Source organism: Podarcis melisellensis (assembly GCF_964234715.1).
Source record: "Podarcis melisellensis genome assembly, chromosome: 6".
Lineage (NCBI taxonomy): Eukaryota > Metazoa > Chordata > Lepidosauria > Squamata > Lacertidae > Podarcis > Podarcis melisellensis.
Genome location: NC_138538.1, coordinates 92,153,761 through 92,225,849, shown reverse-complemented (window position 1 = coordinate 92,225,849; position 72,089 = coordinate 92,153,761).

Below are 72,089 nucleotides of genomic sequence, written 5' to 3'. Positions count from 1 at the left end.
CAGAAATGGTGCCAAAATGTTGCAAATGATCCCCTGAAAGGTTTTTCGGTGGAAACAGGTGCGTTTTTATCATCGGAAACAGAATTAGCGCTCGACGTCTGAACAACTTTTTTTGAAAAAATCCCTAAGCCGCGCGGTCACAATTTCTTCAAAAATCTGACGTTCTGCAATTCATTCAAAGTTGGTGCTAAACTGTTGCAAACGATCCCCTGAAGGGTTTTTCGGTGGAAACAGGTGGGTATTTATCATCGGAAACAGAATTAGCCCTCGAGGTCTGATCAACTTTTTTTGAAAAAATCCCTAAGCCGCGCGGTCACAATTTCTTCAAAATTTCTGACGTTCTGCAATTCACTCAGAAATGGTGCCAAACTGGTGCAAACGATCCCCTGAAGGGTTTTTCGGTGGAAACAGGTGGGTATTTATCATGGGAAACAGAATTAGCCCTCGACGTCTGAACAACTTTTTTTGAAAAAATCCCTAAGCCGCGCGGTCACAATTTCAGCAAAAAACTGACGTTCTGCAATTCATTCAAAGATGGTGCTAAACTTTTGCAAACGATCCCCTGAAGGGTTTTTCGGTGAAAACAGGTGGGTATTTATCATGGGAAACAGAATTAGCCCTCGACGTCTGACTACCTTTTTTTGAAAAAATCCCTAAGCCGCGCGGTCACAATTTCTTCAAAATTTCTGACGTTCTGCAATTCACTCAGAAATGGTGCCAAACTGTTGCAAACAATCCCCTGAAGGGTTTTTGGGTGGAAACAGGTGGGTATATATCATGGCAAAAATCATTAGCCCTCGATGTCTGAACAACTTTTTTTGAAAAAATCCCTTAGCCGCGCGGTCACAATTTCTTCAAAATTTCTGACGTTCTGCAATTCACTCAGAAATGGTGCCAAACTGTTGCAAACGATCCCCTGAAAGGTTTTTCAGTGGAAACAGGTGGGTTTTTATCATCGGAAAGAGAATTAGCCCTCGACCTCTGACTACCTTTTTTTGAAAAAATCCTTAAGCCGCGCGGTCACAATTTCAGCAAAAATGTGACGTTCTGCAATTCATTCAAAGATGGTGCTAAACTGTTACAAACGATCCCCTGGAGGGTTTTTCGGTGGAAACAGGTGGGTTTTTATCATCGGAAACAGAATTAGTCCTCGACCTCTGAACAACTTTTTTTGAAAAAATCCCTAAGCGGCGCGGTCACAATTTCTTCAAAATTTCTGACGTTCTGCAATTCACTCAGAAATGGTGCCAAACTGCTGCAAACGATCCCCTGAAGGGTTTTTCGGTGGAAACAGGTGGGTATTTATCATCGGAAACAGAATTAGCCCTCGAGGTCTGAACAACTTTTTTTGAAAAAATCCCTAAGCCGCGCGGTCACAATTTCTTCAAAATTTCTGACGTTCTGCAATTCACTCAAAGATGGTGCCAAAATGTTGCAAACGATCCCCTGAAAGGTTTTTCGGTGGAAACAGGTCGGTTTTTATCATCGGAAACAGAATTAGCGCTCGACGTCTGAACAACTTTTTTTGAAAAAATCCCTAAGCCGCACGGTCACAATTTCTTCAAAAATCTGACGTTCTGCAATTCACTCAGAAATGGTGCCAAACTGGTGCAAACGATCCCCTGAAGGGTTTTTCGGTGGAAACAGGTGGGTATTTATCATGGGAAACAGAATTAGCCCTCGATGTCTGAACAACTTTTTTTGAAAAAATCCCTTAGCCGCGCGGTCACAATTTCTTCAAAATTTCTGACGTTCTGCAATTCACTCAGAAATGGTGCCAAACTGTTGCAAACGATCCCCTGAAAGGTTTTTCAGTGGAAACAGGTGGGTTTTTATCATCGGAAACAGAATTAGCCCTCGACGTCTGACTACCTTTTTTTGAAAAAATCACTAAGCCACGCGGTCACAATTTCAGCAAAAATCTGACGTTCTGCAATTCACTCAGAAATGGTGCTAAACTCTTACAAACGATCCCCTGAAAGGTTTTTTGGTGGAAACAGGTGGGTATTTATCATGGGAAACAGAATTAGCCCTCGACGTCTGAACAACATTTTTTGAAAAAATCCCTAAGCCGCGCGGTCACAATTTCTTCAAAAATCTGACGTTCTGCTATTCATTCAAAGATGGTGCTAAACTGTTGCAAACGATCCCCTGAAGGGTTTTTCGGTGGAAACAGGTGGGTATTTATCATGGGAAACAGAATTAGCCATCGACGTCTGAACAACTTTTTTTGAAAAAATCCCTAAGCCGCGCGGTCACAATTTCTTCAAAATTTCTGACGTTCTGCAATTCACTCAGAAATGGTGCCAAACTGTTGCAAACAATCCCCTGAAGGGTTTTTCGGTGCAAACAGGTGGGTATATATCATGGGAAACAGAATTAGCCCTCGATGTCTGAACAACTTTTTTTGAAAAAATCCCTTAGCCGCGCGGTCACAATTTCTTCAAAATTTCTGACGTTCTGCAATTCACTCAGAAATGGTGCCAAACTGTTGCAAACGATCCCCTGAAAGGTTTTTCAGTGGAAACAGGTGGGTTTTTATCATCGGAAACAGAATTAGCCCTCGACGTCTGACCACCTTTTTTTTGAAAAAATCCCTAAGCCGCGCGGTCACAATTTCAGCAAAAATCTGACGTTCTGCAGTTCACTCAGAAATGGTGCTAAACTCTTGCAAACGATCCACTGAAAGGTTTTTCAGTGGAAACAGGTGGGTTTTTATCATCGGAAACAGAATTAGCCCTCGACGTCTGACCACCTTTTTTTTGAAAAAATCCCTAAGCTGCGCGGTCACAATTTCTTCAAAAATCTGACGTTCTGCTATTCATTCAAAGATGGTGCTAAACTGTTGCAAACGATCCCCTGAAGGGTTTTTCGGTGGAAACAGGTGGGTATTTATCATGGGAAACAGAATTAGCCCTCGACGTCTGAACAACTTTTTTTGAAAAAATCCCTAAGCCGCGCGGTCACAATTTCTTCAAAATTTCTGACGTTCTGCAATTCACTCAGAAATGGTGCCAAACTGTTGCAAACAATCCCCTGAAGGGTTTTTTGGTGGAAACAGGTGGGTTTTTATCATCGGAAACAGAATTAGCCCTCGACGTCTGAACAACTTTTTTTGAAAAAATCCCTAAGCCGCGCGGTCACAATTTCTTCAAAAATCTGACGTTCTGCAATTCATTAAAAGATGGTGCTAAACTGTTGCAAACGATCCCCTGAATGCTTTTTCGGTGGAAACAGGTGGGTATTTATCATGGGAAACAGAATTAGCCCTCGATGTCTGAACAACTTTTTTTGAAAAAATCCCTAAGCCGCGCGGTCACAATTTCAGCCAAAATCTGACGTTCTGCAATTCACTCAGAAATGGTGCCAAACTGCTGCAAACGATCCCCTGAAAGGTTTTTCGGTGGAAACAGGTGGGTATTTATCATCGGAAACAGAATTAGCCCTCGACATCTGAACAAATTTTTTTGAAAAAATCCCTAAGCCGCGCGGTCACAATTTCAGCAAAAATCTGACGTTCTGAAGTTCATTCAAAGATGGTGCCAAACTGTTGCAAACGATCCTCTGAAGGGTTTTTCAGTGGAAACAGGTGGGTATTTATCATCGGAAACAGAATTAGCCCTCGACATCTGAACAACTTTTTTTGAAAAAATCCCTAAGCCGCGCGGTCACAATTTCAGCAAAAATCTGACGTTCTGCAATTCACTCAGAAATGGTGCCAAACTGTTGCAAACAATCCCCTGAAGGGGTTTTTGGTGGAAACAGGTGGGTTTTTATCATCGGAAACAGAATTAGCCCTCGACGTCTGAACAACTTTTTTTGAAAAAATCCCTAAGCCGCGCGGTCACAATTTCTTCAAAAATCTGACGTTCTGCAATTCATTCAAAGATGGTGCTAAACTGTTGCAAACGATCCCCTGAATGCTTTTTCGGTGGAAACAGGTGGGTATTTATCATGGGAAACAGAATTAGCCCTCTACGTCTGAACAACTTTTTTTGAAAAAATCCCTAAGCCGCGCGGTCACAATTTCAGCCAAAATCTGACGTTCTGCAATTCACTCAGAAATGGTGCCAAACTGCTGCAAACGATCCCCTGAAAGGTTTTTCGGTGGAAACAGGTGGGTATTTATCATCGGAAACAGAATTAGCCCTCGACATCTGAACAACTTTTTTTGAAAAAATCCCTAAGCCGCGCGGTCACAATTTCAGCAAAAATCTGACGTTCTGCAGTTCATTCAAAGATGGTGCCAAACTGTTGCAAACGATCCTCTGAAGGGTTTTTCAGTGGAAACAGGTGGGTATTTATCATCGGAAACAGAATTAGCGCTCGACGTCTGAACAACTTTTTTTGAAAAAATCCCTAAGCTGCGCGGTCACAATTTCTTCAAAATTTTTGACGTTCTGCAATTCATTCAAAGATGGTGCCAAACTGTTGCAAACGATCCCCTGAAGGCTTTTTCGGTGGAAACAGGTGGGTATTTATCATGGGAAACAGAATTAGCCCTCGACGTCTGAAGAACTTTTTTTGAAAAAATCCATAAGCCGCGCGGTCACAATTTCTTCAAAATTTCTGACGTTCTGCAATTCACTCAGAAATGGTGCCAAACTGTTGCAAACAATCCCCTGAAGGGTTTTTTGATGGAAACATGTGGGTATATATCATGGGAAACAGAATTAGCCCTCGACGTCTGAACAACTTTTTTTGAAAAAATCCCTAAGCCGCGCGGTCACAATTTCAGCAAAAATCTGACGTTCTGCAGTTCCTTCAAAGATGGTGCCAAACTGTTGCAAACGATCCTCTGAAGGGTTTTTCAGTGGAAACAGGTGGGTATTTATCATCGGAAACAGAATTAGCCCTCGACATCTGAACAACTTTTTTTGAAAAAATCCCTAAGCCGCGCGGTCACAATTTCTTCAAAATTTCTGACGTTCTACAATTCACTCAGAAATGGTGCCAAAATGTTGCAAACGATCCCCTGAAAGGTTTTTCGGTGGAAACAGGTCGGTTTTTATCATCGGAAACAGAATTAGCGCTCGACGTCTGAACAACTTTTTTTGAAAAAATCCCTAAGCCGCGCGGTCACAATTTCTTCAAAATTTCTGACGTTCTGCAATTCACTCAGAAATGGTGCCAAAATGTTGCAAACGATCCCCTGAAAGGTTTTTCGGTGGAAACAGGTGTGTTTTTATCATCGGAAACAGAATTAGTGCTCGACGTTTGAACAACTTTTTCTGAAAAAATCCCTAAGCTGCGCGGTCACAATTTCTTTAAAAATCTGACGTTCTGCAATTCATTCAAAGATGGTGCTAAACTGTTGCAAACGATCCCCTGAAGGCTTTTTCGGTGGAAACAGGTGGGTATTTATCATGGGAAACAGAATTAGCCCTCGACGTCTGAACAAATTTTTTTTAAAAAATCCCTAAGCCGCGCGGTCACAATTGCTTCAAAATTTCTGACGTTCTGCAATTCACTCAGAAATGGTGCCAAACTGTTCCAAACAATCCCCTGAAGGGTTTTTTGATGGAAACATGTGGGTATATATCATGGGAAACAGAATTAGCCCTCGACGTCTGAACAACTTTTTTTGAAAAAATCCATAAGCCGCGCGGTCACAATTTCTTCAAAATTACTGACGTTCTGCAATTTACTCAGAAATGGTGCCAAACTGTTGCAAACGATCACAATTTCAGCCAAAATCTGACGTTCTGCAATTCACTCAGAAATGGTGCCAAACTGTTGCAAACGATCCCCTGAAAGGTTTTTCGGTGGAAACAGGTGGGTATTTATCATCGGAAACAGAATTAGCCCTCGACATCTGAACAACTTTTTTTGAAAAAATCCCTAAGTCGCGCGGTCACAATTTCAGCAAAAATCTGACGTTCTGCAGTTCATTCAAAGATGGTGCCAAACTGTTACAAACAATCCCCTGAAGGGTTTTTCGGTGGAAAAAGGTGGGTATTTATCATCGGAAACAGAATTAGCCCTCTACGTCTGAACAACCTTTTTTGAAAAAATCCCTAAGCCGCGCGGTCACAATTTCAGCAAAAATCTGACGTTCTGCAGTTCATTCAAAGATGGTGCCAAAGTGTTGCAAACGATCCTCTGAAGGGTTTTTCAGTGGAAACAGGTGGGTATTTATCATCGGAAACAGAATTAGCCCTCGACATCTGAACACCTTTTTTTGAAAAAATCCCTAAGCCGCGCGGTCACAATTTCTTCAAAATTTCTGACGTTCTGCAATTCACTCAAAGATGGTGCCAAAATGTTGCAAACGATCCCCTGAAAGGTTTTTCGGTGGAAACAGGTGGGTTTTTATCATCGGAAACAGAATTAGCGCTCGACGTCTGAACAACTTTTTTTGAAAAAATCCCTAAGCCGCACGGTCACAATTTCTTCAAAAATCTGACGTTCTGCAATTCATTCAAAGATGGTGCTAAACTGTTGCAAACGATCCCCTGAAGGGTTTTTCGGTGGAAACAGGTGGGTTTTTATCATCGGAAACAGAATTAGCCCTCGACGTCTGAACAACTTTTTTTGAAAAAATCCCTAAGCCGCGCGGTCACAATTTCTTCAAAAATCTGACGTTCTGCAATTCATTCAAAGATGGTGCTAAACTGTTGCAAACGATCCCCTGAATGCTTTTTCGGTGGAACCAGGTGGGTATTTATCATGGGAAACAGAATTAGCCCTCGATGTCTGAACAACTTTTTTTGAAAAAATCCCTAAGCCGCGCGGTCATAATTTCAGCCAAAATCTGACGTTCTGCAATTCACTCAGAAATGGTGCCAAACTGCTGCAAACAATCCCCTGAAAGGTTTTTCGGTGGAAACAGGTGGGTATTTATCATCGGAAACAGAATTAGCCCTCGACATCTGAACAACTTTTTTTGAAAAAATCCCTAAGCCGCGCGGTCACAATTTCAGCAAAAATCTGACGTTCTGCAGTTCATTCAAAGATGGTGCCAAACTGTTGCAAACGATCCTCTGAAGGGTTTTTCAGTGGAAACAGGTGGGTATTTATCATCGGAAACAGAATTAGCCCTCGACATCTGAACAACTTTTTTTGAAAAAATCCTTAAGCCGCGCGGTCACAATTTCTTCAAAATTTCTGACGTTCTGCAATTTACTCAGAAATGGTGCCAAACTGTTGCAAACGATCCCCTGAAAGGTTTTTCAGTGGAAACAGGTGGGTTTTTATCATCGGAAACAGAATTAGCCCTCGACGTCTGAACAACTTTTTTTGAAAAAATCCCTAAGCCGTGCGGTCACAATTTCAGCAAAAATCTGACGTTCTGCAGTTCCTTCAAAGATGGTGCCAAACTGTTGCAAACGATCCTCTGAAGGGTTTTTCAGTGGAAACAGGTGGGTATTTATCATCGGAAACAGAATTAGCCCTCGACATCTGAACAACTTTTTTTGAAAAAATCCCTAAGCCGCGCGGTCACAATTTCTTCAAAATTTCTGACGTTCTGCAATTCACTCAGAAATGGTGCCAAACTGTTGCAAACAATCCCCTGAAGGGTTTTTTGGTGGAAACAGGTGGGTATATATCATGGGAAACAGAATTAGCCCTCGACGTCTGAAGAACTTTTTTTGAAAAAATCCATAAGCCGCGCGGTCACAATTTCTTCAAAATTTCTGATGTTCTGCAATTTACTCAGAAATGGTGCCAAACTGTTGCAAACGATCCCCTGAAAGGTTTTTCAGTGGAAACAGGTGGGTTTTTATCATCGGAAACAGAATTAGCCCTCGACGTCTGAACAACTTTTTTTGAAAAAATCCCTATGCCGCGCGGTCACAATTTCTTCAAAAATCTGACGTTCTGCAATTCATTCAAAGATGGTGCTAAACTGTTGCAAACGATCCCCTGAATGCTTTTTCGGTGGAAACAGGTGGGTATTTATCATGGGAAACAGAATTAGCCCTCGATGTCTGAACAACTTTTTTTGAAAAAATCCCTAAGCCGCGCGGTCACAATTTCAGCCAAAATCTGACGTTCTGCAATTCACTCAGAAATGGTGCCAAACTGCTGCAAACGATCCCCTGAAAGGTTTTTCGGTGGAAACAGGTGGGTATTTATCATCGGAAACAGAATTAGCCCTCGACATCTGAACAACTTTTTTTGAAAAAATCCCTAAGCCGCGCGGTCATAATTTCTTCAAAATTTCTGACGTTCTGCAATTCACTCAGAAATGGTGCCAAAATGTTGTAAACGATCCCCTGAAAGGTTTTTCGGCGGAAACAGGTGGGTTTTTATCATCGGAAACAGAATTAGCGCTCGACGTCTGAACAACTTTTTTTGAAAAAATCCCTAAGCCGAGCGGTCACAATTTCTTCAAAATTTCTGACGTTCTGCAATTCACTCAGAAATGGTGCCAAACTGTTGCAAACAATCCCCTGAAGGGTTTTTCGGTGGAAACAGGTGGGTATATATCATGGGAAACAGAATTAGCCCTCGATGTCTGAACAACTTTTTTTGAAAAAATCCCTTAGCCGCGCGGTCACAATTTCTTCAAAATTTCTGACGTTCTGCAATTCACTCAGAAATGGTGCCAAAATGTTGCAAACGATCCCCTGAAAGGTTTTTCAGTGGAAACAGGTGGGTTTTTATCATCGGAAACAGAATTAGCCCTCGACGTCTGACCACCTTTTTTTGAAAAAATCCCTAAGCCGCGCGGTCACAATTTCAGCAAAAATGTGTCGTTCTGCAATTCATTCAAAGATGGTGCTAAACTGTTACAAACAATCCCCTGAAGGGTTTTTCGATGGAAAAAGGTGGGTATTTATCATCGGAAACAGAATTAGCCCTCTACGTCTGAACAACCTTTTTTGAAAAAATCCCTAAGCCGCGCGGTCACAATTTCAGCAAAAATCTGACGTTCTGCAGTTCATTCAAAGATGGTGCCAAAGTGTTGCAAACGATCCTCTGAAGGGTTTTTCAGTGGAAACAGGTGGGTATTTATCATCGGAAACAGAATTAGCCCTCGACATCTGAACACCTTTTTTTGAAAAAATCCCTAAGCCGCGTGGTCACAATTTCTTCAAAATTTCTGACGTTCTGCAATTCACTCAAAGATGGTGCCAAAATGTTGCAAACGATCCCCTGAAAGGTTTTTCGGTGGAAACAGGTGGGTTTTTATCATCGGAAACAGAATTAGCGCTCGACGTCTGAACAACTTTTTTTGAAAAAATCCCTAAGCCGCACGGTCACAATTTCTTCAAAAATCTGACGTTCTGCAATTCATTCAAAGATGGTGCTAAACTGTTGCAAACGATCCCCTGAAGGGTTTTTCGGTGGAAACAGGTGGGTATTTATCATCGGAAACAGAATTAGCCCTCGACGTCTGAACAACTTTTTTTGAAAAAATCCCTAAGCCACGCGGTCACAATTTCAGCAAAAATCTGACGTTCTGCAATTCACTCAGAAATGGTGCTAAACTCTTACAAACGATCCCCTGAAAGGTTTTTCGGTGGAAACAGGTGGGTATTTATCATCGGAAACAGAATTAAACCCTCGACGTCTGAACAACTTTTTTTGAAAAAATCCCTAAGCCGCGCGGTCACAATTTCAGCACAAATCTGACGTTCTGCAATTCATTCAAAGATGGTGCCAAACTGTTGCAAACGATCCCCTGAAGGCTTTTTCGGTGGAAACAGGTGGGTATTTATCATGGGAAACAGAATTAGCCCTCGACGTCTGAACAACTTTTTTTGAAAAAATCCCTAAGCCGCGCGGTCACAATTTCAGCAAAATTTCTGACGTTCTGCAATTCACTCAGAAATGGTGCCAAACTGTTGCAAACAATCCCCTGAAGGGTTTTTTTGGTGGAAACAGGTGGGTATATATCATGGGAAACAGAATTAGCCCTCGACGTCTGAACAACTTTTTTTGAAAAAATCCCTAAGCCGCGCAGTCACAATTTCTTCAAAATTTCTGATGTTCTGCAATTTACTCAGAAATGGTGCCAAACTGTTGCAAACGATCCCCTGAAAGGTTTTTCAGTGGAAACAGGTGGGTTTTTATCATCGGAAACAGAATTAGCCCTCGACGTCTGAACAACTTTTTTTGAAAAAATTCCTAAGCCGCGCGGTCACAATTTCTTCAAAAATCTGACGTTCTGCAATTCATTCAAAGATGGTGCTAAACTGTTGCAAACGATCCCCTGAATGCTTTTTCGGTGGAAACAGGTGGGTATTTATCATGGGAAACAGAATTAGCCCTCGATGTCTGAACAACTTTTTTTGAAAAAATCCCTAAGCCGCGCGGTCATAATTTCAGCCAAAATCTGACGTTCTGCAATTCACTCAGAAATGGTGCCAAACTGCTGCAAACGATCCCCTGAAAGGTTTTTCGGTGGAAACAGGTGGGTATTTATCATCGGAAACAGAATTAGCCCTCGACATCTGAACAACTTTTTTTGAAAAAATCCCTAAGCCGCGCGGTCACAATTTCAGCAAAAATCTGACGTTCTGCAGTTCATTCAAAGATGGTGCCAAACTGTTGCAAACGAACCTCTGAAGGGTTTTTCAGTGGAAACAGGTGGGTATTTATCATCGGAAACAGAATTAGCCCTCGACATCTGAACAACTTTTTTTGAAAAAATCCTTAAGCCGCGCGGTCACAATTTCTTCAAAATTTCTGACGTTCTGCAATTTACTCAGAAATGGTGCCAAACTGTTGCAAACGATCCCCTGAAAGGTTTTTCAGTGGAAACAGGTGGGTTTTTATCATCGGAAACAGAATTAGCCCTCGACGTCTGAACAACTTTTTTTGAAAAAATCCCTAAGCCGTGCGGTCACAATTTCAGCAAAAATCTGACGTTCTGCAATTCACTCAGAAATGGTGCCAAACTGTTGCAAACGATCCTCTGAAGGGTTTTTCATTGGAAACAGGTGGGTATTTATCATAGGAAACAGAATTAGCCCTCGACATCTGAACAACTTTTTTTGAAAAAATCCCTAAGCCGCGCGGTCACAATTTCTTCAAAATTTCTGACGTTCTGCAATTCACTCAGAAATGGTGCCAAACTGTTGCAAACAATCCCCTGAAGGGTTTTTTGGTGGAAACAGGTGGGTATATATCATGGGAAACAGAATTAGCCCTCGACGTCTGAAGAACTTTTTTTCAAAAAATCCATAAGCCGCGCGGTCACAATTTCTTCAAAATTTCTGATGTTCTGCAATTTACTCAGAAATGGTGCCAAACTGTTGCAAACGATCCCCTGAAAGGTTTTTCAGTGGAAACAGGTGGGTTTTTATCATCGGAAACAGAATTAGCCCTCGACGTCTGAACAACTTTTTTTGAAAAAATCCCTAAGCCACGCGGTCACAATTTCTTCAAAAATCTGACGTTCTGCAATTCATTCAAAGATGGTGCTAAACTGTTGCAAACGATCCCCTGAATGCTTTTTCGGTTGAAACAGGTGGGTATTTATCATGGGAAACAGAATTAGCCCTCGATGTCTGAACAACTTTTTTTGAAAAAATCCCTAAGCCGCGCGGTCACAATTTCAGCAAAAATCTGACGTTCTGCAGTTCATTCAAAGATGGTGCCAAACTGTTGCAAACGATCCTCTGAAGGGTTTTTCAGTGGAAACAGGTGGGTATTTATCATCGGAAACAGAATTAGCCCTCGACATCTGAACAACTTTTTTTGAAAAAATCCTTAAGCCGCGCGGTCACAATTTCTTCAAAATTTCTGACGTTCTGCAATTTACTCAGAAATGGTGCCAAACTGTTGCAAACGATCCCCTGAAAGGTTTTTCAGTGGAAACAGGTGGGTTTTTATCATCGGAAACAGAATTAGCCCTCGACGTCTGAACAACTTTTTTTGAAAAAATCCCTAAGCCGTGCGGTCACAATTTCAGCAAAAATCTGACGTTCTGCAATTCACTCAGAAATGGTGCCAAACTGTTGCAAACGATCCTCTGAAGGGTTTTTCAGTGGAAACAGGTGGGTATTTATCATCGGAAACAGAATTAGCCCTCGACATCTGAACAACTTTTTTTGAAAAAATCCCTAAGCCGCGCGGTCACAATTTCTTCAAAATTTCTGACGTTCTGCAATTCACTCAGAAATGGTGCCAAACTGTTGCAAACAATCCCCTGAAGGGTTTTTTGGTGGAAACAGGTGGGTATATATCATGGGAAACAGAATTAGCCCTCGACGTCTGAAGAACTTTTTTTCAAAAAATCCATAAGCCGCGCGGTCACAATTTCTTCAAAATTTCTGATGTTCTGCAATTTACTCAGAAATGGTGCCAAACTGTTGCAAACGATCCCCTGAAAGGTTTTTCAGTGGAAACAGGTGGGTTTTTATCATCGGAAACAGAATTAGCCCTCGACGTCTGAACAACTTTTTTTGAAAAAATCCCTAAGCCGCGCGGTCACAATTTCTTCAAAAATCTGACGTTCTGCAATTCATTCAAAGATGGTGCTAAACTGTTGCAAACGATCCCCTGAATGCTTTTTCGGTTGAAACAGGTGGGTATTTATCATGGGAAACAGAATTAGCCCTCGATGTCTGAACAACTTTTTTTGAAAAAATCCCTAAGCCGCGCGGTCACAATTTCAGCCAAAATCTGACGTTCTGCAATTCACTCAGAAATGGTGCCAAACTGCTGCAAACGATCCCCTGAAAGGTTTTTCGGTGGAAACAGGTGGGTATTTATCATCGGAAACAGAATTAGCCCTCGACATCTGAACAACTTTTTTTGAAAAAATCCCTAAGCCGCGCGGTCACAATTTCAGCAAAAATCTGACGTTCTGCAGTTCATTCAAAGATGGTGCCAAACTGTTGCAAACGATCCTCTGAAGGGTTTTTCAGTGGAAACAGGTGGGTATTTATCATCGGAAACAGAATTAGCCCTCGACGTCTGAACAACTTTTTTTGAAAAAATCCATAAGCCGCGCGGTCACAATTTCTTCAAAATTTTTGACGTTCTGCAATTCATTCAAAGATGGTGCCAAACTGTTGCAAACGATCCCCTGAAGGCTTTTTCGGTGGAAACAGGTGGGTATTTATCATGGGAAACAGAATTAGCCCTCGACGTCTGAACAACTTTTTTTGAAAAAATCCCTAAGCCGCGCGGTCACAATTTCAGCAAAAATCTGACGTTCTGCAGTTCCTTCAAAGATGGTGCCAAACTGTTGCAAACGATCCTCTGAAGGGTTTTTCAGTGGAAACAGGTGGGTATTTATCATCGGAAACAGAATTAGCCCTCGACATCTGAACAACTTTTTTTGAAAAAATCCCTAAGCCGCGCGGTCACAATTTCTTCAAAATTTCTGACGTTCTGCAATTCACTCAGAAATGGTGCCAAAATGTTGCAAACGATCCCCTGAAAGGTTTTTCGGTGGAAACAGGTCGGTTTTTATCATCGGAAACAGAATTAGCGCTCGACGTCTGAACAACTTTTTTTGAAAAAATCCCTAAGCCGCGCGGTCACAATTTCTTCAAAATTTCTGACGTTCTGCAATTCAGTCAGAAATGGTGCCAAAATGTTGCAAACGATCCCCTGAAAGGTTTTTCGGTGGAAACAGGTGTGTTTTTATCATCGGAAACAGAATTAGTGCTCGACGTTTGAACAACTTTTTTTGAAAAAATCCCTAAGCTGCGCGGTCACAATTTCAGCAAAAATCTGACGTTCTGCAATTCATTCAAAGATGGTGCCAAACTGTTGCAAACGATCCCCTGAAGGCTTTTTCGGTGGAAACAGTTGGGTATTTATCATGGGAAACAGAATTAGCCCTCGACGTCTGAACAACTTTTTTTTGAAAAAATCCATAAGCCGCGCGGTCACAATTTCTTCAAAATTTCTGACGTTCTGCAATTCACTCAGAAATGGTGCCAAACTGTTCCAAACAATCCCCTGAAGGGTTTTTTGATGGAAACATGTGGGTATATATCATGGGAAACAGAATTAGCCCTCGACGTCTGAACAACTTTTTTTGAAAAAATCCATAAGCCGCGCGGTCACAATTTCTTCAAAATTACTGACGTTCTGCAATTTACTCAGAAATGGTGCCAAACTGTTGCAAACGATCACAATTTCAGCCAAAATCTGACGTTCTGCAATTCATTCAAAGATGGTGCTAAACTGTTGCAAACGATCCCCTGAAGGGTTTTTCGGTGGAAACAGGTGGGTATTTATCATCGGAAACGGAATTAACCCTCGAGGTCTGAACAACTTTTTTTGAAAAAATCCCTAAGCCGCGCGGTCACAATTTCTTCAAAATTTCTGACGTTCTGCAATTCACTCAGAAATGGTGCCAAACTGCTGCAAACGATCCCCTGAAGGGTTTTTCGGTGGAAACAGGTGGGTATTTATCATCGGAAACAGAATTAGCCCTCGAGGTCTGAACAACTTTTTGTGAAAAAATTCCTAAGCCGCGCGGTCACAATTTCTTCAAAATTTCTGACGTTCTGCAATTCACTCAGAAATGGTGCCAAAATGTTGTAAACGATCCCCTGAAAGGTTTTTGGGCGGAAACAGGTGGGTTTTTATCATCGGAAACAGAATTAGCGCTCAACGTCTGAACAACTTTTTTTGAAAAAATCCCTAAGCCGAGCGGTCACAATTTCTTCAAAATTTCTGACGTTCTGCAATTCACTCAGAAATGGTGCCAAACTGTTGCAAACAATCCCCTGAAGGGTTTTTCGGTGGAAACAGGTGGGTATATATCATGGGAAACAGAATTAGCCCTCGATGTCTGAACAACTTTTTTTGAAAAAATCCCTTAGCCGCGCGGTCACAATTTCTTCAAAATTTCTGACGTTCTGCAATTCACTCAGAAATGGTGCCAAAATGTTGCAAACGATCCCCTGAAAGGTTTTTCAGTGGAAACAGGTGGGTTTTTATCATCGGAAACAGAATTAGCCCTCGACGTCTGACCACCTTTTTTTGAAAAAATCCCTAAGCCGCGCGGTCACAATTTCAGCAAAAATGTGTCGTTCTGCAATTCATTCAAAGATGGTGCTAAACTGTTACAAACAATCCCCTGAAGGGTTTTTCGGTGGAAAAAGGTGGGTATTTATCATCGGAAACAGAATTAGCCCTCGACGTCTGAACAACTTTTTTTAAAAAAATCCCTAAGCCACGCGGTCACAATTTCTTCAAAATTTCTGACGTTCTGCAATTCACTCAAAGATGGTGCCAAAATGTTGCAAACGATCCCCTGAAAGGATTTTCGGTGGAAACAGGTGGGTTTTTATCATCGGAAACAGAATTAGCGCTCGACGTCTGAACAACTTTTTTTGAAAAAATCCCTAAGCCGCACGGTCACAATTTCTTCAAAAATCTGACGTTCTGCAATTCATTCAAAGATGGTGCTAAACTGTTGCAAACGATCCCCTGAAGGGTTTTTCGGTGGAAACAGGTGGGTATTTATCATCGGAAACAGAATTAACCCTCGAGGTCTGAACAACTTTTTTTGAAAAAATCCCTAAGCCGCGCGGTCACAATTTCTTCAAAATTTCTGACGTTCTGCAATTCACTCAGAAATGGTGCCAAACTGCTGCAAATGATCCCCTGAAAGGTTTTTCGGTGGAAACAGGTGGGTATTTATCATCGGAAACAGAATTAGCCCTCGAGGTCTGAACAACTTTTTTTGAAAAAATTCCTAAGCCGCGCGGTCACAATTTCTTCAAAATTTCTGACGTTCTGCAATTCACTCAGAAATGGTGCCAAAATGTTGTAAACGATCCCCTGAAAGGTTTTTCGGCAGAAACAGGTGGGTTTTTATCATCGGAAACAGAATTAGCGCTCGACGTCTGAACAACTTTTTTTGAAAAAATCCCTAAGCCGAGCGGTCACAATTTCTTCAAAATTTCTGACGTTCTGCAATTCACTCAGAAATGGTGCCAAACTGTTGCAAACAATCCCCTGAAGGGTTTTTCGGTGGAAACAGGTGGGTATATATCATGGGAAACAGAATTAGCCCTCGATGTCTGAACAACTTTTTTTGAAAAAATCCCTTAGCCGCGCGGTCACAATTTCTTCCAAATTTCTGACGTTCTGCAATTCACTCAGAAATGGTGCCAAACTGTTGCAAACGATCACAATTTCAGCCAAAATCTGACGTTCTGCAATTCACTCAGAAATGGTGCCAAACTGTTGCAAACGATCCCCTGAAAGGTTTTTCGGTGGAAACAGGTGGGTATTTATCATCGGAAACAGAATTAGCCCTCGACATCTGAACAACTTTTTTTGAAAAAATCCCTAAGCCGCGCGGTCACAATTTCAGCAAAAATCTGACGTTCTGCAGTTCATTCAAAGATGGTGCCAAACTGTTGCAAACGATCCTCTGAAGGGTTTTTCAGTGGAAACAGGTGGGTATTTATCATCGGAAACAGAATTAGCCCTCGACATCTGAACAACTTTTTTTGAAAAAATCCCTAAGCCGCGCGGTCACAATTTCTTCAAAATTTCTGACGTTCTGCAATTCACTCAAAGATGGTGCCAAAATGTTGCAAACGATCCCCTGAAAGGTTTTTCGGTGGAAACAGGTGGGTTTTTATCATCGGAAACAGAATTAGCGCTCGACGTCTGAACAACTTTTTTTGAAAAAATCCCTAAGCCGCACGGTCACAATTTCTTCAAAAATCTGACGTTCTGCAATTCATTCAAAGATGGTGCTAAACTGTTGCAAACGATCCCCTGAAGGGTTTTTCGGTGGAAACAGGTGGGTATTTATCATCGGAAACAGAATTAACCCTCGAGGTCTGAACAACTTTTTTTGAAAAAATCCCTAAGCCGCGCGGTCACAATTTCTTCAAAATTTCTGACGTTCTGCAATTCACTCAGAAATGGTGCCAAACTGCTGCAAACGATCCCCTGAAGGGTTTTTCAGTGGAAACAGGTGGGTATTTATCATCGGAAACAGAATTAGCCCTCGAGGTCTGAACAACTTTTTTTGAAAAAATTCCTAAGCCGCGCGGTCACAATTTCTTCAAAATTTCTGACGTTCTGCAATTCACTCAGAAATGGTTCCAAAATGTTGTAAACGATCCCCTGAAAGGTTTTTCGGCGGATACAGGTGGGTTTTTATCATCGGAAACAGAATTAGCGCTCGACGTCTGAACAACTTTTTTTGAAAAAATCCCTAAGCCGCACGGTCACAATTTCTTCAAAAATCTGACGTTCTGCAATTCATTCAAAGATGGTGCTAAACTGTTGCAAACGATCCCCTGAAGGGTTTTTCGGTGGAAACAGGTGGGTATTTATCATCGGAAACAGAATTAACCCTCGAGGTCTGAACAACTTTTTTTGAAAAAATCCCTAAGCCGCGCGGTCACAATTTCTTCAAAATTTCTGACGTTCTGCAATTCACTCAGAAATGGTGCCAAACTGCTGCAAACGATCCCCTGAAGGGTTTTTCAGTGGAAACAGGTGGGTATTTATCATCGGAAACAGAATTAGCCCTCGAGGTCTGAACAACTTTTTTTGAAAAAATTCCTAAGCCGCGCGGTCACAATTTCTTCAAAATTTCTGACGTTCTGCAATTCACTCAGAAATGGTTCCAAAATGTTGTAAACGATCCCCTGAAAGGTTTTTCGGCGGATACAGGTGGGTTTTTATCATCGGAAACAGAATTAGCGCTCGACGTCTGAACAACTTTTTTTGAAAAAATCCCTAAGCCGAGCGGTCACAATTTCTTCAAAATTTCTGACGTTCTGCAGTTCACTCAGAAATGGTGCCAATGTGTTGCAAACAATCCCCTGAAGGGTTTTTCGGTGGAAACAGGTGGGTATATATCATGGGAAACAGAATTAGCCCTCGATGTCTGAACAACTTTTTTTGAAAAAATCCCTTAGCCGCGCGGTCACAATTTCTTCAAAATTTCTGACGTTCTGCAATTCACTCAGAAATGGTGCCAAAATGTTGCAAACGATCCCCTGAAAGGTTTTTCAGTGGAAACAGGTGGGTTTTTATCATCGGAAACAGAATTAGCCCTCGACGTCTGACCACCTTTTTTTGAAAAAATCCCTAAGCCGCGCGGTCACAATTTCAGCAAAAATGTGTCGTTCTGCAATTCATTCAAAGATGGTGCTAAACTGTTACAAACAATCCCCTGAAGGGTTTTTCGGTGGAAAAAGGTGGGTATTTATCATCGGAAACAGAATTAGCCCTCGATGTCTGAACAACTTTTTTTTAAAAAATCCCTAAGCCACGCGGTCACAATTTCAGCAAAAATCTGACGTTCTGCAATTCACTCAGAAATGGTGCTAAACTCTTACAAACGATCCCCTGAAAGGATTTTCGGTGGAAACAGGTGGGTATTTATCATGGGAAACAGAATTAGCCCTCGACGTCTGAACAACTTTTTTTGAAAAAATCCCTAAGCCGCGCGGTCACAATTTCTTCAAAAATCTGACGTTCTGCTATTCATTCAAAGATGGTGCTAAACTGTTGCAAACGATCCCCTGAAGGGTTTTTCGGTGGAAACAGGTGGGTATTTATCATGGGAAAAAGAATTAGCCCTCGACGTCTGAACAACTTTTTTTGAAAAAATCCCTAAGCCGCGCGGTCACAATTTCTTCAAAATTTCTGACGTTCTGCAATTCACTCAGAAATGGTGCCAAACTGTTGCAAACGATCCCCTGAAAGGTTTTTCAGTGGAAACAGGTGGGTTTTTATCATCGGAAACAGAATTAGCCCTCGACGTCTGACCACCTTTTTTTGAAAAAATCCCTTAGCAATTTCAGCAAAAATCTGACGTTCTGCAGTTCACTCAGAAATGGTGCTAAACTCTTGCAAACGATCCACTGAAAGGTTTTTCGGTGGAAACAGGTGGGTATTTATCATCGGAAACAGAATTAAACCCTCGACGTCTGAACAACTTTTTTTGAAAAAATCCCTAAGCCGCGCGGTCACAATTTCAGCAAAAATCTGACGTTCTGCAATTCATTCAAAGATGGTGCCAAACTGTTGCAAACGATCCCCTGAAGGCTTTTTCGGTGGAAACAGGTGGGTATTTATCATGGGAAACAGAATTAGCCCTCGACGTCTGAACAACTTTTTTTGAAAAAATCCCTAAGCCGCGCGGTCACAATTTCTTCAAAATTTCTGAAGTTCTGCAATTCACTCAGAAATGGTGCCAAACTGTTGCAAACAATCCCCTGAAGGGTTTTTTGGTGGAAACAGGTGGGTCTATATCATGGGAAAGAGAATTAGCCCTCGACGTCTGAACAACTTTTTTTGAAAAAATCCATAAGCCGCGCGGTCACAATTTCTTCAAAATTTCTGTTGTTCTGCAATTTACTCAGAAATGGTGCCAAACTGTTGCAAACGATCCCCTGAAAACTTTTTCAGTGGAAACAGGTGGGTTTTTATCATCGGAAACAGAATTAGCCCTCGACGTCTGAACAACTTTTTTTGAAAAAATCCCTAAGCCGCGCGGTCACAATTTCTTCAAAAATCTGACGTTCTGCAATTCATTCAAAGATGGTTCTAAACTGTTGCAAACGATCCCCTGAATGCTTTTTCGGTGGAAACAGGTGGGTATTTATCATGGGAAACAGAATTAGCCCTCGATGTCTGAACAACTTTTTTTGAAAAAATCCCTAAGCCGCGCGGTCATAATTTCAGCCAAAATCTGACGTTCTGCAATTCACTCAGAAAAAGGTGCCAAACTGCTGCAAACGATCCCCTGAAAGGTTTTTCGGTGGAAACAGGTGGGTATTTATCATCGGAAACAGAATTAGCCCTCGACATCTGAACAACTTTTTTTGAAAAAATCCTTAAGCCGCGCGGTCACAATTTCTTCAAAATTTCTGACGATCTGCAATTCACTCAGAAATGGTGCCAAAATGTTGCAAACGATCCCCTGAATGGTTTTTCGGTGGAAACAGGTGGGTATTTATCATCGGAAACAGAATTAACCCTCGAGGTCTGAACAACTTTTTTTGAAAAAATTCCTAAGCCGCGCGGTCACAATTTCTTCAAAATTTCTGACGTTCTGCAATTCACTCAGAAATGGTGCCAAAATGTTGTAAACGATCCCCTGAAAGGTTTTTGGGCGGAAACAGGTGGGTTTTTATCATCGGAAACAGAATTAGCGCTCAACGTCTGAACAACTTTTTTTGAAAAAATCCCTAAGCCGAGCGGTCACAATTTCTTCAAAATTTCTGACGTTCTGCAATTCACTCAGAAATGGTGCCAAACTGTTGCAAACAATCCCCTGAAGGGTTTTTCGGTGGAAACAGGTGGGTATATATCATGGGAAACAGAATTAGCCCTCGATGTCTGAACAACTTTTTTTGAAAAAATCCCTTAGCCGCGCGGTCACAATTTCTTCAAAATTTCTGACGTTCTGCAATTCACTCAGAAATGGTGCCAAAATGTTGCAAACGATCCCCAGAAAGGTTTTTCAGTGGAAACAGGTGGGTTTTTATCATCGGAAACAGAATTAGCCCTCGACGTCTGACCACCTTTTTTTGAAAAAATCCCTAAGCCGCGCGGTCACAATTTCAGCAAAAATGTGTCGTTCTGCAATTCATTCAAAGATGGTGCTAAACTGTTACAAACAATCCCCTGAAGGGTTTTTCGGTGGAAAAAGGTGGGTATTTATCATCGGAAACAGAATTAGCCCTCGACGTCTGAACAACTTTTTTTAAAAAAATCCCTAAGCCACGCGGTCACAATTTCTTCAAAATTTCTGACGTTCTGCAATTCACTCAAAGATGGTGCCAAAATGTTGCAAACGATCCCCTGAAAGGATTTTCGGTGGAAACAGGTGGGTTTTTATCATCGGAAACAGAATTAGCGCTCGACGTCTGAACAACTTTTTTTGAAAAAATCCCTAAGCCGCACGGTCACAATTTCTTCAAAAATCTGACGTTCTGCAATTCATTCAAAGATGGTGCTAAACTGTTGCAAACGATCCCCTGAAGGGTTTTTCGGTGGAAACAGGTGGGTATTTATCATCGGAAACAGAATTAACCCTCGAGGTCTGAACAACTTTTTTTGAAAAAATCCCTAAGCCGCGCGGTCACAATTTCTTCAAAATTTCTGACGTTCTGCAATTCACTCAGAAATGGTGCCAAACTGCTGCAAATGATCCCCTGAAGGGTTTTTCGGTGGAAACAGGTGGGTATTTATCATCGGAAACAGAATTAGCCCTCGAGGTCTGAACAACTTTTTTTGAAAAAATTCCTAAGCCGCGCGGTCACAATTTCTTCAAAATTTCTGACGTTCTGCAATTCACTCAGAAATGGTGCCAAAATGTTGTAAACGATCCCCTGAAAGGTTTTTCGGCAGAAACAGGTGGGTTTTTATCATCGGAAACAGAATTAGCGCTCGACGTCTGAACAACTTTTTTTGAAAAAATCCCTAAGCCGAGCGGTCACAATTTCTTCAAAATTTCTGACGTTCTGCAATTCACTCAGAAATGGTGCCAAACTGTTGCAAACAATCCCCTGAAGGGTTTTTCGGTGGAAACAGGTGGGTATATATCATGGGAAACAGAATTAGCCCTCGATGTCTGAACAACTTTTTTTGAAAAAATCCCTTAGCCGCGCGGTCACAATTTCTTCCAAATTTCTGACGTTCTGCAATTCACTCAGAAATGGTGCCAAACTGTTGCAAACGATCACAATTTCAGCCAAAATCTGACGTTCTGCAATTCACTCAGAAATGGTGCCAAACTGTTGCAAACGATCCCCTGAAAGGTTTTTCGGTGGAAACAGGTGGGTATTTATCATCGGAAACAGAATTAGCCCTCGACATCTGAACAACTTTTTTTGAAAAAATCCCTAAGCCGCGCGGTCACAATTTCAGCAAAAATCTGACGTTCTGCAGTTCATTCAAAGATGGTGCCAAACTGTTGCAAACGATCCTCTGAAGGGTTTTTCAGTGGAAACAGGTGGGTATTTATCATCGGAAACAGAATTAGCCCTCGACATCTGAACAACTTTTTTTGAAAAAATCCCTAAGCCGCGCGGTCACAATTTCTTCAAAATTTCTGACGTTCTGCAATTCACTCAAAGATGGTGCCAAAATGTTGCAAACGATCCCCTGAAAGGTTTTTCGGTGGAAACAGGTGGGTTTTTATCATCGGAAACAGAATTAGCGCTCGACGTCTGAACAACTTTTTTTGAAAAAATCCCTAAGCCGCACGGTCACAATTTCTTCAAAAATCTGACGTTCTGCAATTCATTCAAAGATGGTGCTAAACTGTTGCAAACGATCCCCTGAAGGGTTTTTCGGTGGAAACAGGTGGGTATTTATCATCGGAAACAGAATTAACCCTCGAGGTCTGAACAACTTTTTTTGAAAAAATCCCTAAGCCGCGCGGTCACAATTTCTTCAAAATTTCTGACGTTCTGCAATTCACTCAGAAATGGTGCCAAACTGCTGCAAACGATCCCCTGAAGGGTTTTTCAGTGGAAACAGGTGGGTATTTATCATCGGAAACAGAATTAGCCCTCGAGGTCTGAACAACTTTTTTTGAAAAAATTCCTAAGCCGCGCGGTCACAATTTCTTCAAAATTTCTGACGTTCTGCAATTCACTCAGAAATGGTTCCAAAATGTTGTAAACGATCCCCTGAAAGGTTTTTCGGCGGATACAGGTGGGTTTTTATCATCGGAAACAGAATTAGCGCTCGACGTCTGAACAACTTTTTTTGAAAAAATCCCTAAGCCGAGCGGTCACAATTTCTTCAAAATTTCTGACGTTCTGCAGTTCACTCAGAAATGGTGCCAATGTGTTGCAAACAATCCCCTGAAGGGTTTTTCGGTGGAAACAGGTGGGTATATATCATGGGAAACAGAATTAGCCCTCGATGTCTGAACAACTTTTTTTGAAAAAATCCCTTAGCCGCGCGGTCACAATTTCTTCAAAATTTCTGACGTTCTGCAATTCACTCAGAAATGGTGCCAAAATGTTGCAAACGATCCCCTGAAAGGTTTTTCAGTGGAAACAGGTGGGTTTTTATCATCGGAAACAGAATTAGCCCTCGACGTCTGACCACCTTTTTTTGAAAAAATCCCTAAGCCGCGCGGTCACAATTTCAGCAAAAATGTGTCGTTCTGCAATTCATTCAAAGATGGTGCTAAACTGTTACAAACAATCCCCTGAAGGGTTTTTCGGTGGAAAAAGGTGGGTATTTATCATCGGAAACAGAATTAGCCCTCGATGTCTGAACAACTTTTTTTTAAAAAATCCCTAAGCCACGCGGTCACAATTTCAGCAAAAATCTGACGTTCTGCAATTCACTCAGAAATGGTGCTAAACTCTTACAAACGATCCCCTGAAAGGATTTTCGGTGGAAACAGGTGGGTATTTATCATGGGAAACAGAATTAGCCCTCGACGTCTGAACAACTTTTTTTGAAAAAATCCCTAAGCCGCGCGGTCACAATTTCTTCAAAAATCTGACGTTCTGCTATTCATTCAAAGATGGTGCTAAACTGTTGCAAACGATCCCCTGAAGGGTTTTTCGGTGGAAACAGGTGGGTATTTATCATGGGAAAAAGAATTAGCCCTCGACGTCTGAACAACTTTTTTTGAAAAAATCCCTAAGCCGCGCGGTCACAATTTCTTCAAAATTTCTGACGTTCTGCAATTCACTCACAAATGGTGCCAAACTGTTGCAAACAATCCCCTGAAGGGTTTTTCGGTGCAAACAGGTGGGTATATATCATGGGAAACAGAATTAGCCCTCGATGTCTGAATAAATTTTTTTGAAAAAATCCCTTAGCCGCGCGGTCACAATTTCTTCAAAATTTCTGACGTTCTGCAATTCACTCAGAAATGGTGCCAAACTGTTGCAAACGATCCCCTGAAAGGTTTTTCAGTGGAAACAGGTGGGTTTTTATCATCGGAAACAGAATTAGCCCTCGACGTCTGACCACCTTTTTTTGAAAAAATCCCTTAGCAATTTCAGCAAAAATCTGACGTTCTGCAGTTCACTCAGAAATGGTGCTAAACTCTTGCAAACGATCCACTGAAAGGTTTTTCGGTGGAAACAGGTGGGTATTTATCATCGGAAACAGAATTAAACCCTCGACGTCTGAACAACTTTTTTTGAAAAAATCCCTAAGCCGCGCGGTCACAATTTCAGCAAAAATCTGACGTTCTGCAATTCATTCAAAGATGGTGCCAAACTGTTGCAAACGATCCCCTGAAGGCTTTTTCGGTGGAAACAGGTGGGTATTTATCATGGGAAACAGAATTAGCCCTCGACGTCTGAACAACTTTTTTTGAAAAAATCCCTAAGCCGCGCGGTCACAATTTCTTCAAAATTTCTGAAGTTCTGCAATTCACTCAGAAATGGTGCCAAACTGTTGCAAACAATCCCCTGAAGGGTTTTTTGGTGGAAACAGGTGGGTCTATATCATGGGAAAGAGAATTAGCCCTCGACGTCTGAACAACTTTTTTTGAAAAAATCCATAAGCCGCGCGGTCACAATTTCTTCAAAATTTCTGTTGTTCTGCAATTTACTCAGAAATGGTGCCAAACTGTTGCAAACGATCCCCTGAAAACTTTTTCAGTGGAAACAGGTGGGTTTTTATCATCGGAAACAGAATTAGCCCTCGACGTCTGAACAACTTTTTTTGAAAAAATCCCTAAGCCGCGCGGTCACAATTTCTTCAAAAATCTGACGTTCTGCAATTCATTCAAAGATGGTTCTAAACTGTTGCAAACGATCCCCTGAATGCTTTTTCGGTGGAAACAGGTGGGTATTTATCATGGGAAACAGAATTAGCCCTCGATGTCTGAACAACTTTTTTTGAAAAAATCCCTAAGCCGCGCGGTCATAATTTCAGCCAAAATCTGACGTTCTGCAATTCACTCAGAAAAAGGTGCCAAACTGCTGCAAACGATCCCCTGAAAGGTTTTTCGGTGGAAACAGGTGGGTATTTATCATCGGAAACAGAATTAGCCCTCGACATCTGAACAACTTTTTTTGAAAAAATCCTTAAGCCGCGCGGTCACAATTTCTTCAAAATTTCTGACGATCTGCAATTCACTCAGAAATGGTGCCAAAATGTTGCAAACGATCCCCTGAAGGGTTTTTCGGTGGAAACAGGTGGGTATTTATCATCGGAAACAGAATTAACCCTCGAGGTCTGAACAACTTTTTTTGAAAAAATCCCTAAGTCGCGCGGTCACAATTTCTTCAAAATTTCTGACGTTCTGCAATTCACTCAGAAATGGTGCCAAACTGCTGCAAACGATCCCCTGAAGGGTTTTTCGGTGGAAACAGGTGGGTATTTATCATCGGAAACAGAATTAGCCCTCGACGTCTGAACAACTTTTTTTGAAAAAATCCCTAAGCCGAGCGGTCACAATTTCTTCAAAATTTCTGACGTTCTGCAATTCACTCAGAAATGGTGCCAAACTGTTGCAAACAATCCCCTGAAGGGTTTTTCGGTGGAAACAGGTGGGTATATATCATGGGAAACAGAATTAGCGCTCGACATCTGAACAACTTTTTTTGAAAAAATCCCTTAGCCGCGCGGTCACAATTTCTTCAAAATTTCTGACGTTCTTCAATTCACTCAGAAATGGTGCCAAACTGTTGCAAACGATCCCCTGAAAGGTTTTTCAGTGGAAACAGGTGGGTTTTTATCATCGGAAACAGAATTAGCCCTCGACGTCTGACCACCTTTTTTTGAAAAAATCCCTAAGCCGCGCGGTCACAATTTCAGCAAAAATGTGTCGTTCTGCAATTCATTCAAAGATGGTGCTAAACTGTTACAAACAATCCCCTGAAGGGTTTTTCGGTGGAAACAGGTGGGTATTTATCATCGGAAACAGAATTAGCCCTCGACGTCTGAAGAACTTTTTTTGAAAAAATCCCTAAGCCACGCGGTCACAATTTCAGCAAAAATCTGACGTTCTGCAATTCACTCAGAAATGGTGCTAAACTCTTACAAACGATCCCCTGAAAGGTTTTTCGGTGGAAACAGGTGGGTATTTATCATGGGAAACAGAATTAGCCCTCGACGTCTGAACAACTTTTTTTGAAAAAATCCCTAAGCCGCGCGGTCACAATTTCTTCAAAAATCTGACGTTCTGCTATTCATTCAAAGATGGTGCTAAACTGTTGCAAACGAACCCCTGAAGGGTTTTTCGGTGGAAACAGGCGGGTATTTATCATGGGAAACAGAATTAGCCCTCGACGTCTGAACAACTTTTTTTGAAAAAATCCCTAAGCCGCGCGGTCACAATTTCTTCAAAATTTCTGACGTTCTGCAATTCACTCAGAAATGGTGCCAAACTGTTGCAAACAATCCCCTGAAGGGTTTTTCGTTGCAAACAGGTGGGTATATATCATGGGAAACAGAATTAGCCCTCGATGTCTGAACAACTTTTTTTTGAAAAAATCCCTTAGCCGCGCGGTCACAATTTCTTCAAAATTTCTGACGTTCTGCAATTCACTCAGAAATGGTGCCAAACTGTTGCAAACGATCCCCTGAAAGGTTTTTCAGTGGAAACAGGTGGGTTTTTATCATCGGAAACAGAATTAGCCCTCGACGTCTGACCACCTTTTTTTGAAAAAATCCCTAAGCCGCGCGGTCACAATTTCAGCAAAAATCTGACGTTCTGCAGTTCACTCAGAAATGGTGCTAAACTCTTGCAAACGATCCCCTGAAGGGTTTTTCGGTGGAAACAGGTGGGTATTTATCATCGGAAACAGAATTAAACCCTCGACATCTGAACAACTTTTTTTGAAAAAATCCTTAAGCCGCGCGGTCACAATTTCTTCAAAATTTCTGACGATCTGCAATTCACTCAGAAATGGTGCCAAACTGCTGCAAACGATCCCCTGAAGGGTTTTTCGGTGGAAACAGGTGGGTATTTATCATCGGAAACAGAATTAGCCCTCGACGTCTGAACAACTTTTTTTGAAAAAATCCCTAAGCCGAGCGGTCACAATTTCTTCAAAATTTCTGACGTTCTGCAATTCACTCAGAAATGGTGCCAAACTGTTGCAAACAATCCCCTGAAGGGTTTTTCGGTGGAAACAGGTGGGTATATATCATGGGAAACAGAATTAGCCCTCGATGTCTGAACAACTTTTTTTGAAAAAATCCCTTAGCCGCGCGGTCACAATTTCTTCAAAATTTCTGACGTTCTTCAATTCACTCAGAAATGGTGCCAAACTGTTGCAAACGATCCCCTGAAAGGTTTTTCAGTGGAAACAGGTGGGTTTTTATCATCGGAAACAGAATTAGCCCTCGACGTCTGACCACCTTTTTTTGAAAAAATCCCTAAGCCGCGCGGTCACAATTTCAGCAAAAATGTGTCGTTCTGCAATTCATTCAAAGATGGTGCTAAACTGTTACAAACAATCCCCTGAAGGGTTTTTCGGTGGAAACAGGTGGGTATTTATCATCGGAAACAGAATTAGCCCTCGACGTCTGAAGAACTTTTTTTGAAAAAATCCCTAAGCCACGCGGTCACAATTTCAGCAAAAATCTGACGTTCTGCAATTCACTCAGAAATGGTGCTAAACTCTTACAAACGATCCCCTGAAAGGTTTTTCGGTGGAAACAGGTGGGTATTTATCATGGGAAACAGAATTAGCCCTCGACGTCTGAACAACATTTTTTGAAAAAATCCCTAAGCCGCGCGGTCACAATTTCTTCAAAAATCTGACGTTCTGCTATTCATTCAAAGATGGTGCTAAACTGTTGCAAACGAACCCCTGAAGGGTTTTTCGGTGGAAACAGGCGGGTATTTATCATGGGAAACAGAATTAGCCCTCGACGTCTGAACAACTTTTTTTGAAAAAATCCCTAAGCCGCGCGGTCACAATTTCTTCAAAATTTCTGACGTTCTGCAATTCACTCAGAAATGGTGCCAAACTGTTGCAAACAATCCCCTGAAGGGTTTTTCGTTGCAAACAGGTGGGTATATATCATGGGAAACAGAATTAGCCCTCGATGTCTGAACAACTTTTTTTTGAAAAAATCCCTTAGCCGCGCGGTCACAATTTCTTCAAAATTTCTGACGTTCTGCAATTCACTCAGAAATGGTGCCAAACTGTTGCAAACGATCCCCTGAAAGGTTTTTCAGTGGAAACAGGTGGGTTTTTATCATCGGAAACAGAATTAGCCCTCGACGTCTGACCACCTTTTTTTGAAAAAATCCCTAAGCCGCGCGGTCACAATTTCAGCAAAAATCTGACGTTCTGCAGTTCACTCAGAAATGGTGCTAAACTCTTGCAAACGATCCACTGAAGGGTTTTTCGGTGGAAACAGGTGGGTATTTATCATCGGAAACAGAATTAAACCCTCGTCGTCTGAACAACTTTTTTTGAAAAAATCCCTAAGCCGCGCGGTCATAATTTCAGCCAAAATCTGACGTTCTGCAATTCACTCAGAAATGGTGCCAAACTGCTGCAAACGATCCCCTGAAAGGTTTTTCGGTGGAAACAGGTGGGTATTTATCATCGGAAACAGAATTAGCCCTCGACATCTGAACAACTTTTTTTGAAAAAATCCCTAAGCCGCGCGGTCACAATTTCAGCAAAAATCTGACGTTCTGCAGTTCATTCAAAGATGGTGCCAAACTGTTGCAAACGATCCTCTGAAGGGTTTTTCAGTGGAAACAGGTGGGTATTTATCATCGGAAACAGAATTAGCCCTCGACATCTGAACAACTTTTTTTGAAAAAATCCTTAAGCCGCGCGGTCACAATTTCTTCAAAATTTCTGACGTTCTGCAATTCACTCAGAAATGGTGCCAAACTGTTGCAAACAATCCCCTGAAGGGTTTTTTGGTGGAAACAGGTGGGTATATATCATGGGAAACAGAATTACCCCTCGACGTCTGAAGAACTTTTTTTGAAAAAATCCATAAGCCGCGCGGTCACAATTTCTTCAAAATTTCTGATGTTCTGCAATTTACTCAGAAATGGTGCCAAACTGTTGCAAACGATCCCCTGAAAGGTTTTTCAGTGGAAACAGGTGGGTTTTTATCATCGGAAACAGAATTAGCCCTCGAAGTCTGAACAACTTTTTTTGAAAAAATCCCTAAGCCGCGCGGTCACAATTTCTTCAAAAATCTGACGTTCTGCAATTCATTCAAAGATGGTGCTAAACTGTTGCAAACGATCCCCTGAATGCTTTTTCGGTGGAAACAGGTGGGTATTTATCATGGGAAACAGAATTAGCCCTCGATGTCTGAACAACTTTTTTTGAAAAAATCCCTAAGCCGCGCGGTCACAATTTCAGCCAAAATCTGACGTTCTGCAATTCACTCAGAAATGGTGCCAAACTGCTGCAAACGATCCCCTGAAAGGTTTTTCGGTGGAAACAGGTGGGTATTTATCATCCGAAACAGAATTAGCCCTCGACATCTGAACAACTTTTTTTGAAAAAATCCCTAAGCCGCGCGGTCACAATTTCAGCAAAAATCTGACGTTCTGCAGTTCATTCAAATATGGTGCCAAACTGTTGCAAACGATCCTCTGAAGGGTTTTTCAATGGAAACAGGTGGGTATTTATCATCGGAAACAGAATTAGCCCTCGACATCTGAACAACTTTTTTTGAAAAAATCCTTAAGCCGCGCGGTCACAATTTCTTCAAAATTTCTGACGTTCTGCAATTCACTCAGAAATGGTGCCAAAATGTTGCAAACAATCCCCTGAAAGGTTTTTCGGTGGAAACAGGTGGGTTTTTATCATCGGAAACAGAATTAGCGATCGACGTCTGAACAACTTTTTTTGAAAAAATCCCTAAGCTGCGCGGTCACAATTTCTTCAAAATTTTTGACGTTCTGCAATTCATTCAAAGATGGTGCCAAACTGTTGCAAACGATCCCCTGAAGGCTTTTTCGGTGGAAACAGGTGGGTATTTATCATGGGAAACAGAATTAGCCCTCGACGTCTGAACAACTTTTTTTGAAAAAATCCATAAGCCGCGCGGTCACAATTTCTTCAAAATTTCTGACGTTCTGCAATTCACTCAGAAATGGTGCCAAACTGTTGCAAACAATCCCCTGAAGGGTTTTTTGATGGAAACATGTGGGTATATATCATGGGAAACAAAATTAGCCCTCGAAGTCTGAACAACTTTTTTTGAAAAAATCCATAAGCCGCGCGGTCACAATTTCTTCAAAATTTCTGACGTTCTGCAATTTACTCAGAAATGGTGCCAAACTGTTGCAAACGATCCCCTGAAAGGTTTTTCAGTGGAAACAGGTGGGTATTTATCATCGGAAACAGAATTAGCCCTCGACATCTGAACAACTTTTTTTGAAAAAATCCCTAAGCCGCGCGGTCACAATTTCAGCAAAAATCTGACGTTCTGCAGTTCATTCAAATATGGTGCCAAACTGTTGCAAACGATCCTCTGAAGGGTTTTTCAGTGGAAACAGGTGGGTATTTATCATCGGAAACAGAATTAGCCCTCGACATCTGAACAACTTTTTTTGAAAAAATCCTTAAGCCGCGCGGTCACAATTTCTTCAAAATTTCTGACGTTCTGCAATTCACTCAGAAATGGTGCCAAAATGTTGCAAACAATCCCCTGAAAGGTTTTTCGGTGGAAACAGGTGGGTTTTTATCATCGGAAACAGAATTAGCGCTCGACGTCTGAACAACTTTTTTTGAAAAAATCCCTAAGCTGCGCGGTCACAATTTCTTCAAAATTTTTGACGTTCTGCAATTCATTCAAAGATGGTGCCAAACTGTTGCAAACGATCCCCTGAAGGCTTTTTCGGTGGAAACAGGTGGGTATTTATCATGGGAAACAGAATTAGCCCTCGACGTCTGAACAACTTTTTTTGAAAAAATCCATAAGCCGCGCGGTCACAATTTCTTCAAAATTTCTGACGTTCTGCAATTCACTCAGAAATGGTGCCAAACTGTTGCAAACAATCCCTGAAGGGTTTTTTGATGGAAACATGTGGGTATATATCATGGGAAACAGAATTAGCCCTCGAAGTCTGAACAACTTTTTTTGAAAAAATCCATAAGCCGCGCGGTCACAATTTCAGCAAAAATGTGACGTTCTGCAATTCATTCAAAGATGGTGCTAAACTGTTACAAACGATCCCCTGGAGGGTTTTTCGGTGGAAACAGGTGGGTTTTTATCATCGGAAACAGAATTAGCCCTCGACGTCTGAACAACTTTTTTTGAAAAAATCCCTAAGCGGCGCGGTCACAATTACAGCAAAAATCTGACGTTCTACAATTCACTCAGAAATGGTGCCAAACTGTTGCAAACGATCCCCTGAAAGGTTTTTCGGTGGAAACAGGTGGGTATTTATCATCGGAAACAGAATTAGCCCTCGAGGTCTGAACAACTTTTTTTAAAAAAATCCCTAAGCCGCACGGTCACAATTTCTTCAAAATTTCTGACGTTCTGCAATTCTCTCAGAAATGGTGCCAAACTGTTGCAAACGATCCCCTGAAGGGTTTTTCGGTGGAAACAGGTGGGAATTTATCATGGGAAACAGAATTAGACCTCGACGTCTGAACAACTTTTTTTGAAAAAATTCCTAAGCCGCGCGGTCACAATTTCTTCAAAATTTCTGACATTCTGCAATTCACTCAGAAATGGTGCCAAAATGTTGCAAACGATCCCCTGAAAGGTTTTTCGGTGGAAACAGGTGGGTTTTTATCATCGGAAACAGAATTAGCGCTCGACATCTGAACAACTTTTTTTGAAAAAATCCCTAAGCCGCACGGTCACAATTTCTTCAAAAATCTGACGTTCTGCAATTCACTCAGAAATGGTGCCAAACTGTTGCAAACGATCCCCTGAAAGGCTTTTCAGTGGAAACAGGTGGGTTTTTATCATCGGAAACAGAATTAGCCCTCGACGTCTGAACAACTTTTTTTGAAAAAATCCCTAAGCCGCGCGGTCACAATTTAAGCAAAAATCTGACGTTCTGCAATTCATTCAAAGATGGTGCTAAACTGTTGCAAACGATCCCCTGAAGGGTTTTTCGGTGGAAACAGGTGGGTATTTATCATGGGAAATAGAATTAGCCCTCGACGTCTGACTACCTTTTTTTGAAAAAATCCCTAAGCCGCGCGGTCACAATTTCTTCAAAATTTCTGACGTTCTGCAATTCACTCAGAAATGGTGCCAAACTGTTGCAAACAATCCCCTGAAGGGTTTTTTGGTGGAAACAGGTGGGTATATATCATGGGAAAAATAATTAGCCCTCGATGTCTGAACAACTTTTTTTGAAAAAATCCCTTAGCCGCGCGGTCACAATTTCTTCAAAATTTCTGAAGTTCTGCAATTCACTCAGAGATGGTGCCAAACTGTTGCAAACGATCCCCTGAAAGGTTTTTCAGTGGAAACAGGTGGGTTTTTATCATCCGAAAGAGAATTAGCCCTCGACCTCTGACTACCTTTTTTTGAAAAAATCCCTAAGTCACAATTTCAGCAAAAATGTGACGTTCTGCAATTCATTCAAAGATGGTGCTAAACTGTTACAAACGATCCCCTGGAGGGTTTTTCGGTGGAAACAGGTGGGTTTTTATCATCGGAAACAGAATTAGCGCTCGACATCTGAACAACTTTTTTTGAAAAAATCCCTAAGCCGCGCGGTCACAATTTCAGCAAAAATCTGACGTTCTGCAATTCACTCAGAAATGGTGCCAAACTGTTGCAAACGATCCCCTGAAAGTTTTTCGGTGGAAACAGGTGGGTATTTATCATCGGAAATAGAATTAGCCCTCGAGGTCTGAACAATTTTTTTTGAAAAAATCCCTAAGCCGCGCGGTCACAATTTCAGCAAAAATCTGACGTTCTGCAATTCATTCAAAGATGGTGCCAAACTGTTGCAAACGATCCCCTGAAGGGTTTTTCGGTGGAAACAGGTGGGAATTTATCATGGGATACAGAATTAGACCTCGACGTCTGAACAACTTTTTTTGAAAAAATCCCTAAGCTGCGCGGTCACAATTTCTTCAAAATTTCTGACGTTCTGCAATTCACTCAGAAATGGTGCCAAACTGGTGAAAACGATCCCCTGAAAGGTTTTTCGGTGGAAACAGGTGGGTATTTATCATCGGAAACAGAATTAGCCCTCGACATCTGAACAACTTTTTTTGAAAAAATCCCTAAGCCGCGCGGTCACTATTTCTTCAAAATTTCTGACGTTCTGCAATTCACTCAGAAATGGTGCCAAAATGTTGCAAACAATCCCCTGAAAGGTTTTTTGGTGGAAACAGGTGGGTTTTTATCATCGGAAACAGAATTAGCGCTCAACGTCTGAACAACTTTTCTTGAAACAATCCCTAAGCCGCGCGGTCACAATTTCTTCAAAATTTCTGACGTTCTGCAATTTACTCAGAAATGGATCAAACTGTTGCAAACGATCCCCTGAAAGGTTTTTCAGTGGAAACAGGTGGGTTTTTATCATCGGAAACAGAATTAGCCCTCGACATCTGAACAACTTTTTTTGAAAAAATCCCTAAGCCGCGCGGTCACAATTTCAGCAAAAATCTGACGTTCTTCAGTTCATTCAAAGATGGTGCCAAACTGTTGCAAACGATCCTCTGAAGGGTTTTTCAGTGGAAACAGGTGGGTATTTATCATCGGAAACAGAATTAGCCCTCGACATCTGAACAACTTTTTTTGAAAAAATCCCTAAGCCGCGCGGTCACAATTTCTTCAAAATTTCTGACGTTCTGCAATTCACTCAAAGATGGTGCCAAAATGTTGCAAACGATCCCCTGAAAGGTTTTTCGGTGGAAACAGGTGGGTTTTTATCATCGGAAACAGAATTAGCCCTCGACATCTGAACAACTTTTTTTGAAAAAATCCCTAAGCCGCGCGGTCACAATTTCAGCAAAAATCTGACGTTCTGCAGTTCATTCAAAGATGGTGCCAAACTGTTGCAAACGATCCTCTGAAGGGTTTTTCAGTGGAAACAGGTGGGTATTTATCATCGGAAACAGAATTAGCCCTCGACATCTGAACAACTTTTTTTGAAAAAATCCCTAAGCCGCGCGGTCACAATTTCTTCAAAATTTCTGACGTTCTGCAATTCACTCAAAGATGGTGCCAAAATGTTGCAAACGATCCCCTGAAAGGTTTTTCGGTGGAAACAGGTGGGTTTTTATCATCGGAAACAGAATTAGCCCTCGACATCTGAACAACTTTTTTTGAAAAAATCCCTAAGCCGCGCGGTCACAATTTCTTCAAAATTTCTGACGTTCTGCAATTCACTCAGAAATGGTGCCAAACTGTTGCAAACGATCCCCTGAAAGGTTTTTCAGTGGAAACAGGTGGGTTTTTATCATCGGAAACAGAATTAGCCCTCGACGTCTGAACAACTTTTTTTGAAAAAATCCCTAAGCCGCGCGGTCACAATTTCTTCAAAATTTCTGACGTTCTGCAATTCACTCAGAAATGGTGCTAAACTGGTGCAAACGATCCCCTGAAAGGTTTTTCGGTGGAAACAGGTGGGTATTTATCATCGGAAACAGAATTAGCCCTCGACATCTGAACAACTTTTTTTGAAAAAATCCCTAAGCCGCGCGGTCACTATTTCTTCAAAATTTCTGACGTTCTGCAATTCACTCAGAAATGGTGCCAAAATGTTGCAAACAATCCCCTGAAAGGTTTTTTGATGGAAACAGGTGGGTTTTTATCATCGGAAACAGAATTAGCGCTCAACGTCTGAACAACTTTTCTTGAAACAATCCCTAAGCCGCGCGGTCACAATTTCTTCAAAATTTCTGACGTTCTGCAATTTACTCAGAAATGGATCAAACTGTTGCAAACGATCCCCTGAAAGGTTTTTCGGTGGAAACAGGTGGGTTTTTATCATCGGAAACAGAATTAGCGCTCGACGTCTGAACAACTTTTTTTGAAAAAATCCCTAAGCCGCGCGGTCACAATTTCAGCAAAAATCTGACGTTCTGCAATTCACTCAGAAATGGTGCCAAACTGTTGCAAACGATCCCCTGAAAGTTTTTCGGTGGAAACAGGTGGGTATTTATCATCGGAAACAGAATTAGCCCTCGAGGTCTGAACAATTTTTTTTGAAAAAATCCCTAAGCCGCGCGGTCACAATTTCAGCAAAAATCTGACGTTCTGCAATTCATTCAAAGATGGTGCCAAACTGTTGCAAACGATCCCCTGAAGGGTTTTTCGGTGGAAACAGGTGGGAATTTATCATGGGATACAGAATTAGACCTCGACGTCTGAACAACTTTTTTTGAAAAAATCCCTAAGCTGCGCGGTCACAATTTCTTCAAAATTTCTGACGTTCTGCAATTCACTCAGAAATGGTGCCAAACTGGTGAAAACGATCCCCTGAAAGGTTTTTCGGTGGAAACAGGTGGGTATTTATCATCGGAAACAGAATTAGCCCTCGACATCTGAACAACTTTTTTTGAAAAAATCCCTAAGCCGCGCGGTCACTATTTCTTCAAAATTTCTGACGTTCTGCAATTCACTCAGAAATGGTGCCAAAATGTTGCAAACAATCCCCTGAAAGGTTTTTTGGTGGAAACAGGTGGGTTTTTATCATCGGAAACAGAATTAGCGCTCAACGTCTGAACAACTTTTCTTGAAACAATCCCTAAGCCGCGCGGTCACAATTTCTTCAAAATTTCTGACGTTCTGCAATTTACTCAGAAATGGATCAAACTGTTGCAAACGATCCCCTGAAAGGTTTTTCAGTGGTAACAGGTGGGTTTTTATCATCGGAAACAGAATTAGCCCTCGACATCTGAACAACTTTTTTTGAAAAAATCCCTAAGCCGCGCGGTCACAATTTCAGCAAAAATCTGACGTTCTGCAGTTCATTCAAAGATGGTGCCAAACTGTTGCAAACGATCCTCTGAAGGGTTTTTCAGTGGAAACAGGTGGGTATTTATCATCGGAAACAGAATTAGCCCTCGACATCTGAACAACTTTTTTTGAAAAAATCCCTAAGCCGCGCGGTCACAATTTCTTCAAAATTTCTGACGTTCTGCAATTCACTCAAAGATGGTGCCAAAATGTTGCAAACGATCCCCTGAAAGGTTTTTCGGTGGAAACAGGTGGGTTTTTATCATCGGAAACAGAATTAGCGCTCAACGTCTGAACAACTATTCTTGAAACAATCCCTAAGCCGCGCGGTCACAATTTCTTCAAAATTTCTGACGTTCTGCAATTTACTCAGAAATGGATCAAACTGTTGCAAACGATCCCCTGAAAGGTTTTTCGGTGGAAACAGGTGGGTTTTTATCATCGGAAACAGAATTAGCGCTCGACGTCTGAACAACTTTTTTTGAAAAAATCCCTAAGCCGCGCGGTCACAATTTCAGCAAAAATCTGACGTTCTGCAATTCACTCAGAAATGGTGCCAAACTGTTGCAAACGATCCCCTGAAAGTTTTTCGGTGGAAACAGGTGGGTATTTATCATCGGAAACAGAATTAGCCCTCGAGGTCTGAACAATTTTTTTTGAAAAAATCCCTAAGCCGCGCGGTCACAATTTCAGCAAAAATCTGACGTTCTGCAATTCATTCAAAGATGGTGCCAAACTGTTGCAAACGATCCCCTGAAGGGTTTTTCGGTGGAAACAGGTGGGAATTTATCATCGGAAACAGAATTAGCCCTCGACATCTGAACAACTTTTTTTGAAAAAATCCCTAAGCCGCGCGGTCACTATTTCTTCAAAATTTCTGACGTTCTGCAATTCACTCAGAAATGGTGCCAAAATGTTGCAAACAATCCCCTGAAAGGTTTTTTGGTGGAAACAGGTGGGTTTTTATCATCGGAAACAGAATTAGCGCTCAACGTCTGAACAACTTTTCTTGAAACAATCCCTAAGCCGCGCGGTCACAATTTCTTCAAAATTTCTGACGTTCTGCAATTTACTCAGAAATGGATCAAACTGTTGCAAACGATCCCCTGAAAGGTTTTTCTGTGGAAACAGGTGGGTTTTTATCATCGGAAACAGAATTAGCCCTCGACGTCTGAACAACTTTTTATGAAAAAATCCCTAAGCCGCGCGGTCACAATTTCAGCAAAAATCTGACGTTCTGCAATTTACTCAGAAATGGTGCCAAACTATTGCAAACGATCCCCTGAAAGGTTTTTCAGTGGAAACAGGTGGGTTTTTATCATCGGAAACAGAATTAGCCCTCGACGTCTGAACAACTTTTTTTGAAAAAATCCCTAAGCCGCGCGGTCACAATTTAAGCAAAAATCTGACGTTCTGCAATTCATTCAAAGATGGTGCTAAACTGTTGCAAACGATCCCCTGAAGGGTTTTTCGGTGGAAACAGGTGGGTATTTATCATGGGAAACAGAATTAGCCCTCGACGTCTGACTACCTTTTTTTGAAAAAATCCCTAAGCCGCGCGGTCACAATTTCTTCAAAATTTCTGACGTTCTGCAATTCACTCAGAAATGGTGCCAAACTGTTGCAAACGATCCCCTGAAAGGTTTTTCAGTGGAAACAGGTGGGTTTTTATCATCCGAAAGAGAATTAGCCCCCGACCTCTTACTACCTTTTTTTGAAAAAATCCCTAAGCCGCGCGGTCACAATTTCAGCAAAAATGTGACGTTCTGCAATTCATTCAAAGATGGTGCTAAACTGTTACAAACGATCCCCTGGAGGGTTTTTCGGTGGAAACAGGTGGGTTTTTATCATCGGAAACAGAATTAGCCCTCGACGTCTGAACAACTTTTTTTGAAAAAATCCCTAAGCGGCGCGGTCACAATTACAGCAAAAATCTGACGTTCTGCAATTCACTCAGAAATGGTGCCAAACTGTTGCAAACGATCCCCTGAAAGGTTTTTCGGTGGAAACAGGTGGGTATTTATCATCGGAAACAGAATTAGCCCTCGAGGTCTGAACAACTTTTTTTAAAAAAATCCCTAAGCCGCACGGTCACAATTTCTTCAAAATTTCTGACGTTCTGCAATTCTCTCAGAAATGGTGCCAAACTGTTGCAAACGATCCCCTGAAGGGTTTTTCGGTGGAAACAGGTGGGAATTTATCATGGGAAACAGAATTAGACCTCGACGTCTGAACAACTTTTTTTGAAAAAATTCCTAAGCCGCGCGGTCACAATTTCTTAAAAATTTCTGACATTCTGCAATTCACTCAGAAATGGTGCCAAAATGTTGCAAACGATCCCCTGAAAGGTTTTTCGGTGGAAACAGGTGGGTTTTTATCATCGGAAACAGAATTAGCGCTCGACATCTGAACAACTTTTTTTGAAAAAATCCCTAAGCCGCGCGGTCACAATTTCAGCAAAAATCTGACGTTCTGCAATTCACTCAGAAATGGTGCCAAACTGTTGCAAACGATCCCCAGAAAGTTTTTCGGTGGAAACAGGTGGGTATTTATCATCGGAAACAGAATTAGCCCTCGAGGTCTGAACAACTTTTTTTGAAAAAATCCCTAAGCCGCGTGGTCACAATTTCAGCAAAAATCTGACGTTCTGCAATTCATTCAAAGATGGTGCCAAACTGTTGCAAACGATCCCCTGAAGGGTTTTTCGGGGGAAACAGGTGGGAATTTATCATGGGATACAGAATTAGACCTCGACGTCTGAACAACTTTTTTGGAAAAAATCCCTAAGCTGCGCGGTCACAATTTCTTCAAAATTTCTGACGTTCTGCAATTCACTCAGAAATGGTGCCAAACTGGTGCAAACGATCCCCTGAAAGGTTTTTCGGTGGAAACAGGTGGGTATTTATCATTGGAAACAGAATTAGCCCTCGACATCTGAACAACTTTTTTTGAAAAAATCCCTAAGCCGCGCGGTCACTATTTCTTCAAAATTTCTGACGTTCTGCAATTCACTCAGAAATGGTGCCAAAATGTTGCAAACAATCCCCTGAAAGGTTTTTTGGTGGAAACAGGTGGGTTTTTATCATCGGAAACAGAATTAGCTCTCAACGTCTGAACAACTTTTCTTGAAACAATCCCTAAGCCGCGCGGTCACAATTTCTTCAAAATTTCTGACGTTCTGCAATTTACTCAGAAATGGATCAAACTGTTGCAAACGATCCCCTGAAAGGTTTTTCAGTGGAAACAGGTGGGTTTTTATCATCGGAAACAGAATTAGCCCTCGACCTCTGAACAACTTTTTTTGAAAAAATCCCTAAGCCGCGCGGTCACAATTTAAGCAAAAATCTGACGTTCTGCAATTCATTCAAAGATGGTGCTAAACTGTTGCAAACGATCCCCTGAAGGGTTTTTCGGTGGAAACAGGTGGGTATTTATCATGGGAAACAGAATTAGCCCTCGACGTCTGACTACCTTTTTTTGAAAAAATCCCTAAGCCGCGCGGTCACAATTTCTTCAAAATTTCTGACGTTCTGCAATTCACTCAGAAATGGTGCCAAACTGTTGCAAACGATCACAATTTCAGCCAAAATCTGACGTTCCGCAATTCACTCAGAAATGGTGCCAAACTGTTGCAAACGATCCCCTGAAAGGTTTTTCGGTGGAAACAGGTTGGTATTTATCATCGGAAACAAAATTAGCCCTCGACATCTGAACAACTTTTTTTGAAAAAATCCCTAAGCCGCGCGGTCACAATTTCAGCAAAAATCTGACGTTCTGCAGTTCATTCAAAGATGGTGCCAAACTGTTGCAAACGATCCTCTGAAGGGTTTTTCAGTGGAAACAGGTGGGTATTTATCATCAGAAACAGAATTAGCCCTCGACATCTGAACAACTTTTTTTGAAAAAATCCCTAAGCCGCGCGGTCACAATTTCTTCAAAATTTCTGACGTTCTGCAATTCACTCAAAGATGGTGCCAAAATGTTGCAAACGATCCCCTGAAGGTTTTTTCGGTGGAAACAGGTGGGTTTTTATCATCGGAAACAGAATTAGCGCTCGACGTCTGAACAACTTTTTTTGAAAAAATCCCTAAGCCGCGCAGTCACAATTTCAGCCAAAATCTGACGTTCTGCAATTCACTCAGAAATGGTGCCAAACTGTTGCAAACGATCCCCTGAAAGGTTTTTCAGTGGAAACAGGTGGGTATTTATCATCGGAAACAGAATTAGCCCTCGACATCTGAACAACTTTTTTTGAAAAAATCCCTAAGCCGCGCGGTCACAATTTCTTCAAAATTTCTGACGTTCTGCAATTCACTCAGAAATGGTGCCAAACTGTTGCAAACGATCCCCTGAAGGGTTTTTCGGTGGAAACAGGTGGGAATTTATCATGGGAAACAGAATTAGACCTCGACGTCTGAACAACTTTTTTTGAAAAAATCCCTAAGCTGCGCGGTCACAATTTCTTCAAAATTTCTGACGTTCTGCAATTCACTCAGAAATGGTGCCAAACTGGTGCAAACGATCCCCTGAAAGGTTTTTCGGTGGAAACAGGTGGGTATTTATCATCGGAAACAGAATTAGCCCTCGACATCTGAACAACTTTTTTTGAAAAAATCCCTAAGCCGCGCGGTCACTATTTCTTCAAAATTTCTGACGTTCTGCAATTCACTCAGAAATGGTGCCAAAATGTTGCAAACAATCCCCTGAAAGGTTTTTTGGTGGAAACAGGTGGGTTTTTATCATCGGAAACAGAATTAGCGCTCAACGTCTGAACAACTTTTCTTGAAACAATCCCTAAGCCGCGCGGTCACAATTTCTTCAAAATTTCTGACGTTCTGCAATTTACTCAGAAATGGATCAAACTGTTGCAAACGATCCCCTGAAAGGTTTTTCAGTGGAAACAGGTGGGTTTTTATCATCGGAAACAGAATTAGCCCTCGACGTCTGAACAACTTTTTATGAAAAAATCCCTAAGCCGCGCGGTCACAATTTCAGCAAAAATCTGACGTTCTGCAATTCACTCAGAAATGTTGCCAAACTGTTGCAAACGATCCCCTGAAGGGTTTTTCGGTGGAAACAGGTGGGTATTTATCATGGGAAACAGAATTAGCCCTCGACGTCTGACTACCTTTTTTTGAAAAAATCCCTAAGCCGCGCGGTCACAATTTCTTCAAAATTTCTGACGTTCTGCAATTCACTCAGAAATGGTGTCAAACTGTTGCAAACAATCCCCTGAAGGGTTTTTTGGTGGAAACAGGTGGGTATATATCATGGGAAAAATAATTAGCCCTCGATGTCTGAACAACTTTTTTTGAAAAAATCCCTTAGCCGCGCGGTCACAATTTCTTCAAAATTTCTGACGTTCTGCAATTCACTCAGAAATGGTGCCAAACTGTTGCAAACGATCCCCTGAAAGGTTTTTCAGTGGAAACAGGTGGGTTTTTATCATCGGAAAGAGAATTAGCCCTCGACGTCTGACTACCTTTTTTTGAAAAAATCCCTAAGCCGCGCGGTCACAATTTCAGCAAAAATGTGACGTTCTGCAATTCATTCAAAGATGGTGCTAAACTGTTACAAACGATCCCCTGGAGGGTTTTTCGGTGGAAACAGGTGGGTTTTTATCATCGGAAACAGAATTAGCCCTCGACGTCTGAACAACTTTTTTTGAAAAAATCCCTAAGCCGCGCGGTCACAATTTCAGCAAAAATCTGATGTTCTGCAATTCACTCAGAAATGGTGCCAAACTGTTGCAAACGATCCCCTGAAAGGTTTTTCGGTGGAAACAGGTGGGTATTTATCATGGGAAACAGAATTAGACCTCGAGGTCTGAACAACTTTTTTAAAAAAAATTCCTAAGCCGCGCGGTCACTATTTCTTCAAAATTTCTGACATTCTGCAATTCACTCAGAAATGGTGCCAAAATGTTGCAAACGATCCCCTGAAAGGTTTTTCCGTGGAAACAGGTGGGTTTTTATCATCGGAAACAGAATTAGCGCTTGACATCTGAACAACTTTTTTTGAAAAAATCCCTAAGCCGCACGGTCACAATTTCAACAAAATTTCTGACGTTCTGCAATTCACTCAGAAATGGTGCCAAAATGTTGCAAACAATCCCCTGAAAGGTTTTTCAGTGGAAACAGGTGGGTTTTTATCATCGGAAACAGAATTAGCCCTCGACGTCTGAACAACTTTTTTTGAAATAATCCCTAAGCCGCGCGGTCACAATTTAAGCAAAAATCTGACGTTCTGCAATTCATTCAAAGATGGTGCTAAACTGTTGCAAACGATCCCCTGAAAGGTTTTTCGGTGGAAACAGGTGGGTATTTATCATCGGAAACAGAATTAGCCCTCGACATCTGAACAACTTTTTTTGAAAAAATCCCTAAGCCGCGCGGTCACTATTTCTTCAAAATTTCTGACCTTCTGCAATTCACTCAGAAATGGTGCCAAAATGTTGCAAACAATGCCCTGAAAGGTTTTTTGGTGGAAACAGGTGGGTTTTTATCATCGGAAACAGAATTAGCGCTCAACGTCTGAACAACTTTTCTTGAAACAATCCCTAAGCCGCGCGGTCACAATTTCTTCAAAATTTCTGACGTTCTGCAATTTACTCAGAAATGGATCAAACTGTTGCAAACGATCCCCTGAAAGGTTTTTCAGTGGAAACAGGTGGGTTTTTATCATCGGAAACAGAATTAGCCCTCGACCTCTGACTACCTTTTTTTGAAAAAATCCCTAAGCCGCGCGGTCACAATTTCTTCAAAATTTCTGACGTTCTGCAATTCACTCAGAAATGGTGCCAAACTGTGGCAAACAATCCCCTGAAGGGTTTTTCAGTGGAAACAGGTGGGTTTTTATCATCGGAAAGAGAATTAGCCCTCGACCTCTGACTACCTTTTTTTGAAAAAATCCCTAAGCCGCGCGGTCACAATTTCAGCAAAAATGTGACGTTCTGCAATTCATTCAAAGATGGTGCTAAACTGTTACAAACGATCCCCTGGAGGGTTTTTCGGTGGAAACAGGTGGGTTTTTATCATCGGAAACAGAATTAGCCCTCGACGTCTGAACAACTTTTTTTGAAAAAATCCCTAAGCGGCGCAGTCACAATTTCAGCAAAAATCTGACGTTCTGCAATTCACTCAGAAATGTTGCCAAACTGTTGCAAACGATCCCCTGAAAGGTTTTTCGGTGGAAACAGGTGGGTATTTATCATGGGAAACAGAATTAGACCTCGAGGTCTGAACAACTTTTTTTAAAAAAATCCCTAAGCCGCGCGGTCACAATTTCTTCAAAATTTCTGACATTCTGCAATTCACTCAGAAATGGTGCCAAAATGTTGCAAACGATCCCCTGAAAGGTTTTTCGGTGGAAACAGGTGGGTTTTTATCATCGGAAACAGAATTAGCGCTCGACATCTGAACAACTTTTTTTGAAAAAATCCCTAAGCCGCACGGTCACAATTTCTTCAAAATTTCTGACGTTCTGCAATTCACTCAGAAATGGTGCCAAAATGTTGCAAACAATCCCCTGAAAGGTTTTTTGGTGGAAACAGGTGGGTTTTTATCATCGGAAACAGAATTAGCGCTCAACGTCTGAACAACTTTTCTGTAAACAATCCCTAAGCCGCGCGGTCACAATTTCTTCAAAATTTCTGACGTTCTGCAATTCTCTCAGAAATGGTGCCAAACAGTTGCAAACGATTCCCTGAAGGGTTTTTCGGTGGAAACAGGTGGGAATTTATCATGGGAAACAGAATTAGACCTTGACGTCTGAACAACTTTTTTTGAAAAAATTTCCTAAGCCGCGCGGTCACAATTTCCTCAAAATTTCTGACGTTCTGCAATTCACTCAGAAATGGTGCCAAAATGTTGCAAACGATCCCCTGAAAGGTTTTTCGGTGGAAACAGGTGGGTTTTTATCATCGGAAACAGAATTAGCGCTCGACGTCTGAACAACTTTTTTTGAAAAAATCCCTAAGCCGCGTGGTCACAATTTCAGCAAAAATCTGACGTTCTGCAATTCACTCAGAAATGGTGCCAAACTGTTGCAAACGATCCCCTGAAAGTTTTTCGGTGGAAACAGGTGGGTATTTATCATCGGAAAAAGAATTAGCCCTCGAGGTCTGAACAACTTTTTTTGAAAAAATCCCTAAGCCGTGCGGTCACAATTTCAGCAAAAATCTGACGTTCTGCAATTCATTCAAAGATGGTGCGAAACTGTTGCAAACGATCCCCTGAAGGGTTTTTCGGTGGAAACAGGTGGGAATTTATCATGGATACAGAATTAGACCTCGACGTCTGAACAACTTTTTTTGAAAAAATCCCTAAGCCGCGCGGTCACAATTTCTTCAAAATTTCTGACGTTCTGCAATTCACTCAGAAATGGTGCCAAAATGTTGCAAACGATCCCCTGAAGGGTTTTTCGGTGGAAACAGGTGGGTTTTTATCATCGGAAACAGAATTAGCGCTCGACATCTGAACAACTTTTTTTGAAAAAATCCCTAAGCCGCACGGTCACAATTTCTTCAAAAATCTGACGTTCTGCAATTCACTCAGAAATGTTGCAAACGATCCCCTGAAAGGTTTTTCGGTGGAAACAGGTGGGTTTTTATCATCGGAAACAGAATTAGCGCTCGACGTCTGAACAACTTTTTTTGAAAAAATCCCTAAGCCGCGCGGTCACAATTTCAGCAAAAATCTGACGTTCTGCAATTCACTCAGAAATGGTGCCAAACTGTTGCAAACGATCCCCTGAAAGTTTTTCGGTGGAAACAGGTGGGTATTTATCATCGGAAACAGAATTAGCCCTCGAGGTCTGAACAACTTTTTTTGAAAAAATCCCTAAGCCGTGCGGTCACAATTTCAGCAAAAATCTGACGTTCTGCAATTCATTCAAAGATGGTGCCAAACTGTTGCAAACGATCCCCTGAAGGGTTTTTCGGTGGAAACAGGTGGGAATTTATCATGGATACAGAATTAGACCTCGACGTCTGAACAACTTTTTTTGAAAAAATCCCTAAGCCGCGCGGTCACAATTTCTTCAAAATTTCTGACGTTCTGCAATTCACTCAGAAATGGTGCCAAAATGTTGCAAACGATCCCCTGAAGGGTTTTTCGGTGGAAACAGGTGGGTTTTTATCATCGGAAACAGAATTAGCGCTCGACATCTGAACAACTTTTTTTGAAAAAATCCCTAAGCCGCACGGTCACAATTTCTTCAAAAATCTGACGTTCTGCAATTCACTCAGAAATGTTGCAAACGATCCCCTGAAAGGTTTTTCGGTGGAAACAGGTGGGTTTTTATCATCGGAAACAGAATTAGCGCTCGACGTCTGAGCAACTTTTTTTGAAAAAATCCCTAAGCCGCGCGGTCACAATTTCAGCAAAAATCTGACGTTCTGCAATTCACTCAGAAATGGTGCCAAACTGTTGCAAACGATCCCCTGAAAGTTTTTCGGTGGAAACAGGTGGGTATTTATCATCGGAAACAGAATTAGCCCTCGAGGTCTGAACAACTTTTTTTGAAAAAATCCCTAAGCCGCGCGGTCACAATTTCAGCAAAAATCTGACGTTCTGCAATTCACTCAGAAATGGTGCCAAACTGTTGCAAACGATCCCCTGAAGGGTTTTTCGGTGGAAACAGGTGGGAATTTATCATGGGAAACAGAATTAGACCTCGACGTCTGAACAACTTTTTTTGAAAAAATCCCTATGCCGCGCGGTCACAATTTCTTCAAAATTTCTGACGTTCTGCAATTCACTCAGAAATGGTGCCAAACTGTTGCAAACGATCCCCTGAAGGGTTTTTCGGTGGAAACAGGTGGGAATTTATCATGGGAAACAGAATTAGACCTCGACGTCTGAACAACTTTTTTTGCAAAAATTCCTAAGCCGCGCGGTCACAATTTCTTCAAAATTTCTGACGTTCTGCAATTCACTCAGAAATGGTGCTAAACTCTTACAAACGATCCCCTGAAAGGTTTTTCGGTGGAAACAGGTGGGTATTTATCATGGGAAACAGAATTAGCCCTCGACGTCTGAACAACTTTTTTTGAAAAAATCCCTAAGCCGCGCGGTCACAATTTCTTCAAAATTTCTGACGTTCTGCAATTCACTCAGAAATGGTGCCAAACTGTTGCAAACAATCCCCTGAAGGGTTTTTCGGTGGAAACAGGTGGGTATATATCATGGGAAACAGAATTAGCCCTCGATGTCTGAACAACTTTTTTTGAAAAAATCCCTTAGCCGCGCGGTCACAATTTCTTCAAAATTTCTGACGTTCTGCAATTCACTCAGAAATGGTGCCAAACTGTTGCAAACGATCCCCTGAAAGGTTTTTCAGTGGAAACAGGTGGGTTTTTATCATCGGAAACAGAATTAGCCCTCGACGTCTGACCACCTTTTTTGGAAAAAATCCCTAAGCTGCGCGGTCACAATTTCAGCAAAAATCTGACGTTCTGCAGTTCACTCAGAAATGATGCTAAACTCTTGCAAACGATCCACTGAAAGGTTTTTCGGTGGAAACAGGTGGGTATTTATCATCGGAAACAGAATTAGCCCTCGACGTCTGAAGAACTTTTTTTGAAAAAATCCCTAAGCCGCGCGGTCACAATTTCAGCAAAAATCTGACGTTCTGCAATTCATTCAAAGATGGTGCCAAACTGTTGCAAACGATCCCCTGAAGGCTTTTTCGGTGGAAACAGGTGGGTATTTATCATGGGAAACAGAATTAGCCCTCGACGTCTGAACAACTTTTTTTGAAAAAATCCCTAAGCCGCGCGGTCACAATTTCAGCCAAAATCTGACGTTCTGCAATTCACTCAGAAATGGTGCCAAACTGCTGCAAACGATCCCCTGAAAGGTTTTTCGGTGGAAACAGGTGGGTATTTATCATCGGAAACAGAATTAGCCCTCGACATCTGAAAAACTTTTTTTGAAAAAATCCCTAAGCCGCGCGGTCACAATTTCAGCAAAAATCTGACGTTCTGCAGTTCATTCAAAGATGGTGCCAAACTGTTGCAAACGATCCCCTGAAGGCTTTTTCAGTGGAAACAGGTGGGTATTTATCATGGGAAACAGAATTAGCCCTCGACGTCTGAACAACTTTTTTTGAAAAAATCCATAAGCCGCGCGGTCCCAATTTCTTCAAAATTTCTGACGTTCTGCAATTCACTCAGAAATGGTGCCAAACTGTTGCAAACAATCCCCAGAAGGGTTTTTTGATGGAAACATGTGGGTATATATCATGGGAAACAGAATTAGCCCTCGACGTCTGAACAACTTTTTTTGAAAAAATCCATAAGCCGCGCGGTCCCAATTTCTTCAAAATTTCTGACGTTCTGCAATTCACTCAGAAATGGTGCCAAAATGTTGCAAACGATCCCCTGAAAGGTTTTTCGGTGGAAACAGGTGGGTTTTTATCATTGGAAACAGAATTAGCGCTCGACGTCTGAACAACTTTTTTTGAAAAAATCCCTAAGCGGCGCGGTCACAATTTCAGCAAAAATCTGACGTTCTGCAATTCATTCAAAGATGGTGCCAAACTGTTGCAAACGATCCCCTGAAGGCTTTTTCGGTTGAAACAGGTGGGTATTTATCATGGGAAACAGAATTAGCCCTCGACGTCTGAACAACTTTTTTTTGAAAAAATCCCTAAGCCGCGCGGTCACAATTTCTTCAAAAATCTGACGTTCTGCAATTCATTCAAAGATGGTGCTAAACTGTTGCAAACGATCCCCTGAAGGTTTTTTCGGTGGAAACAGGTGGGTATTTATCATGGGAAACAGAATTAGCCCTCGACGTCTGAACAACTTTTTTTGAAAAAATCCCTAAGCCGCGCGGTCACATTTTCAGCAAAAAACTGACGTTCTGCAATTCATTCAAAGATGGTGCTAAACTGTTGCAAACGATCCCCTGAAGGTTTTTTCGGTGGAAACAGGTGGGTATTTATCACCGGAAACAGAATTAGCCCTCGACATCTGAACAACTTTTTTTGAAAAAATCCCTAAGCCGCGCGGTCACAATGTCTTCAAAATTTCTGACGTTCTGCAATTCACTCAGAAATGGTGCCAAAATGTTGCAAACGATCCCCTGAAAGGTTTTTCGGTGGAAACAGGTGGGCTTTTAACATATGAAACAGAATTAGCGCTCGACGTCTGAACAACATTTTTTGAAAAAATCCATAAGCCGCGCGGTCACAATTTCTTCAAAATTTCTGATGTTCTGCAATTTACTCAGAAATGGTGCCAAACTGTTGCAAACGATCCCCTGAAAGGTTTTTCAGTGGAAACAGGTGGGTTTTTATCATCGGAAACAGAATTAGCCCTCAACGTCTGAACAACTTTTTTTGAAAAAATCCCTAAGCCGCGCGGTCACAATTTCTTCAAAAATCTGACGTTCTGCAATTCATTCAAAGATCGTGCTAAACTGTTGCAAACGATCCCCTGAATGCTTTTTCGGTGGAAACAGGTGGGTATTTATCATGGGAAACAGAATTAGCCCTCATTGTCTGAACAACTTTTTTTGAAAAAATCCCTAAGCCGCGCGGTCACAATTTCAGCCAAAATCTGACGTTCTGCAATTCACTCAGAAATGGTGCCAAACTGCTGCAAACGATCCCCTGAAAGGTTTTTCGGTGGAAACAGGTGGGTATTTATCATCGGAAACAGAATTAGCCCTCGACGTCTGAACAACTTTTTTTGAAAAAATCCATAAGCCGCGCGGTCCCAATTTCTTCAAAATTTCTGACGTTCTGCAATTCACTCAGAAATGGTGCCAAACTGTTGCAAACAATCCCCAGAAGGGTTTTTTGATGGAAACATGTGGGTATATATCATGGGAAACAGAATTAGCCCTCGACGTCTGAACAACTTTTTTTGAAAAAATCCATAAGCCGCGCGGTCACAATTTCTTCAAAATTTCTGACGTTCTGCAATTTACTCAGAAATGGTGCCAAACTGTTGCAAACGATCCCCTGAAAGGTTTTTCAGTGGAAACAGGTGGGTTTTTATCATCGGAAACAGAATTAGCCCTCGACGTCTGAACAACTTTTTTTGAAAAAATCCTTAAGCCGCGCGGTCACAATTTCAGCAAAAATCTGTCGTTCTGCAGTTCCTTCAAAGATGGTGCCAAACTGTTGCAAACGATCCTCTGATGGGTTTTTCAGTGGAAACAGGTGGGTATTTATCATCGGAAACAGAATTAGCCCTCGACATCTGAACAACTTTTTTTGAAAAAATCCCTAAGCCGCGCGGTCACAATTTCTTTAAAATTTCTGACGTTCTGCAATTCACTCAGAAATGGTGCCAAAATGTTGCAAACGATCCCCTGAAAGGTTTTTCGGTGGAAACAGGTGGGTTTTTATCATCGGAAACAGAATTAGCGCTCGACGTCTGAACAACTTTTTTTGAAAAAATCCCTAAGCGGCGCGGTCACAATTTCAGCAAAAATCTGACGTTCTGCAATTCATTCAAAGATGGTGCCAAACTGTTGCAAACGATCCCCTGAAGGCTTTTTCGGTTGAAACAGGTGGGTATTTATCATGGGAAACAGAATTAGCCCTCGACGTCTGAACAACTTTTTTTTGAAAAAATCCATAAGCCGCGCGGTCACAATTTCTTCAAAATTTCTGACGTTCTGCAATTCACTCAGAAATGGTGCCAAACTGTTCCAAACAATCCCCTGAAGGGTTTTCTGATGGAAACATGTGGGTATATATCATGGGAAACAGAATTAGCCCTCGACGTCTGAAAAACTTTTTTTGAAAAAATCCATAAGCCGCGCGGTCACAATTTCTTCAAAATTTCTGACGTTCTGCAATTCACTCAGAAATGGTGCCAAACTGTTGCAAACGATCCCCTGAAAGGTTTTTCGGTGGAAACAGGTGGGTATTTATCATCGGAAACAGAATTAGCCCTCGACATCTGAACAACTTTTTTTGAAAAAATCCCTAAGCCGCGCGGTCACAATTTCAGCAAAAATCTGACGTTCTGCAGTTCATTCAAAGATGGTGCCAAACTGTTGCAAACGATCCCCTGAAGGGTTTTTCGGTGGAAACAGGTGGGTATTTATCATCGGAAACAGAATTAGCCCTCGAGGTCCGAACAACTTTTTTTGAAAAAATCCCTAAGCCGCGCGGTCACACTTTCTTCAAAATTTCTGACGTTCTGCAATTCACTCAGAAATGGTGCCAAACTGTTGCAAACGATCCCCTGAAGGGTTTTTCGGTGGAAACAGGTGGGAATTTATCATGGGAAACAGAATTAGACCTCTACGTCTGAACAACTTTTTTTGAAAAAATCCATAAGCCGCGCGGTCACAATTTCTTCAAAATTTCTGACGTTCTGCAATTTACTCAGAAATGGTGCCAAACTTTTGCAAACGATCCCCTGAAGGGTTTTTCGGTGGAAACAGGTGGGAATTTATCATGGGAAACAGAATTAGACCTCGACGTCTGAACAACTTTTTTTGAAAAAATCCCTATGCCGCGCGGTCACAATTTCTTCAAAATTTCTGACGTTCTGCAATTCACTCAGAAATGGTGCCAAACTGTTGCAAACGATCCCCTGAAGGGTTTTTCGGTGGAAACAGGTGGGAATTTATCATGGGAAACAGAATTAGACCTCGACGTCTGAACAACTTTTTTTGCAAAAATTCCTAAGCCGCGCGGTCACAATTTCTTCAAAATTTCTGACGTTCTGCAATTCACTCAGAAATGGTGCTAAACTCTTACAAACGATCCCCTGAAAGGTTTTTCGGTGGAAACAGGTGGGTATTTATCATGGGAAACAGAATTAGCCCTCGACGTCTGAACAACTTTTTTTGAAAAAATCCCTAAGCCGCGCGGTCACAATTTCTTCAAAATTTCTGACGTTCTGCAATTCACTCAGAAATGGTGCCAAACTGTTGCAAACAATCCCCTGAAGGGTTTTTCGGTGGAAACAGGTGGGTATATATCATGGGAAACAGAATTAGCCCTCGATGTCTGAACAACTTTTTTTGAAAAAATCCCTTAGCCGCGCGGTCACAATTTCTTCAAAATTTCTGACGTTCTGCAATTCACTCAGAAATGGTGCCAAACTGTTGCAAACGATCCCCTGAAAGGTTTTTCAGTGGAAACAGGTGGGTTTTTATCATCGGAAACAGAATTAGCCCTCGACGTCTGACCACCTTTTTTGGAAAAAATCCCTAAGCTGCGCGGTCACAATTTCAGCAAAAATCTGACGTTCTGCAGTTCACTCAGAAATGATGCTAAACTCTTGCAAACGATCCACTGAAAGGTTTTTCGGTGGAAACAGGTGGGTATTTATCATCGGAAACAGAATTAGCCCTCGACGTCTGAAGAACTTTTTTTGAAAAAATCCCTAAGCCGCGCGGTCACAATTTCAGCAAAAATCTGACGTTCTGCAATTCATTCAAAGATGGTGCCAAACTGTTGCAAACGATCCCCTGAAGGCTTTTTCGGTGGAAACAGGTGGGTATTTATCATGGGAAACAGAATTAGCCCTCGACGTCTGAACAACTTTTTTTGAAAAAATCCCTAAGCCGCGCGGTCACAATTTCAGCCAAAATCTGACGTTCTGCAATTCACTCAGAAATGGTGCCAAACTGCTGCAAACGATCCCCTGAAAGGTTTTTCGGTGGAAACAGGTGGGTATTTATCATCGGAAACAGAATTAGCCCTCGACATCTGAAAAACTTTTTTTGAAAAAATCCCTAAGCCGCGCGGTCACAATTTCAGCAAAAATCTGACGTTCTGCAGTTCATTCAAAGATGGTGCCAAACTGTTGCAAACGATCCCCTGAAGGCTTTTTCAGTGGAAACAGGTGGGTATTTATCATGGGAAACAGAATTAGCCCTCGACGTCTGAACAACTTTTTTTGAAAAAATCCATAAGCCGCGCGGTCCCAATTTCTTCAAAATTTCTGACGTTCTGCAATTCACTCAGAAATGGTGCCAAACTGTTGCAAACAATCCCCAGAAGGGTTTTTTGATGGAAACATGTGGGTATATATCATGGGAAACAGAATTAGCCCTCGACGTCTGAACAACTTTTTTTGAAAAAATCCATAAGCCGCGCGGTCCCAATTTCTTCAAAATTTCTGACGTTCTGCAATTCACTCAGAAATGGTGCCAAAATGTTGCAAACGATCCCCTGAAAGGTTTTTCGGTGGAAACAGGTGGGTTTTTATCATTGGAAACAGAATTAGCGCTCGACGTCTGAACAACTTTTTTTGAAAAAATCCCTAAGCGGCGCGGTCACAATTTCAGCAAAAATCTGACGTTCTGCAATTCATTCAAAGATGGTGCCAAACTGTTGCAAACGATCCCCTGAAGGCTTTTTCGGTTGAAACAGGTGGGTATTTATCATGGGAAACAGAATTAGCCCTCGACGTCTGAACAACTTTTTTTTGAAAAAATCCCTAAGCCGCGCGGTCACAATTTCTTCAAAAATCTGACGTTCTGCAATTCATTCAAAGATGGTGCTAAACTGTTGCAAACGATCCCCTGAAGGTTTTTTCGGTGGAAACAGGTGGGTATTTATCATGGGAAACAGAATTAGCCCTCGACGTCTGAACAACTTTTTTTGAAAAAATCCCTAAGCCGCGCGGTCACATTTTCAGCAAAAAACTGACGTTCTGCAATTCATTCAAAGATGGTGCTAAACTGTTGCAAACGATCCCCTGAAGGTTTTTTCGGTGGAAACAGGTGGGTATTTATCACCGGAAACAGAATTAGCCCTCGACATCTGAACAACTTTTTTTGAAAAAATCCCTAAGCCGCGCGGTCACAATGTCTTCAAAATTTCTGACGTTCTGCAATTCACTCAGAAATGGTGCCAAAATGTTGCAAACGATCCCCTGAAAGGTTTTTCGGTGGAAACAGGTGGGCTTTTAACATATGAAACAGAATTAGCGCTCGACGTCTGAACAACATTTTTTGAAAAAATCCATAAGCCGCGCGGTCACAATTTCTTCAAAATTTCTGATGTTCTGCAATTTACTCAGAAATGGTGCCAAACTGTTGCAAACGATCCCCTGAAAGGTTTTTCAGTGGAAACAGGTGGGTTTTTATCATCGGAAACAGAATTAGCCCTCAACGTCTGAACAACTTTTTTTGAAAAAATCCCTAAGCCGCGCGGTCACAATTTCTTCAAAAATCTGACGTTCTGCAATTCATTCAAAGATCGTGCTAAACTGTTGCAAACGATCCCCTGAATGCTTTTTCGGTGGAAACAGGTGGGTATTTATCATGGGAAACAGAATTAGCCCTCGATGTCTGAACAACTTTTTTTGAAAAAATCCCTAAGCCGCGCGGTCACAATTTCAGCCAAAATCTGACGTTCTGCAATTCACTCAGAAATGGTGCCAAACTGCTGCAAACGATCCCCTGAAAGGTTTTTCGGTGGAAACAGGTGGGTATTTATCATCGGAAACAGAATTAGCCCTCGACGTCTGAACAACTTTTTTTGAAAAAATCCATAAGCCGCGCGGTCCCAATTTCTTCAAAATTTCTGACGTTCTGCAATTCACTCAGAAATGGTGCCAAACTGTTGCAAACAATCCCCAGAAGGGTTTTTTGATGGAAACATGTGGGTATATATCATGGGAAACAGAATTAGCCCTCGACGTCTGAACAACTTTTTTTGAAAAAATCCATAAGCCGCGCGGTCACAATTTCTTCAAAATTTCTGACGTTCTGCAATTTACTCAGAAATGGTGCCAAACTGTTGCAAACGATCCCCTGAAAGGTTTTTCAGTGGAAACAGGTGGGTTTTTATCATCGGAAACAGAATTAGCCCTCGACGTCTGAACAACTTTTTTTGAAAAAATCCTTAAGCCGCGCGGTCACAATTTCAGCAAAAATCTGTCGTTCTGCAGTTCCTTCAAAGATGGTGCCAAACTGTTGCAAACGATCCTCTGATGGGTTTTTCAGTGGAAACAGGTGGGTATTTATCATCGGAAACAGAATTAGCCCTCGACATCTGAACAACTTTTTTTGAAAAAATCCCTAAGCCGCGCGGTCACAATTTCTTCAAAATTTCTGACGTTCTGCAATTCACTCAGAAATGGTGCCAAAATGTTGCAAACGATCCCCTGAAAGGTTTTTCGGTGGAAACAGGTGGGTTTTTATCATCGGAAACAGAATTAGCGCTCGACGTCTGAACAACTTTTTTTGAAAAAATCCCTAAGCGGCGCGGTCACAATTTCAGCAAAAATCTGACGTTCTGCAATTCATTCAAAGATGGTGCCAAACTGTTGCAAACGATCCCCTGAAGGCTTTTTCGGTTGAAACAGGTGGGTATTTATCATGGGAAACAGAATTAGCCCTCGACGTCTGAACAACTTTTTTTTGAAAAAATCCATAAGCCGCGCGGTCACAATTTCTTCAAAATTTCTGACGTTCTGCAATTCACTCAGAAATGGTGCCAAACTGTTCCAAACAATCCCCTGAAGGGTTTTCTGATGGAAACATGTGGGTATATATCATGGGAAACAGAATTAGCCCTCGACGTCTGAAAAACTTTTTTTGAAAAAATCCATAAGCCGCGCGGTCACAATTTCTTCAAAATTTCTGACGTTCTGCAATTCACTCAGAAATGGTGCCAAACTGTTGCAAACGATCCCCTGAAAGGTTTTTCGGTGGAAACAGGTGGGTATTTATCATCGGAAACAGAATTAGCCCTCGACATCTGAACAACTTTTTTTGAAAAAATCCCTAAGCCGCGCGGTCACAATTTCAGCAAAAATCTGACGTTCTGCAGTTCATTCAAAGATGGTGCCAAACTGTTGCAAACGATCCCCTGAAGGGTTTTTCGGTGGAAACAGGTGGGTATTTATCATCGGAAACAGAATTAGCCCTCGAGGTCCGAACAACTTTTTTTGAAAAAATCCCTAAGCCGCGCGGTCACACTTTCTTCAAAATTTCTGACGTTCTGCAATTCACTCAGAAATGGTGCCAAACTGTTGCAAACGATCCCCTGAAGGGTTTTTCGGTGGAAACAGGTGGGAATTTATCATGGGAAACAGAATTAGACCTCTACGTCTGAACAACTTTTTTTGAAAAAATCCATAAGCCGCGCGGTCACAATTTCTTCAAAATTTCTGACGTTCTGCAATTTACTCAGAAATGGTGCCAAACTTTTGCAAACGATCCCCTGAAAGGTTTTTCAGTGGAAACAGGTGGGTTTTTATCATCGGAAACAGAATTAGCCCTTGACATCTGAACAACTTTTTTTGAAAAAATCCCTAAGCCGCGCGGTCACACTTTCTTCAAAATTTCTGACGTTCTGCAATTCACTCAGAAATGGTGCCAAAATGTTGCAAACGATCCCCTGAAAGGTTTTTCGGTGGAAACAGGTGGGCTTTTAACATCGGAAACAGAATTAGCGCTCGACGTCTGAACAACTTTTTTTGAAAAAATCCCTAAGCCGCGCGGTCACAATTTCTTCAAAATTTCTGACGTTCTGCAGTTCATTCAAAGATGGTGCCAAACTGTTGCAAACGATCCCCTGAAGGGTTTTTCGGTGGAAACAGGTGGGTATTTATCATCGGAAACAGAATTAGCCCTCGAGGTCCGAACAACTTTTTTTGAAAAAATCCCTAAGCCGCGCGGTCACACTTTCTTCAAAATTTCTGACGTTCTGCAATTCACTCAGAAATGGTGCCAAACTGTTGCAAACGATCCCCTGAAGGGTTTTTCGGTGGAAGCAGGTGGGAATTTGTCATGGGAAACAGAATTAGACCTCTACGTCTGAACAACTTTTTTTGAAAAAATCCATAAGCCGCGCGGTCACAATTTCTTCAAAATTTCTGACGTTCTGCAATTCACTCAGAAATGGTGCCAAACTGTTGCAAACGATCCCCTGAAGGGTTTTTCGGTGGAAACAGGTGGGAATTTATCATGGGAAACAGAATTAGACCTCTACGTCTGAACAACTTTTTTTGAAAAAATCCATAAGCCGCGCGGTCACAATTTCTTCAAAATTTCTGACGTTCTGCAATTTACTCAGAAATGGTGCCAAACTTTTGCAAACGATCCCCTGAAAGGTTTTTCAGTGGAAACAGGTGGGTTTTTATCATCGGAAACAGAATTAGCCCTCAACGTCTGAACAATTTTTTTGAAAAAATCCCTAAGCCGCGCGGTCACAATTTCAGCAAAAATCTGACGTTCTGCAGTTCATTCAAAGATGGTGCCAACCTGTTGCAAACGATCCGCTGAAGGGTTTTTCGGTGGAAACAGGTGGGTATTTATCATCGGAAACAGAATTAGCCCTCGAGGTCCGAACAACTTTTTTTGAAAAAATCCCTAAGCCGCGCGGTCACACTTTCTTCAAAATTTCTGACGTTCTGCAATTCACTCAGAAATGGTGCCAAACTGTTGCAAACGATCCCCTGAAGGGTTTTTCGGTGGAAACAGGTGGGAATTTATCATGGGAAACAGAATTAGACCTCGACGTCTGAACAATTTTTTTTGAAAAAATCCCTAAGCCGCGCGGTCACAATTTCAGCAAAAAACTGACGTTCTGCAATTTACTCAGAAATGGTGCCAAACTTTTGCAAACGATCCCCTGAAAGGTTTTTCAGTGGAAACAGGTGGGTTTTTATCATCGGAAACAGAATTAGCCCTTGACATCTGAACAACTTTTTTTGAAAAAATCCCTAAGCCGCGCGGTCACACTTTCTTCAAAATTTCTGACGTTCTGCAATTCACTCAAAAATGGTGCCAAAATGTTGCAAACGATCCCCTGAAAGGTTTTTCGGTGGAAACAGGTGGGCTTTTAACATCGGAAACAGAATTAGCGCTCGACGTCTGAACAACTTTTTTTGAAAAAATCCCTAAGCCGCGCGGTCACAATTTCTTCAAAATTTCTGACGTTCTGCAGTTCATTCAAAGATGGTGCCAAACTGTTGCAAACGATCCCCTGAAGGGTTTTTCGGTGGAAACAGGTGGGTATTTATCATCGGAAACAGAATTAGCCCTCGAGGTCCGAACAACTTTTTTTGAAAAAATCCCTAAGCCGCGCGGTCACACTTTCTTCAAAATTTCTGACGTTCTGCAATTCACTCAGAAATGGTGCCAAACTGTTGCAAACGATCCCCTGAAGGGTTTTTCGGTGGAAGCAGGTGGGAATTTGTCATGGGAAACAGAATTAGACCTCTACGTCTGAACAACTTTTTTTGAAAAAATCCATAAGCCGCGCGGTCACAATTTCTTCAAAATTTCTGACGTTCTGCAATTCACTCAGAAATGGTGCCAAACTGTTGCAAACGATCCCCTGAAGGGTTTTTCGGTGGAAACAGGTGGGAATTTATCATGGGAAACAGAATTAGACCTCTACGTCTGAACAACTTTTTTTGAAAAAATCCATAAGCCGCGCGGTCACAATTTCTTCAAAATTTCTGACGTTCTGCAATTTACTCAGAAATGGTGCCAAACTTTTGCAAACGATCCCCTGAAAGGTTTTTCAGTGGAAACAGGTGGGTTTTTATCATCGGAAACAGAATTAGCCCTCAACGTCTGAACAATTTTTTTGAAAAAATCCCTAAGCCGCGCGGTCACAATTTCAGCAAAAATCTGACGTTCTGCAGTTCATTCAAAGATGGTGCCAACCTGTTGCAAACGATCCGCTGAAGGGTTTTTCGGTGGAAACAGGTGGGTATTTATCATCGGAAACAGAATTAGCCCTCGAGGTCCGAACAACTTTTTTTGAAAAAATCCCTAAGCCGCGCGGTCACACTTTCTTCAAAATTTCTGACGTTCTGCAATTCACTCAGAAATGGTGCCAAACTGTTGCAAACGATCCCCTGAAGGGTTTTTCGGTGGAAACAGGTGGGAATTTATCATGGGAAACAGAATTAGACCTCGACGTCTGAACAATTTTTTTTGAAAAAATCCCTAAGCCGCGCGGTCACAATTTCAGCAAAAAACTGACGTTCTGCAATGCATTCAAAGATGGTGCTAAACTGTTGCAAACGATCCCCTGAAGGTTTTTTCGGTGGAAACAGGTGGGTATTTATCACCGGAAACAGAATTAGCCCTCGACATCTGAACAACTTTTTTTGAAAAAATCCCTAAGCCGCGCGGTCACAATGTCTTCAAAATTTCTGACGTTCTGCAATTCACTCAGAAATGGTGCCAAAATGTTGCAAACGATCCCCTGAAAGGTTTTTCGGTGGAAACAGGTGGGCTTTTAACATCGGAAACAGAATTAGCGCTCAACGTCTGAACAACTTTTTTTGAAAAAATCCCTAAGCCGCGCGGTCACAATTTCTTCAAAATTTCTGACGTTCTGCAGTTCATTCAAAGATGGTGCCAAACTGTTGCAAACGATCCCCTGAAGGGTTTTTCGGTGGAAACAGGTGGGTATTTATCATCGGAAACAGAATTAGCCCTCGAGGTCCGAACAACTTTTTTTGAAAAAATCCCTAAGCCGCGCGGTCACACTTTCTTCAAAATTTCTGACGTTCTGCAATTCACTCAGAAATGGTGCCAAACTGTTGCAAACGATCCCCTGAAGGGTTTTTCGGTGGAAACAGGTGGGAATTTATCATGGGAAACAGAATTAGACCTCTACGTCTGAACAACTTTTTTTGAAAAAATCCCTAAGCCGCGCGGTCACACTTTCTTCAAAATTTCTGACGTTCTGCAATTCACTCAGAAATGGTGCCAAACTGTTGCAAACGATCCCCTGAAGGGTTTTTCGGTGGAAACAGGTGGGAATTTATCATGGGAAACAGAATTAGACCTCTACGTCTGAACAACTTTTTTTGAAAAAATCCATAAGCCGCGCGGTCACAATTTCTTCAAAATTTCTGACGTTCTGCAATTTACTCAGAAATGGTGCCAAACTTTTGCAAACGATCCCCTGAAAGGTTTTTCAGTGGAAACAGGTGGGTTTTTATCATCGGAAACAGAATTAGCCCTCAACGTCTGAACAATTTTTTTGAAAAAATCCCTAAGCCGCGCGGTCACAATTTCTTCAAAAATCTGACGTTCTGCAATTCATTCAAAGATGGTGCTAAACTGTTGCAAACGATCCCCTGAAGGCTTTTTCGGTGGAAACAGGTGGGTATTTATCATGGGAAACAGAATTAGCCCTCGACGTCTGAACAACTTTTTTTGAAAAAATCCCTAAGCCGCGCGGTCACATTTTCAGCCAAAATCTGACGTTCTGCAATTCACTCAGAAATGGTGCCAAACTGTTGCAAACGATCCCCTGAAAGGTTTTTCGGTGGAAACAGGTGGGTTTTTATCATCGGAAACAGAATTAGCCCTCGACATCTGAACAACTTTTTTTGAAAAAATCCCTAAGCCGCGCGGTCACAATTTCTTCAAAATTTCTGACGTTCTGCAATTCACTCAGAAATGGTGCCAAACTGTTGCAAACGATCCCCTGAAAGGTTTTTCGGTGGAAACAGGTGGGTATTTATCATCGGAAACAGAATTAGCCCTCGACGTCTGAACAACTTTTTTTGAAAAAATCCCAAAGCCGCGCGGTCACAAATTCAGCAAAAATCTGACGTTCTGCAATTCATTCAAAGATGGTGCCAAACTGTTGCAAACGATCCCCTGAAGGCTTTTCGGTGGAAACAGGTGGGTATTTATCATGGGAAACAGAATTAGCCCTCGACGTCTGAACAACTTTTTTTGAAAAAATCCCTAAGCCGCGCGGTCACAATTTCTTCAAAAATCTGACGTTCTGCAATTCATTCAAAGATTGTGCTAAACTGTTGCAAACGATCCCCTGAAGTCTTTTTCGGTGGAAACAGGTGCGTATTTATCATCGGAAACAGAATTAGCCCTCGACGTCTGAACAACTTTTTTTGAAAAAATCCCTAAGCCGCGCGGTCACAATTTCAGCAAAAATCTGACGTTCTGCAATTCATTCAAAGATGGTGCCAAACTGTTGCAAACGATCCCCTGAAGGCTTTTTCGGTGGAAACAGGTGGGTATTTATCATGGGAAACAGAATTAGCCCTCGACGTCTGAACAACTTTTTTTGAAAAAATCCCTAAGCCGCGCGGTCACAATTTCTTCAAAAATCTGACGTTCTGCAATTCATTCAAAGATGGTGCTAAACTGTTGCAAACGATCCCCTGAAGGCTTTTTCGGTGGAAACAGGTGGGTATTTATCATGGGAAACAGAATTAGCCCTCGAGGTCCGAACAACTTTTTTTGAAAAAATCCCTAAGCCGCGCGGTCACAATTTCAGCAAAAATCTGACGTTCTGCAGTTCATTCAAAGATGGTGCTAAACTGTTGCAAACGAACCCCTGAAGGCTTTTTCGGTGGAAACAGGTGGGTATTTATCATGGGAAACAGAATTAGCCCTCGAGGTCCTAACAACTTTTTTTGAAAAAATCCCTAAGCCGCGCGGTCACACTTTCTTCAAAATTTCTGACGTTCTGCAATTCACTCAGAAATGGTGCCAAACTGTTGCAAACGATCCCCTGAAGGGTTTTTCGGTGGAAACAGGTGGGAATTTATCATGGGAAACAGAATTAGACCTCGACGTCTGAACAATTTTTTTTGAAAAAATCCCTAAGCCGCGCGGTCACAATTTCTTCAAAATTTCTGACGTTCTGCAATTCACTCAGAAATGGTGCCAAACTGTTGCAAACGATCCCCTGAAAGGTTTTTCGGTGGAAACAGGTGGGTATTTATCATGGGAAACAGAATTAGCCCTCGACGTCTGAACAACCTTTTTTGAAAAAATCCCTAAGCCGCGCGGTCACAATTTCTTCAAAAATCTGACGTTCTGCAATTCATCCAAAGATGGTGCTAAACTGTTGCAAACGATCCCCTGAAGGGTTTTTCGGTGGAAACAGGTGGGTATTTATCATCGGAAACAGAATTAGCCCTCGACATCGGAACACCTTTTTTTGAAAAAATCCCTAAGCCGCGCGGTCACAATGTCTTCAAAATTTCTGACGTTCTGCAATTCACTCAGAAATGGTGCCAAACTGTTGCAAACAATCCCCTGAAGGGTTTTTCGGTGGAAACAAGTGGGTATTTATCATCGGAAACAGAATTAGCCCTCGACGTCTGAACAACTTTTTTTGAAAAAATCCCTAAGCCGCGCGGTCACAATTTCAGCAAAAATCTGACGTTCTGCAGTTCATTCAAAGATGGTGCTAAACTGTTGCAAACGATCCCCTGAAGGGTTTTTCGGTGGAAACAAGTGGGTATTTATCATGGGAAACAGAGTTAGCCCTCTACGTCTGAACAACCTTTTTTGAAAAAATCCCTAAGCCGCGCGGTCACAATTTCTGCAAAAATCTGAAGTTCTGCAATTCACTCAGAAATGGTGCCAAACTGTTGCAAACGATCCCCTGAAGGGTTTTTCGGTGGAAACAGGTGGGTATTTATCATCGGAGACAGAATTAGCCCTCGAGGTCCGAACAACTTTTTTTGAAAAAATCCCTAAGCCGCGCGGTCACAATTTCTTCAAAATTTCTGACGTTTTGCAATTCACTCAGAAATGGTGCCAAACTCTTGCAAACGATCCCCTGAAGGGTTTTTCGGTGGAAACAGGTGGGAATTTATCATGGGAAACAGAATTAGACCTCGACGTCTGAACAATCTTTTTTGAAAAAATCCCTAAGCCGCGCGGTCACAATTTCAGTAAAAAACTGACGTTCTGCAATTTATTCAAAGATGGTGCTAAACTGTTGCAAACGAACCCCTGAAGGGTTTTTCGGTGGAAACAGGTGGGTATTTATCATCGGAAACAGAATTAGCCCTCGACGTCTGAACAACTTTTTTTGAAAAAATCCCTAAGCCGCGCGGTCACAATTTCAGCCAAAATCTGACGTTCTGCAATTCATCCAAAGATGGTGCTAAACTGTTGCAAACAATCCCCTGAAAGGTTTTTCGGTGGAAACAGGTGGGTTTTTAACATCGGAAACAGAATCAGTGCTCGACGTCTGAACAACTTTTTTTGAAAAAATCCCTAAGCCGCGCGGTCACAATTTCTTCAAAATTTCTGACGTTCTGCAATTCATCCAAAGATGGTGCTAAACTGTTGCAAACGATCCCCTGAAGGCTTTTTCGGTGGAAACAGGTGGGTATTTATCATGGGAATCAGAATTAGCCCTCTACGTCTGAACAACCTTTTTTGAAAAAATCCCTAAGCCGCGCGGTCACAATTTCAGCCAAAATCTGACGTTCTGCAATTCACTCAGAAATGGTGCCAAACAGTTGCAAACGATCCCCTGAAAGGTTTTTTTGTGGAAACAGGTGGGTTTTTATCATCGGAAACAGAATTAGCGCTCGACGTCTGAACAACTTTTTTTGAAAAAATCCCTAAGCCGCGCGGTCACAATTTCAGCCAAAATCTGACGTTCTGCAATTCACTCAGAAATGGTGCCAAACTGTTGCAAACGATCCCCTGAAAGGTTTTTCGGTGGAAACAGGTGGGTTTTTATCATCGGAAACAGAATTAGCGCTCGACGTCTGAACAACTTTTTTTGAAAAAATCCCTAGGCCGCGTGGTCACAATTTCAGCCAAAATCTGACGTTCTGCAATTCACTCAGAAATGGTGCCAAACTGTTGCAAACGATCCCCTGAAAGGTTTTTCGGTGGAAACAGGTGGGTATTTATCATGGGAAACAGAATTAGCCCTCGACGTCTGAACAACTTTTTTTGAAAAAATCCCTAAGCCGCGCGGTCACAATTTCTTCAAAATTTCTGACGTTCTGCAATTCACTCAGAAATGGTGCCAAACTGTTGCAAACAATCCCCTGAAGGGTTTTTCGGTGGAAACAAGTGGGTATTTATCATGGGAAACAGAGTTAGCCCTCTACGTCTGAACAACCTTTTTTGAAAAAATCCCTAAGCCGCGCGGTCACAATTTCTGCAAAAATCTGAAGTTCTGCAATTCACTCAGAAATGGTGCCAAACTGTTGCAAACAATCCCCTCAAGGGTTTTTCGGTGGAAACAGGTGGGTATTTATCATCGGAGACAGAATTAGCCCTCGAGGTCCGAACAACTTTTTTTGAAAAAATCCCTAAGCCGCGCGGTCACAATTTCTTCAAAATTTCTGACGTTTTGCAATTCACTCAGAAATGGTGCCAAACTCTTGCAAACGATCCCCTGAAGGGTTTTTCGCTGGAAACAGGTGGGAATTTATCATGGGAAACAGAATTAGACCTCGACGTCTGAACAATCTTTTTTGAAAAAATCCCTAAGCCGCGCGGTCACAATTTCAGTAAAAAACTGACGTTCTGAAATTTATTCAAAGATGGTGCTAAACTGTTGCAAACGATCCCCTGAAGGGTTTTTCGGTGGAAACAGGTGGGTATTTATCATCGGAAACAGAATTAGCCCTCGACGTCTGAACAACTTTTTTTGAAAAAATCCCTAAGCCGCGCGGTCACAATTTCAGCAAAAATCTGACGTTCTGCAATTCATCCAAAGATGGTGCTAAACTGTTGCAAACGATCCCCTGAAGGCTTTTTCGGTGGAAACAGGTGGGTATTTATCATGGAAATCAGAATTAGCCCTCTACGTCTGAACAACCTTTTTTGAAAAAATCCCTAAGCCGCGCGGTCACAATTTCAGCCAAAATCTGACGTTCTGCAATTCACTCAGAAATGGTGCCAAACTGTTGCAAACGATCCCCTGAAAGGTTTTTCGGTGGAAACAGGTGGGTTTTTATCATCGGAAACAGAATTAGCGCTCGACGTCTGAACAACTTCTTTTGAAAAAATCCCTAAGCCGCGCGGTCACAATTTCAGCCAAAATCTGACGTTTTGCAATTCACTCAGAAATGGTGCCAAAATGTTGCAAACGATCCCCTGAAAGGTTTTTCGGTGGAAACAGGTGGGTTTTTATCATCGGAAACAGAATTAGCGCTCGACGTCTGAACAACTTTTTTTGAAAAAATCCCTAAGCCGCGCGGTCACAATTTCAGCCAAAATCTGACGTTTTGCAATTCACTCAGAAATGGTGCCAAAATGTTGCAAACGATCCCCTGAAAGGTTTTTCGGTGGAAACAGGTGGGATTTTAACATCGGAAACAGAATTAGCGCTCGACGTCTGAACAACTTTTTTTGAAAAAATCCCTAAGCCGCACGGTCACAATTTCAGCAAAAATCTGACGTTCTGCAATTCATCCAAAGATGGTGCTAAACTGTTGCAAACGATCCCCTGAAGGCTTTTTCGGTGGAAACAGGTGGGTATTTATCATGGGAATCAGAATTAGCCCTCTACGTCTGAACAAACTTTTTTGAAAAAATCCCTAAGCCGCGCGGTCACAATTTCAGCCAAAATCTGACGTTCTGCAATTCACTCAGAAATGGTGCCAAACTGTTGCAAACGATCCCCTGAAAGGTTTTTCGGTGGAAACAGGTGGGTATTTATCATCGGAAACAGAATTAGCCCTCGACATCTGAACAACTTTTTTTGAAAAAATCCCTAAGCCGCGCGGTCACAATTTCTTCAAAATTTCTGACGTTCTGCAATTCATCCAAAGATGGTGCTAAACTGTTGCAAATGATCCCCTGAAGGCTTTTTCGGTGGAAACAGGTGGTTTTTTAACATCGGAAACAGAATTAGCGCTCGACGTCTGAACAACTTTTTTTGAAAAAATCCCTAAGCCGCGCGGTCACAATTTCAGCCAAAATCTGACGTTTCGCAATTCACTCAGAAATGGTGCCAAAATGTTGCAAACGATCCCCTGAAAGGTTTTTCGGGGGAAACAGGTGGTTTTTTAACATCGGAAACAGAATTAGCGCTCGACGTCTGAACAACTTTTTTTGAAAAAATCCCTAAGCCGCGCGGTCACAATTTCTTCAAAATTTCTGACGTTCTGCAATTCACTCAGAAATGGTGCCAAACTGTTGCAAACGATCCCCTGAAAGGTTTTTCGGTGGAAACAGGTGGGTATTTATCATCGGAAACAGAATTAGCCCTCGACGTCTGAACAACTTTTTTTGAAAAAATCCCTAAGCCGCGCGGTCACAATTTCAGCAAAAATCTGACGTTCTGCAATTCATCCAAAGATGGTGCTAAACTGTTGCAAACGATCCCCAGAAGGCTTTTTCGGTGGAAACAGGTGGGTATTTATCATGGGAATCAGAATTAGCCCTCTACGTCTGAACAACCTTTTTTGAAAAAATCCCTAAGCCGCGCGGTCACAATTTCAGCCAAAATCTGACGTTCTGCAATTCACTCAGAAATGGTGCCAAACTGTTGCAAACGATCCCCTGAAAGGTTTTTCGGTGGAAACAGGTGGGTATTTATCATCGGAAACAGAATTAGCCCTCGACATCTGAACAACTTTTTTTGAAAAAATCCCTAAGCCGCGCGGTCACAATTTCTTCAAAATTTCTGACGTTCTGCAATTCATCCAAAGATGGTGCTAAACTGTTGCAAACGATCCCCTGAAGGCTTTTACGGTGGAAACAGGTGGGTATTTATCATGGGAATCAGAATTAGCCCTCTACGTCTGAACAACCTTTTTTGAAAAAATCCCTAAGCCGCGCGGTCACAATTTCAGCCAAAATCTGACGTTCTGCAATTCACTCAGAAATGGTGCCAAACTGTTGCAAACGATCCCCTGAAAGGTTTTTTTGTGGAAACAGGTGGGTTTTTATCATCGGAAACAGAATTAGCGCTCGACGTCTGAACAACTTTTTTTGAAAAAATCCCTAAGCCGCGCGGTCACAATTTCAGCCAAAATCTGACGTTCTGCAATTCACTCAGAAATGGTGCCAAACTGTTGCAAACGATCCCCTGAAAGGTTTTTCGGTGGAAACAGGTGGGTTTTTATCATCGGAAACAGAATTAGCGCTCGACGTCTGAACAACTTTTTTTGAAAAAATCCCTAAGCCGCGCGGTCACAATTTCAGCCAAAATCTGACGTTCTGCAATTCACTCAGAAATGGTGCCAAACTGTTGCAAACGATCCCCTGAAAGGTTTTTCGGTGGAAACAGGTGGGTATTTATCATCGGAAACAGAATTAGCCCTCGACGTCTGAACAACTTTTTTTGAAAAAATCCCTAAGCCGCGCGGTGACAATTTCAGCAAAAATCTGACGTTCTGCAATTCATCCAAAGATGGTGGTAAACTGTTGCAAACGATCCCCTGAAGGCTTTTTCGGTGGAAACAGGTAGGTATTTATCATGGGAATCAGAATTAGCCCTCTACGTCTGAACAAACTTTTTTGAAAAAATCCCTAAGCCGCGCGGTCACAATTTCAGCCAAAATCTGACGTTCTGCAATTCACTCAGAAATGGTGCCAAACTGTTGCAAACGATCCCCTGAAAGGTTTTTCGGTGGAAACAGGTGGGTTTTTATCATCGGAAACAGAATTAGCGCTCGACGTCTGAACAACTTTTTTTGAAAAAATCCCTAAGCCGCGCGGTCACAATTTCAGCCAAAATCTGACGTTTTTCAATTCACTCAGAAATGGTGCCAAAATGTTGCAAACGATCCCCTGAAAGGTTTTTCGGTGGAAACAGGTGGGTATTTATCATCGGAAACAGAATTAGCCCTCGACATCTGAACAACTTTTTTTGAAAAAATCCCTAAGCCGCGCGGTCACAATTTCAGCAAAAATCTGACGTTCTGCAGTTCATTCCAAGATGGTGCTAAACTGTTGCAAACGAACCCCTGAAGGCTTTTTCGGTGGAAACAGGTGGGTATTTATCATGGGAAACAGAATTAGCCCTCGACGTCTGAACAACTTTTTTTGAAAAAATCCCTAAGCCGAGCGGTCACAATTTCTTCAAAATTTCTGACGTTCTGCAATTCACTCAGAAATGGTGCCAAACTGTTGCAAACAATCCCCTGAAGGGTTTTTCGGTGGAAACAAGTGGGTATTTATCATGGGAAACAGAGTTAGCCCTCTACGTCTGAACAACCTTTTTTGAAAAAATCCCTAAGCCGCGCGGTCACAATTTCTGCAAAAATCTGAAGTTCTGCAATTCACTCAGAAATGGTGCCAAACTGTTGCAAACGATCCCCTGAAGGGTTTTTCGGTGGAAACAGGTGGGTATTTATCATCGGAGACAGAATTAGCCCTCGACGTCTGAACAACTTTTTTTGAAAAAATCCCTAAGCCGCGCGGTCACAATTTCAGCAAAAATCTGACGTTCTGCAATTCATCCAAAGATGGTGCTAAACTGTTGCAAACGATCCCCTGAAGGCTTTTTCGGTGGAAACAGGTGGGTATTTATCATGGGAATCAGAATTAGCCCTCTACGTCTGAACAACCTTTTTTGAAAAAATCCCTAAGCCGCGCGGTCACAATTTCAGCCAAAATCTGACGTTCTGCAATTCACTCAGAAATGGTGCCAAAATGTTGCAAACGATCCCCTGAAAGGTTTTTCGGTGGAAACAGGTGGGTTTTTATCATCGGAAACAGAATTAGCGCTCGACGTCTGAACAACTTTTTTTGAAAAAATCCCTAAGCCGCGCGGTCACAATTTCAGCCAAAATCTGACGTTTTGCAATTCACTCAGAAATGGTGCCAAAATGTTGCAAACGATCCCCTGAAAGGTTTTTCGGTGGAAACAGGTGGGATTTTAACATCGGAAACAGAATTAGCGCTCGACGTCTGAACAACTTTTTTTGAAAAAATCCCTAAGCCGCACGGTCACAATTTCAGCAAAAATCTGACGTTCTGCAATTCATCCAAAGATGGTGCTAAACTGTTGCAAACGATCCCCTGAAGGCTTTTTCGGTGGAAACAGGTGGGTATTTATCATGGGAATCAGAATTAGCCCTCTACGTCTGAACAAACTTTTTTGAAAAAATCCCTAAGCCGCGCGGTCACAATTTCAGCCAAAATCTGACGTTCTGCAATTCACTCAGAAATGGTGCCAAACTGTTGCAAACGATCCCCTGAAAGGTTTTTCGGTGGAAACAGGTGGGTATTTATCATCGGAAACAGAATTAGCCCTCGACATCTGAACAACTTTTTTTGAAAAAATCCCTAAGCCGCGCGGTCACAATTTCTTCAAAATTTCTGACGTTCTGCAATTCATCCAAAGATGGTGCTAAACTGTTGCAAATGATCCCCTGAAGGCTTTTTCGGTGGAAACAGGTGGTTTTTTAACATCGGAAACAGAATTAGCGCTCGACGTCTGAACAACTTTTTTTGAAAAAATCCCTAAGCCGCGCGGTCACAATTTCAGCCAAAATCTGACGTTTCGCAATTCACTCAGAAATGGTGCCAAAATGTTGCAAACGATCCCCTGAAAGGTTTTTCGGGGGAAACAGGTGGTTTTTTAACATCGGAAACAGAATTAGCGCTCGACGTCTGAACAACTTTTTTTGAAAAAATCCCTAAGCCGCGCGGTCACAATTTCTTCAAAATTTCTGACGTTCTGCAATTCACTCAGAAATGGTGCCAAACTGTTGCAAACGATCCCCTGAAAGGTTTTTCGGTGGAAACAGGTGGGTATTTATCATCGGAAACAGAATTAGCCCTCGACGTCTGAACAACTTTTTTTGAAAAAATCCCTAAGCCGCGCGGTCACAATTTCAGCAAAAATCTGACGTTCTGCAATTCATCCAAAGATGGTGCTAAACTGTTGCAAACGATCCCCAGAAGGCTTTTTCGGTGGAAACAGGTGGGTATTTATCATGGGAATCAGAATTAGCCCTCTACGTCTGAACAACCTTTTTTGAAAAAATCCCTAAGCCGCGCGGTCACAATTTCAGCCAAAATCTGACGTTCTGCAATTCACTCAGAAATGGTGCCAAACTGTTGCAAACGATCCCCTGAAAGGTTTTTCGGTGGAAACAGGTGGGTATTTATCATTGGAAACAGAATTAGCCCTCGACATCTGAACAACTTTTTTTGAAAAAATCCCTAAGCCGCGCGGTCACAATTTCTTCAAAATTTCTGACGTTCTGCAATTCATCCAAAGATGGTGCTAAACTGTTGCAAACGATCCCCTGAAGGCTTTTACGGTGGAAACAGGTGGGTATTTATCATGGGAATCAGAATTAGCCCTCTACGTCTGAACAACCTTTTTTGAAAAAATCCCTAAGCCGCGCGGTCACAATTTCAGCCAAAATCTGACGTTCTGCAATTCACTCAGAAATGGTGCCAAACTGTTGCAAACGATCCCCTGAAAGGTTTTTTTGTGGAAACAGGTGGGTTTTTATCATCGGAAACAGAATTAGCGCTCGACGTCTGAACAACTTTTTTTGAAAAAATCCCTAAGCCGCGCGGTCACAATTTCAGCCAAAATCTGACGTTCTGCAATTCACTCAGAAATGGTGCCAAACTGTTGCAAACGATCCCCTGAAAGGTTTTTCGGTGGAAACAGGTGGGTATTTATCATCGGAAACAGAATTAGCCCTCGACGTCTGAACAACTTTTTTTGAAAAAATCCCTAAGCCGCGCGGTGACAATTTCAGCAAAAATCTGACGTTCTGCAATTCATCCAAAGATGGTGCTAAACTGTTGCAAACGATCCCCTGAAGGCTTTTTCGGTGGAAACAGGTAGGTATTTATCATGGGAATCAGAATTAGCCCTCTACGTCTGAACAAACTTTTTTGAAAAAATCCCTAAGCCGCGCGGTCACAATTTCAGCCAAAATCTGACGTTCTGCAATTCACTCAGAAATGGTGCCAAACTGCTGCAAACGATCCCCTGAAAGGTTTTTCGGTGGAAACAGGTGGGTTTTTATCATCGGAAACAGAATTAGCGCTCGACGTCTGAACAACTTTTTTTGAAAAAATCCCTAAGCCGCGCGGTCACAATTTCAGCCAAAATCTGACGTTTTGCAATTCACTCAGAAATGGTGCCAAAATGTTGCAAACGATCCCCTGAAAGGTTTTTCGGTGGAAACAGGTGGGTATTTATCATCGGAAACAGAATTAGCCCTCGACATCTGAACAACTTTTTTTGAAAAAATCCCTAAGCCGCGCGGTCACAATTTCAGCAAAAATCTGACGTTCTGCAGTTCATTCCAAGATGGTGCTAAACTGTTGCAAACGAACCCCTGAAGGCTTTTTCGGTGGAAACAGGTGGGTATTTATCATGGGAAACAGAATTAGCCCTCGACGTCTGAACAACTTTTTTTGAAAAAATCCCTAAGCCGCGCGGTCACAATTTCTTCAAAATTTCTGACGTTCTGCAATTCACTCAGAAATGGTGCCAAACTGTTGCAAACAATCCCCTGAAGGGTTTTTCGGTGGAAACAAGTGGGTATTTATCATGGGAAACAGAGTTAGCCCTCTACGTCTGAACAACCTTTTTTGAAAAAATCCCTAAGCCGCGCGGTCACAATTTCTGCAAAAATCTGAAGTTCTGCAATTCACTCAGAAATGGTGCCAAACTGTTGCAAACGATCCCCTGAAGGGTTTTTCGGTGGAAACAGGTGGGTATTTATCATCGGAGACAGAATTAGCCCTCGACGTCTGAACAACTTTTTTTGAAAAAATCCCTAAGCCGCGCGGTCACAATTTCAGCAAAAATCTGACGTTCTGCAATTCATCCAAAGATGGTGCTAAACTGTTGCAAACGATCCCCTGAAGGCTTTTTCGGTGGAAACAGGTGGGTATTTATCATGGGAATCAGAATTAGCCCTCTACGTCTGAACAACCTTTTTTGAAAAAATCCCTAAGCCGCGCGGTCACAATTTCAGCCAAAATCTGACGTTCTGCAATTCACTCAGAAATGGTGCCAAACTGTTGCAAACGATCCCCTGAAAGGTTTTTCGGTGGAAACAGGTGGGTTTTTATCATCGGAAACAGAATTAGCGCTCGACGTCTGAACAACTTTTTTTGAAAAAATCCCTAAGCCGCGCGGTCACAATTTCAGCCAAAATCTGACGTTTTGCAATTCACTCAGAAATGGTGCCAAAATGTTGCAAACGATCCCCTGAAAGGTTTTTCGGTGGAAACAGGTGGGTTTTTATCATCGGAAACAGAATTAGCGCTCGACGTCTGAACAACTTTTTTTGAAAAAATCCCTAAGCCGCGCGGTCACAATTTCAGCCAAAATCTGACGTTTTGCAATTCACTCAGAAATGGTGCCAAAATGTTGCAAACGATCCCCTGAAAGGTTTTTCGGTGGAAACAGGTGGGATTTTAACATCGGAAACAGAATTAGCGCTCGACGTCTGAACAACTTTTTTTGAAAAAATCCCTAAGCCGCACGGTCACAATTTCAGCAAAAATCTGACGTTCTGCAATTCATCCAAAGATGGTGCTAAACTGTTGCAAACGATCCCCTGAAGGCTTTTTCGGTGGAAACAGGTGGGTATTTATCATGGGAATCAGAATTAGCCCTCTACGTCTGAACAAACTTTTTTGAAAAAATCCCTAAGCCGCGCGGTCACAATTTCAGCCAAAATCTGACGTTCTGCAATTCACTCAGAAATGGTGCCAAACTGTTGCAAACGATCCCCTGAAAGGTTTTTCGGTGGAAACAGGTGGGTATTTATCATCGGAAACAGAATTAGCCCTCGACATCTGAACAACTTTTTTTGAAAAAATCCCTAAGCCGCGCGGTCACAATTTCTTCAAAATTTCTGACGTTCTGCAATTCATCCAAAGATGGTGCTAAACTGTTGCAAATGATCCCCTGAAGGCTTTTTCGGTGGAAACAGGTGGGTATTTATCATGGGAATCAGAATTAGCCCTCTACGTCTGAACAACCTTTTTTGAAAAAATCCCTAAGCCGCGCGGTCACAATTTCAGCCAAAATCTGACGTTCTGCAATTCACTCAGAAATGGTGCCAAACTGTTGCAAACGATCCCCTGAAAGGTTTTTTTGTGGAAACAGGTGGGTTTTTATCATCGGAAACAGAATTAGCGCTCGACGTCTGAACAACTTTTTTTGAAAAAATCCCTAAGCCGCGCGGTCACAATTTCAGCCAAAAGCTGACGTTCTGCAATTCACTCAGAAATGGTGCCAAACTGTTGCAAACGATCCCCTGAAAGGTTTTTCGGTGGAAACAGGTGGGTTTTTATCATCGGAAACAGAATTAGCGCTCGACGTCTGAACAACTTTTTTTGAAAAAATCCCTAAGCCGCGCGGTCACAATTTCAGCCAAAATCTGACGTTCTGCAATTCACTCAGAAATGGTGCCAAACTGTTGCAAACGATCCCCTGAAAGGTTTTTCGGTGGAAACAGGTGGGTATTTATCATCGGAAACAGAATTAGCCCTCGACGTCTGAACAACTTTTTTTGAAAAAATCCCTAAGCCGCGCGGTGACAATTTCAGCAAAAATCTGACGTTCTGCAATTCATCCAAAGATGGTGCTAAACTGTTGCAAACGATCCCCTGAAGGCTTTTTCGGTGGAAACAGGTAGGTATTTATCATGGGAATCAAAATTAGCCCTCTACGTCTGAACAAACTTTTTTGAAAAAATCCCTAAGCCGCGCGGTCACAATTTC